Source organism: Zootoca vivipara, chromosome 7 (assembly GCF_963506605.1).
Source record: "Zootoca vivipara chromosome 7, rZooViv1.1, whole genome shotgun sequence".
Lineage (NCBI taxonomy): Eukaryota > Metazoa > Chordata > Lepidosauria > Squamata > Lacertidae > Zootoca > Zootoca vivipara.
In genome coordinates this window covers 73,804,789-73,876,674 of record NC_083282.1, presented here as the reverse complement: position 1 = coordinate 73,876,674, position 71,886 = coordinate 73,804,789, and the positions used below count along the sequence as shown (strand labels likewise).

Here is a 71,886-nt window from a genome sequence, read left to right as displayed (position 1 = left end):
AAATGTGGGATTCACTGACAGTGTGTTTGAGGATCAGTGAATTCACAGCAAGCTGAAGTCTAGGATGGTTGTGATTAAGCCTAGTAATCTCTTAGACCTGTTCCATCCAGCTAATCCACTAGCCTCTTCCCTCTCCCACCTGTCAACTAGCACCATTTCCACCCCAACTGCCATTCTATGCTCACTTTAACCCACTTTGCTTCTCTTCACTTTCCATACCCCAGGCTCTCTCCACTCCACTCAAAACATAAACACCAAATTTTTTTTTTTGCAAAATGTCCTCAGCTGACCATGTTTGCATTTCCTTTTTTCCCAGCAGACCCCAATGAGCTTTGAAATGAGCAAGAGAAAGAGACTCTTAGATATTGTTTCGAACTAGAAAGCAGCTTAAGACCAGCTCTTTGTTCCACGAACCGTACTGAAATGACAACCCATATGCTGCTATTTTTTCATTAGGAGAGTCATTTTAAAATAAAAGTTCCAACTTTTTAATGCTCTACTGCACTTGTAGCTCCCCACTCCCCCACCCCCCGCCAAGAGGCAGGATGTGGGTGATGAACTTTTAAATGTTAATTGCAATTTCCTTTTGTGTGTGCAAAAGCACATGTTTACTAATGCATAGCTGCCAAGTTTTCCCTTTTCTCACGAGGAAGCCTATTCAGCATAAGGGAATTTCCCTTAAAAAAAGGGAGAACTTGGCAGCTATGACTAATGGGATTGAGAAAACTGAGGAAAAGGACAAACAGTGGAGTGTGTATAGCTATAGAGTATATAGGTTTGAGCCAAAAGCAGTTCAGGAAACATTAACGGGCCAGTTCCAGTAGTGCCAATGGCCAGGAGAAGCAGCCAGGAGCTGCTTTAAACAACATTGTTGCATGCCACCCCAGTCTCTGAGCGGTGCAAGATTCCAGGGCTTCCAGGCACTTACCCATGGTCCATGTTTCCTTTGGAATGAGGCACAGAAGAAACTTTGGTGTCTTTATGATATACAACCTGAATCTGTGATGGAGAGTTTTACAGCAATGACACCCCAAGAGGGTCTTGATTTTCCCATAGCCACAGCCTTGGATTTAAGCGGAAATCAGGCGTGTCTCTGACTACCTGGCTTTTATTAGTGCTGACAGAGGCTGGCTGCTATGACCACCAAAATTTGCAGATTATCTCCAGTGGAATCACAAGTGAAAATGGTCAGTGGGATACTCAATGACATAAGGCTAGGACAAAACACCAACAACAAAACTAAACACTCAACATTTATTGAATTTCATATCTTCAGAACAATTTCATAAACACACACAAAGAGCCAATCAGTTAGTTATTAGATGACCTAAGGATAGGAAATCAATCAAACAAACAAACAACCTTAATAACACATTCAACATTCAATGAATTTCCTATCTCATTATCATGCACAAAGGGTTGTAGAGGGTAAAATCAGGATTCAGAAATTGTTGTTGTTATATTAAATTTATATACTGCCCTTTTCCTGAAGATCTCAGAGTGGTTCACAAGATAAAAAGAAAAACAAATGCAAGTTTCTTCATTAAAATCTATTACAATAAATTGAATGTTTTGGATGCATCCTAATTCATTCTTGTAAAAATCACGAAGGTCTATATTTTAACCATGTGTACATTGTGGAGTATTTGATTTCCATTTTAATCTATTTGCCCATGCTAAGGAGGACCACAATAAATGATAAGAGTCTTTAATAGCATAAGCTAGGATACTAGACGATAATATGGAATAAATGCTGAAGATGGAGGAAACTCCAGCTGAAGAGTGATTTGGGGATTTCGTTGTAGCAGCTTCTTGGAGATAAGAAGTGAGGAGCTGAAAATATTTGCTACCCTTCTGGATTGAAGCACAGTATTATCAACCAGCATTTTATGTTCAGATTGGTTTACTGGAGTGTATAGGTGCAAAAGGAGCTCACATGAATTTTTTTTAAAAAAATATTTTTTAAAAACCCCCTCTTTAAAGCATTTTTAAAAAAAAAATGCAGGAGAATGAAGGCATAAAGTCTAAGATAAAATCAAGGTGTTTTCCTGGATTCTGTTGTGTGTTACTGGCTGGTTGATGTTTTGCTGTTTGCTTAGCCCCCTGGGTCAAATGCTGTTTGTGGTGTAAACTGAAGTAGCTCTAGCAACCAAGGTCTAACAGCCTCTCTCAATCTTGTGCATTCAGATGTTTTGGGCTACAATTCCCATCAACTCTACCCAGCATGGTCAATGGTCAAAGATGATGGGAGTTCTAGCCCAAAACATTTGGAGAGCACCAGGTTGGGGAAGGCTGGTCTAACGGGGGAGCCAGGTGCAGTTAGTAGTATAATGGAACAATTCACATGAGTTTAGGCTGCAACATAGGACAAAGAGTGAACACTGAAAGGCATGATCAGATTCTGATTGAATCACATGCTACCAACACTAAGCCATGGACTGGCTTGGGTTGATGTTAGCAGTTAGTATAAACCGAAAAAATCTCAGAGGCAGGGCTAATCTAGAGATCTGAACATCTTGCTGCAACTCAATAGTGTAAGCAATCTCATTTGTTACTATGGTGCTGCTGGGCACTGTCTGAACATGGCACAAACCAGCACATTTGATTGCAACCTCCTGAAGACACGGATTGGGTTGCCTGACAGTGTTGAAACCTTGCTGGTTCTTAAGTTTGACCTATTGAGCATGAGCTTTGTTTTGTCTGTGGGTTTGCCCCCAGTGAGGAACTTTAGATGCATTATTTGCCTGGCATACAGCTGCTGATGTTTGCAAAGGACCAAAGTGTAAAATACTCAGCTAATGCCAGCAGGTAGGAGTGACAAAAGCAACAGTAAAAATAAAATCAACAAATAAAGGAGAGCCAGTGTGGTGTAACAGGTTGAGTGTTGAACTATGACCTGGGAGACCAGGGTTCAAATTCCCACTCAGCAATTAAGCTCAGTGGGTGACCTTGGGCCAGTTACTCTCTCTCAGCCTGACCTACCTAACAGGGTTGTTGAGAGGAGAAAATGTGGAGGGGAGAACTCTGTACACCACCTTGAGATCCAGGGAGGGAAAGATGGTATATAAATGTGAAAAATGAATAAGAAGATAGCAATGCTGATAAAGAGAAGATAATAATAATATTTCATGAATCTTTTAACAAGAGAGACAGGAAGAAACATTAATGGTTACCCCTTGCTCGTTGTTGATCTTAAGGTGGCCATGTGTCCTACTTTAGAGAGGGCAGTCCTCTGTTAGAGGACAGTCCTGACAGCTCTTCAATTTGAAGTCTTTCCCACCACATTGTTTTTTCCTCTTTAAAGTACAGTAATTATTTCTGAATTTGTGCTTTTAATGCAAATCTGCACCCTCCTTTTTCCTTCTTTGGCATTCAGATTAAAATGTCAATTTTAAAGAAATGCAAAGCTTATCTAATGAAGCAAATTTGTCTTTTAGTAAGCCCAGTTATAGGATGCTAAACACAGCTTTTTGAGTGACTGGAAGGTAATTGATTCTCTGACGTTCAGGAGCTTGCAGGTTTGATGAGGGAGTGAATATATAAAAGAGAGTGTGGCAATACCCACAACAGCTAGAGATTCGCCACTCTGGTTAGAAAAAGCTGGATGGGATTTTCTCTATTTCCTGGGACACAGCAAGAATTGAAAGTATTGTCAGGCAAGCAAGAAGGCCAAGAAGAAGGTTGCAGACTTGAGAGGACCATTTTCCTGAAGCGAACTGTAAGTCAACACTTTGTTTGTTTGTTTGTTAATAAATAGATGCTTCATGGTGGAAAAGTGAATTAACTATTCCTGTCTGCAGGACGCTTTGTATATTGATTAAGATTGCAGACTTGCGCATGCATTCTTGGGAACAAATCTCACTGTACTCAACAGCATGTTTTTTTAAAGCAAACATGCATAGGATTGGGTTGTAAATTACAGAGTTAAATATTCATAACTGGACTCCAACTTAGCAAATAATTCTAGGATATTTCAGCAGATTTGCAAAAGCAATCTGGACGTATACTAGACAGGCACTTAATCTGGATATGAGTTGGAATTTATTAAGTGCTGGTAAAAAAAAGAAAAGAAACCTGCTGTTTAAAGCTGCCATTTACATTTTATTTGCAATTCTTTGTCTCTGGAAAGTAAGTAAGTGGGTAAGTAATATTGTTCTAGCTACCCATTTGCTTATGGACAAAAAGAAAAGTGAGTTGCAGAGATGTCTGGTTTATTAGAGAGAGAAGGCACAAGAGGAGATGGCATTTTACTGAAAAAAAACTGTCAATAGGGTAAACTTTTGAAATGTAGGCAAAAATCATAAAATTCAGGTGCAGCTAAACTTTTTTTTAAAAAAATTTAAACTATGCCTTTGGAATTTATTTCATTCTTAGGCAGCTATTTTGTGTATGAAGTGCTATGATGGTGTGTGCCAGGTCTTAGCCAAAGTTTACTCAGCAGCAAACACCACTGATTTCAAATAGATTTCCTGGCAAGAAAGTATGTCTAGGACTGCAGTCTTCATCTGACATGCACAGCATTTTTTTTTTAAACCCCGAAAATACTACAAGGCTTTAGCCTTACATATCTGAATCTCACAATTAAGATTTGGTAAGTTTGCATTGCTTACCAGACTGATTTAGTAAAATCCATGACATAGTCAACAGCAGTTTATCTGCTTGTCTGCCTCTGCTTACCATTTTGTCATTATCTCTACAACTAGATTCTGCTAGGGCTTACACCAATTCCAGAAGTGCTAACAAATGAACAGGAATAAATTTGTGTTTCGGGATTAAAGACTTTTGTTTTGAAAGAGGATTTAAGCAACCATAGCATCTCTCACTTAGGGAGAGAGAGATTGAAATCATTTATTTTACCTTCTGAAACATCAGGATGTTTAGACTCAAACCTTGCCCTCCAACAGATGAGTAATGGTGATGAATAAAAGTGTCGTTACTGTTTCTACTGCTATTTCTGAAAACGTAGCAGAGTTTTCATGGCACCTTATGCACAGATTGGGTCCTGCCATCTTAAGTTCACCGGTACAAAATTAGATGCTCCCAACCCATTCACAGGAAGATTAATGTGATCATAATCTCCGAACAGGGAATGTCGATGAAGGGAAATAACCGGGGCGGGAAGAAACAGAAGTCTATTAAGAGTTCAGCCGTACAGCCCTGAAAATCTAAATGCTACATCCCCTGAAATGCTCACAATGGTTTTATTGTGTGAGGCTGCTTCCCCCGAGTCACTTATCTATTGGAAGCATCTGAGCTGGATGTTTCCAGACTACACAGGGTAGTCTGGACTCTCTTGCCCTTTCTATTCCTCTCTACTATTGAAAGCTAGCTCAGTTGAAGCGATGGCTGTTCCAGAACAGTAGGCAGAGATCCAGCTTGATGCTGCACCTGTCTGCAGCTTTTCAGCTATACTGAGAAATAATAGCTTTGTATGCTTTTGTGTTTGTGTGGCAGCAACTTCCTCTATTTCTTATGTTCTGGCTGTAAGTGCTTATGTAGTCAAAACAACCACCACCACTTACAAGAAAAGAGAGGTACTGTATCAAGTTTGCAGAAGTATAAAACTTTTTTGGGGGTGGGGGGCAGTGAAACCTTGCAAAACAATTCAGGGGCACTGAGCATACTCGGTGCCCACACTGATTGTTGTAGGGTCACTCTATACAGCGGCATCCTGTTGCAGGTCCCATTTGTATCAACATATTTCTGAAAGAAGGCCTCCTTTTGGAACTTGTATCAGAGGCTACAAGAGGCTCCACAATAGGGCTTTGATTCTTCCCACTCCCTTCGTCACACAAGGGTTGGAAGACTGAATATCGGTGCTCAGCAACTGTCCTTTAGGTCATTTACTCCAAACTAAGGCTGCACACACACACACACGATAACTTTAGAGCACATTTTCCCTCTTCCCAGAATTTTGGCCACTGTCATTTGTTAAGGGCTGCTTGGAATAGTAACTCTGTGAGGGGAAAACTATGGTGCCCAGCATTCTTTGAGGGAAATAACACGCTTTAAAGATTTTGTGAGTACATAGCCTACTAATCCCACTTGATTTACCGGGGGGGGGGGAACGACTTCATAGCGGCTATGACTAAACTTCTGCCATGAGGCTACTTATGCTACTCTAATGAAGCCATGTGTTCTCCCCCCCCCCCATATCTTTGCAGATTGCCCCAGAAGAGTGAAGAATGCTGGACAGGGCTGTTCTCCTTCTCTTCCTCCATTTCATCATGTGTTCCCTCTCGTCTCCTCTCTACCCAGCACTCAGGTGCGCATCTTCTCTCTCACCTTCCTGCCTACCGAAAACACGAGGTTTGACTTGACCTTTGTCATTCACAGTTAGTGGCCCTAACTATCTAAAAGGGCAGGTGAAGAATAGTTGAAAAGCAGCTTGTAACAAATCTATTCTCCATCTTTCTCAACGATTACACGCCATCAGAATTTGGTGGTCACTGCATTTTCAGAAAAGGCATGAGTTTTCTCTCACACCACCAATATAATTCCTGAAACAGAGGTTTCAGCTGTGATTAGAGCTATACATAGGCCACCCTACAAACATTTAAGAACACAGGGAGCTAGCTGTCTTTGTTCATCTAGCTCAGCAGTCCACAATTTAACTGCTGCCTTCATTTGTATCACAAGCCTTACCAGCTTGTATATCAGGAGAAATGTTATCTGCCTGGTGCAACAAGGTGCATAGCTGTTTGTTTGTTTTTTGCTGCATGACCACCCCTCTTTTTCCACCATTGTCTGCCAATTCTCATCTCCATATACCATGCCATCAGAAACATGTGTATTGCAGTTTGGGTATTTTCGAAATTACTTCTGATTTCTCTTTATGTGTTTCAGATATAGTCCACTCCCTATTTCTGGCAAGGCAGTGAGCTTTCAACTGCAAGAAAGTGGTCCTGTGCAAAGCCACAACCTCTCAGTAGAAGAGCAGGAGGAGGAGAACTTCCTCACTGACCCTGCTGAGAAAAGGTGGGTATATCAGCACCCCACGTCCAGTAGTCAAAAGTGGCAAAATAGAATGTAAGACCCCTCCTGGAATGAAAAGGCCCATCTAGTCCAGCATCCCATTTCAGGCAGTGGCCACTCAGCTTCAGGCAAGCTCACAATACTGTTTCCGAACATGAATGCTCTACAAAATAAATTTGCCTAACCTCAGCACTCAGGAGGGTGATGTAGGTCAGCAGATGGACTGCTCAGTGAAAAGAACCTGCCCTGTGCCATGTCAAAGAATGGGTAAACTGTGTCCTCATTCATAACCTAAGGTTACCAGATTTTTTTCAATGAATCCAGGGACACTTTTCAACTTCAATGGATTTGTATGGGGACTGATTTGTAAATCTGGGGTCTGTCCTTGGGAAACAGGGACATCTGGTGCTGTTTCTCACTCTCACACACAGTACTTTGTGCTGCACCCCCAGTTCCTTCAAGCAATCTGCCAGTGCCAAGAAGCACATAGCTCCAACCGGAGTAGTTCTTAATCCACTTTAATAGTGTGGGAATCTTCCTGTTCTCAGGGAGACTGCTCTCTCCATCCAAGTAAAGGGAGGAAGCCATCATTTGCATGTTGTCCCAGGTAGGCAAGGATAAACCCAATGTCTGTGTTTTTTTAGGATGCAGCGCCATGCAGATGCAATATTTACTGATAGTTACCGCAAAGTTCGGGGTAAGATGTCAGCCCAGAAGTTATTGCAAGGCATCGTTGGGAAAAGACTTGGGTAAGTGGAACTTTATTACATATTACTTTAGTTGTAGCAGTCTGCTACATATAAGGCATAGAGTGCAAGCTCCGTGTGTTTCGATTAGGCACGGAAACTGTGACTTAAAAGCTCCTGCCTAGATATGTCCTGGGAACACAATTGGCAACAACAAGGCGGATTCATTCTTATAGTTATATGCCCATTATATTTTGAGCCACATTCAGCCCTGCACTGGAGGGAATCTCCTGTACATTTACAAAAATCTGGCAGTGTAGCCAATAGCATAAGTATAGAACTTAAGATGAAAGTCCGCCGAGTGATTTTTAACACACATAAACATTCATTGCCAATTGCTAACAGCTTTTATTCTTGATGTGCCTCCAGCAGAGATAGTAAATTCCCAATATGCCCCAAAGATATTAATTAGAAAGTACACATGGGTCCCACTAACTGAACACAATGTCTTCTCAGGAAATTGTTCATTGTGCAAGTACTTGTATAATGAGTTGGCAATTTTCATTGATTCCTATGGGAAAATTTCTAATGTGTTCTTGACAATGGAAATTTGGCCCCAAAATGATGAAAAAACCCAGGAAACCTCTCTGAAACATTCTAAAAGGCAAAGAAACAATGGGAAAAATGCTCTAATTTGTCCCATCTCTCTCCCTCCCACCCACCATGGTTTCTGTCAAAACAGCTGCTGACTACCGGTAGGTAGCAAAACACAAAAGCAAGGCTTGTTTGAGGCTGCTTATTTGTTTACAGTACTACACACAGGTCCAGCTGTTTGGATATCTTAATGTTCAGTGTGTATAGTGAGGTTTGGGTATAGAATCATAGAATCGTAGAGTTGGAAGAGACCACAAGGGCCATCCAGTCCAACCCCCTGCCAAGCAGGAAACACCATCAAAGCATTCTTGACATATGCCTGTCAAGCTTCTGCTTAAAGACCTCCAAAGAAGGAGACTCCACCCCACTCCTTGGCAGCAAATTCCACTGCCAAACAGCTCTTACTGTCAGGAAGTTCTTCCTAATGTTTAGGTGGAATCTTTTTTTCTTGTAGTTTGAATCCATTGCTCCGTGTCCGCTTCTTTGGAGCAGCAGAAAACAACCTTTCTCCCTCCTCTATATGGCATCCTTTTATATATTTGAACATGGCTATCATATCACCCCTTAACCTTCTCTTCTCCAGGCTAAACATACCCAGCTCCCTAAGCCGTTCCTCATAAGGCATCGTTTCCAGGCCTTTGACCATTTTGGTTGCCCTCTTCTGGACATGTTCCAGCTTGTCAGTATCCTTCTTGAACTGTGGTGCCCAGAACTGGACACAGTACTCCAGGTGAGGTCTGACCAGAGCAGAATACAGTGGTACTATTACTTCCCTTGATCTAGATGCTATACTCCTATTGATGCAGCCCAGAATTGCATTGGCTTTTTTAGCTGCTGCATCACACTGCTGACTCATGTCAAGTCTGTGGTCTACCAAGACTCTTAGATCCTTTTCACATGTACTGCTCTCAAACCAGGTGTCACCCATCCTGTATTCGTGCCTTTCATTTTTTCTGCCCAAGTGTAGTACTTTACATTTCTCCTTGTTAAAATTCATCTTGTTTGCTTTGGCCCAGTTGTCTAATCTGTTAAGATCATTTTGAAGTGTGATCCTGTCCTCTGGGGTATTAGCCACCCCTCCCAATTTGGTGTCATCTGCAAACTTGCTCAGGATGACCTCAAGCCCATCATCCAAGTCATTGATAAAGATGTTGAATAAGATTGGGCCCAAGACAGAACCCTGTGGCACCCCACTAGTCACTACTCTCCAGGATGAGAAGGAGCCATTGATGAGCACCCTTTGGGTTCGGTCAGTCAGCCAGTTACAAATCCACTGAATGGTAGCATTGTCTAGCCCACATTTTACCAGCTTCATTTCAAGAATATAATGGGGCACCTTGTCAAAGGCCTTGCTGAAATCAAGATAGGCTACATCCACAGGGTACTATTTCCTTTTCTTATAATGAGCATTGGCACAGTGGGACCTGAGTGTATTATTCCTTCACAAGCCAGTAGTGCAAGTGGCCTTTCAGCTGTTGCCAGAATCCAAGCCCCATCTATCCAAATAAGCAGAGCCAGCCCTAGACATTTTGGCACCTGAGGTGAACCACAAAATGGCACCCCCACCCCCACCAGGAAAGAAGGGTGGGAGGAAACCAGCAGCACCTCTGATTTACCAAGAGGCCACTGTAGAGGCAGCACTGAGATCCGGCCAAGAAGGGAGCATGCCACTGTTGTTGCTATTACAGCAGTGGCGGGCAATATATGCCTTGGAAGCTCCTGTGGATCCTGTCACCTGAGGCAGTCGCCTTTTCTTGCCTCATGGTTGGGCTGGCCCTGCAAATCAGCATGACCAGTGATCAGGGATGATGGAAGTTGCAGTTTAGCTACATCTGGAGGGCTACAAGATCCCCATTCCTGCATTCGAGGAAGATATTGCTACACTTAAAAGCAGGGGCAGAAAACCTGTGGCCTTCTAAATGTTGCTGCACTACACCTCCCATCAACCATGACCACTAGTCATGCTGACTGGAGTGGTGGGGGTTGGAATCCAACCACATGCAGATGGTCATGGGTTCCTCCTTTCTTGCTTAAAGCACTTTTAAATCATTCTAAATCACAGCCAATCTGTCAGCTGACTTTTCAGTTGTGTTCTCACCCTTTCTCTATGTCGGGTGGGTGTATACGATATGATGCAATCACATGTTACTGAAGACAGGTCAAACAACTTGTTCATGGTCCACCTGAAGTTCATAACTAAGCAGGGGCTTGAATATCACATCTCTCTGCTTCAAGTCCTTCCACTAATCTACATTGTGCTGATTACAGGGAAGGCAGCCTGGGGGATGAGGAACATGAATTCATGACCCGGAGGCAGTCGGACAGCATCCTGATGGGCAGCCGCTATCACCAGCAGATGGTACTGAGGAATTTCTTGGGAGCCATGTTGCAGAATCAAAGGTTAGTATACAGATTCCCTTGAGTTCACGAGGTTGTAGGGAGAGTTGGAGAACAAAAGCTTTGCATGCAGATCAGATAGCAAGTGATGGAAAAGACCTATGTCCAAAGACTGGAAAGACATGTCAATAATGGTCAAGATGGGCAGGGAGTCTGGGAGCTTCGTATGCTCCTATGGCGTAATCCTATAACTTGATCTTAAAGTCACTCACCAGTCTGTGCAATCAAATACCTACAGCTGGGTTATCTTTACTAATCTGTCCCACTGCAAACAAAACAGTTTACATCACACTAAGTTGCTTTATTTCTATTTTCCCACCTCAGGTCTCAAGATATCAATGATGACCACTTGGAGGATTTTGTCAGTGTCCTAACCAAGCTAATGGAACTGTAAATATGCTTTGTCCTGCTTCATTCTGGTCAGCGCCACTCTCGGAGCACCCAACTTTTCAAGAGTTCTTCCTGCTTCTGAAGCAGTATGAATAAACAGATATCTTACTATGTGCATCAATACTGTCCAGAATGCCATCAGGAAAACAAAGTGTGAGGGACTTCTGTTTCCTGTGCTTACTACAGTTCGACTGTTGAGTATGTAGCCTAACTTCAGTTTGAAAATAAATGCCTCTGATGTATAGCAATCATATATATATATCTCCAAACTCTTTTCCCCCTATACAGAATTACTGCATAAAGGCACAGAGTTTTGTAATATCAAATATTAGCCATGGGAGGGGGCAATGAATTAATTGGGAACTGACCTTGGGGTTCACTGGAAAGTAGATGAATGACTTTGGATTTCAGGACCATGGACAGCTTTTACCCTGCACTGTGTGCTGATGATGGAAATAAATGGAACATCAACCAACCAAATGACTACAGCCAAAACAATGTTGGAAGTGCAACAAAATAATTCTGAAAATGCAGAAAGCCAAACCTTGGAATATAAGGGAAATTCACTGCATCATCAGAAATGATCAGGGAGGAAAGGCTTAGGAGACCAAAGAGGAACACACATGCAAGGAAAGTAGTAAGAAGCGAAGGAGTAGAAAAAGCACTTTCATCTAGATTGCCATGACTACTGCAAAGGCCAGGGCTGCTATCCGGAGAATTCTTTCAAATATGCGCAAAAAGTGTGCCCAGGTATAATAGGGCAGGGACTGGGAAACCTTTTGAACCTGAGGGCTGTGCATCAGTGGTAGGTGGAGCAACAAATGTGTATTTTACCTTTGCGCAGAACTCTCTGTTCTCTATACTGGCAAGCAAAAGGCATTATCAGAGTTCAAAGGACACATTTCAGCCAGTGGCTTGGGGAGGGCGTGTGGGTAGGGAGAGTCCAAACAGCCAGAAAGGCTTGGAGGTCTTCTTCCTGCCCCTCACCCCCAGACTTCTGGTTCCTCAAACGGCATTGGAAACTGCTTTTGAAACACCAAGTGGCCTTTACAGACACAAGTCATAAGCCAGGCTGCACATCTGCAAACCCCTCACAAATTTACAGCTCATTTTGTCTCATCCTCTTTATTCAATAAAGGAGACAATAGGAAAACAAATTCTTGGAACCTGACAGTTTCTAAAATCCTTGGTGGCAGGCAGATGTTTATGCCATAACCCAAAGCACTTAAACAGTCAGTTAAATACAAAATGTGGGGAATTTTTCTTCTTAAAAAAACAAAAAAAACCCCAACAAAATTATTTTCCTTATTACAGGCAATTCCTTTCCATATTTTAAATTCTTCTTTGGCTCCTTCCCTCTGGAGCTCAAACTGGATTTCTTTCAAGTTTTTCTTTTCTTCTTGCATCAGTGAGTTCTGGAAGGACACACAGAAAACTTGCAAAATTAAAAATGCAGATGCAGAATAACAATTCCATGTATTAATAAGTAGATGCCCTCCTTTTTTGGCACAGTGAATATATAAATTTAGCATCATAATGAAAATTATGGGATGGCCAAAAGCTTGAAGAATGCACAAAGCATGCACTAAAATGGTGCTTACGGTAAAACATGTAAATTGTTATAGCCCAGTCTATGAATGTTGATTCAGATGTCAGCTCCTACTGTATTTAATGGGTCTTCCAACTAAGTGTGCACAGAATGGCAGCCTATATTGAGTCATTAAAACTTATTAGGACAAAAAAGGCAAAAACTGGTTTTTAATGATCAATATGAACTGAACATTATCTTTCTGAGCCCCAAGCAGTATAGTATAAAGTACATAAAGAACACCTGCATCAAAAGGATGGGGGTGATGGGTTACTAAAATAACAAGGCTCTAAATCCTGAAATCCGACATGCAATGCCCCTGGACAACGGAAATAGGAATAACACACACATAGATGCATTTCTGATGCATTAAAATGTTGCTGGCAAGAAAAAATACCCATGCAAATATCTGCTTTTAGCTATAGCCCAGAGCAGGCTTCCTCAAACTCAGCCCTCCAGATGTTTTTGGCCTACAACTCCCATGATCCCTAGCTAGCAGGACCATTGGTCAGGGATGATGGGAATTGTAGTCTCAAAACATCTGGACGGCCCGAATTTGAGGAAGCCTGGCCCAGAGCATAATACTGAAAGCAACACAGTTTCTTAGATATTCAATAAGATTAGGATACTTCTCTCCTGGTAGCTTCATGTCTTTCCTTTGGCAAGTGAAGGGTGCTGCTTTCAGTATATTCAAAAGAATGGTAATAGTAACCCTAATTTTGTAATACAAGAGATTATCATCACCCCTCCCCAAAATATATACATGGAGGATTGTAGCTAGGCCACATAGCATATTTGGGCCCATAAGTGACTGCCTGTAAACTAATCTAGTGTAATACAGTACAGTGATTAAACCAGATAGTCAATCACCACTCATGTATGACGCAGACAGGTGTGCATGTTCTTGAAAATTTAAGAAGGGACAACTTCTGTGAAACAACTTCTTAAGCATCTGTGCTTTCACTATGTGGACTTAGGAGAAAAACCCAGAATTTACAAGAATGTTTGCTTACATTATAAAACAAAGGAGAATAAATGGCCTATACAGTCATACCTCGGTTTAAGTAAGCCTCGGTTTGAGTATTTTCAGTTTAAGTACTCCGCGGACCTGTCTGGAACGGATTAATCCACTTTCCATTACTTTCAATGGGAAAGTTCGCTTCAGGTTAAGTACGGACTTCTGGAACCAATTACACTCATACCTCGGGTTAAGTACGCTTCAGGCTAAGTACTCTGCGGACCCATCTGAAACAGATTAATCCACTTCCCATTACTTTCAATGGGAAAGTTCGCTTCAGGTTAAGTACAGACTTCCGGAACCAATTGTTTGTAAACTGAGGTACCACTGTACATTCCTGTGTTTTATATCCACAATCTAGACTGGCTTCAAAATATTTCATCCATGTTGGCACCCTGTGTCACCACAGAATCTGAGAAGCGGTGCTGAATTTGGCATCTTGAAAAAATCGTCTTTCATTCTCAAAGAAAAACCTTTCTAGCCCTCATTGCTATATTAAAAGAAAAACTTTGAAATATGTGGGCAGTGGGCTGGTCAAAACATGGAAACCTACAAGACAGCTTTCAGTGCTCGAAGTTTCACTGCCCTGTACAGTTCTCACACTCTGTTCTATTACCAAGTATCATTTCTATTTGATCTGCCTCCAGCCAACATACCATATTCTTTCAAAAACAAATCTGAGCAGCAAAATTATTACGGATACAACTTATTCTGATTACAGAACGAAGAGGGGTTTTTTAAAGCAAAGAGCGGGAGTATTTTGGCACCTAGCTTTCAGCTTCTAAGTGCTATTATATGCTTAGAAGGCTCTCCAAGTTCCTTTTCCCAGACCAAGCAGAGTGAATGGATAAAATATAAGAAATGAAGGTGTTACACACATGCAGAGGGGAAAAAAATCAAACAGTGTGCCAGGCAGCCCTATTTCCACATAGTATCTCAGGGCAGAGATGGGACATATCTGCCACATGAAAACAATATTGGATTTGTGAGACTTTGTGGTCAATCCTGACTCAAGCTTCCAAGTGTCTCTCAACTGTTCAAAGCCACAGGTGCGCAATCTAAATAAATATGAATATTATTTACTTCTGGCAGATGGAGCCACACCTATCCTGATGGGAGATTGCCTGGGAACCACATGTACATCCCCCTGGGCTCCAGGATGGAAGAAAATTGGAATATAAATACATGAAATTTAAATGAAATAATAAAATAAATCTGGTGCTGACTGGAAAAGTAGAAGGGGGAACAATATGTGGGATACTGGGCAGTTGTGCGGGGGGGGGGGAGTGGAATCAAGGATGACTGTTCTGCAGACCTTTGGGTGAAATCCTGTGCTTCTGGACCTAGTTACTGATGCAACACCCAGGTATGAAAATAAAAAGGGCAATTTAAGCCAGATCTGCAATTCAGAAGTCCACACGAACCTCCTCAGTCCATTAATGCAAGGAAAGCAGGATATAAACAAAACATTGGATTTTGAGCAAGTATTTAATTTTTAACTGACTAATTAACAAGCAGAGGTTGAAATTAAAACTTTTAAAAAATTGGTAAAGAGCCTTACTAAGCAAGGATACTTGTGTAAGATGGCCATTAAGACATTTACGCAGGCTTGGAACATAACCAAGGTATCAAGGAGGAATCTAAATGGTGAGATGGTAACTTCAAAATGAACCTTAATTTTGTTAAAAATGTGCCCCTTGCCAGGTTTAAAGGTGTACAAGGTGGGTGCAAAGAGGTTTCAGGTGAGGTTATGTTGGCTCAGGGAGAGGCGGCTGACAAGCATGAAATGGAAGCAGCTAGTATGGCTGGGCAACAGGCAACATCCAAGGACCCTTACTTCTAGGAAGAGCTGGTCACTAGCACAACCCCCTTTTACCGCAGCGTTCTATACTTTGCCAACCTACTGCTCTGTTCTGCAGCGATCCTGCCAAAAGGAGAGATGGGGAAAAGGTTCAGAGAGGACAGTAAAGGCAAGGACAGCAACGTTGCTCAAGGAACAGACAACACAGAGAAAAGAGAAGCATGCAGGCAGCAAAACCAGGCCTTCCAGAAACTCTACTGAGATATGGGTGTGCATCTAGGATTGCCACCCTTTTGTGACATGTTCAAAGAGAATTCCTGTCACCAGACATGATGGATGGGGAGCAAATGGGCTCAGGTGACACTGGCCTGGGCAAAGCCGTGTAGATAGCAGTTTTACTACATGGACTTTTATTAGACGTTTGAGGATAAACTGATTTCTTTTATCTGTGTTGACAGCTAAATGAACTATTTTAAGTTTTTTAAAAAGAAAGGAATTGCAAACTTGATGCACCATCAATACATGCCTGAAGCATTTTGATTATCCTTTTGAGCTACTAGAAGCCCTGGAAGAAACAAAACAGAAACTTAGGCCTGCTTTTACTTTTTTACTACCTTCACCACCACAGGAAGCCAACTGAAACTACATTTGCAAGCTGTTTTGTCTGTGTCAGCTTTGCTGTGCTGATTGGACTCGACTGAATGGCTTCCCTCCGCACCATCCCTGACAACATTTGATGGCCACATGGAAGCCAAGACGGCATGTCGAAGTGGAAACACCCAAAATGGCTTACCAGGCTGAGAAGCAGTTTCTAGCCGACTCCACGCCTGCAGTGCAGAAAGGTCCCCTTCTGCATTTCTCTCAGTCTCCATAATAAATGCTTATAAGACAAGGTAGCAGTTCCTGGTTCATTTATGCAACATTACGATATCCTAAGTCAGAGGTGGCTACTCTGTGGCCCTCCAGAAGCCCTCCATTAATTACTGACATCACAAGCCAGTATGGCAAATAGGCATCTAAGAATGTCAGCTAGATGTTCAGCCCTGGACTTCTTCCTAAAACCCCACACTTAAATAATTGGTCTGCTACTCAGCCAAGCTCTCTTCAACGAGACAAGCTCTGTTGTAACCCCACCTTGGTCGCCTTACCTTTTAACTGCTTTATGAGCCAACATTCTGTTGCCTGCTAGGAAAGTGAGGCTTCCCAGGATAGCCAGATACTTCAGGGTCTGAAACATGTTGAGTTGAGTCCAGTACACGTACATGAGCCCCAACATTGCTAGGAAAAGGCAAGGCATAGTGGGCAAGATTGAATTTGAAAAGGAGGTGCATAATAAATCCATAGCAATGGGCAACATATGATAACTGCATATTAATTCCCAGTGACTGGGTATTCCTGCCAGGGTCTGGACCCTTGGAAAGGAAGACAATAATAAGCCTAAATACTGAGAAAACCAAACCAGCATCGCAAAGCTGTCTAAACAACCCTCTATGCTTCTCAGGGTAGACAGGTGACTAACATCCCTGTACAGATATGGAAGAACCCAGAACTCTAGACTAGAAAAAATGAGTCAGATGCTATAATGAAACTTGCTACAGCTGATGTGTAGACATATTGAAATTAATGGACCTAACTTAAGTCATCTTCATTAATTTCAATCAGTTTTTGTTGTTGTTTAGTCGTGTCCGACTCTTCGTGACCCCGTGGACCAGAGCACGCCAGGCACTCCTGTCTTCCACTGCCTCCCGTAGTTTGGTTAGACTCATGTTGGTGGCTTCGAGAACACTGTCCAACCATCTCATCCTCTGCCGTCCCCTTCTCCTTGTGCCCTCAATCTTTGCCAAAACCAGGGTCTTTTCCAGGGAGTCTTCTCTTCTCGTGAGGTGGCCAAAGTATCGGAGCCTCAGCTTCACGATCTGTCCTTCCAGTGAGCACTCAGGGCTGATTTCCTTCAGAATGGATCAGTTTTACTCTTGAGTAATAATTAGTTGACTAGCACTCACTGATTGACCAGGAGGAATTCAACACAGCACTATGGCAATTATTCCACGAGTGCATGTAGTTCAGCTTGCCAGACAGAACAACTCCTCTTGTGTCTTGTTCTGGAGGGTTCTTCTGACCCCACCCATGAGCCAATCGGGCGGGGGCTGGGGGAGCCCTGTTGCAGTAGCAGAAGTCCTAGCATGAGCTACCACTAACAGAATGAATCCAACCCACAATTTCTAAAATAGTGGCACTGCTTTTTCATTTCACCAGAAAAATATGAAGTGATGCAGAATGATAAAAGGAGTTTCCCCAGGATTTTAAAGGACAGTATGCCTCCCAGAAACACCAGGAATTACAAATACATATGTTTCTTTCTTTATTAATCACCCACCTTTCACCATAAGGTCTCAAGAGTGGGTTACAACAATTTTAAAATATAGTATTAAAACCAGTTTAAAACAAATTATAGTAAAGAGAAAAGGGTAGGTTCATATTTGTGTGTGTGTATATCAGGTGTCAAAGCCATGTCCTGTAAAGGCAAAGCAATATTCTCCGAAATAAGTTGCAAAGAGGCAACTGTCCTCTTTAGGCAAATGAGTGATGCTACAAATCTGCTGCAGAGAACCTAAGCCAGGCATCCCCAAACTTCGGCCCTCCATATGTTTTGGACTACAATTCCCATCATCCCTGACCACTGGTCCTCTTAGCTAGGGATCATGGGAGTTGTAGGCGAAAACATCTGGAGGGCCGCAGTTTGGGGATGCCTGACCTAAGCCTTGGCACTGAACAAGGAGCATAAAGACAACTTAATGTTTCCATTAAATAAAGGGATATAAGGAGGCATCCCTCAAGCTTCTCTTGCCAGAAGTGTGGGCGGACCAAAGGACAAACAACTGAAATGAAAACTCTGAACATGCTGTGCTATCAAATGCATCTAAATGGAAACAAGAGAAGCCCAGTCTAATGACAGCTGTTAAAAATGATGGGTGACATGTGTTTCTGAAAGATTGGAGTAAGGGGGGATGGATGCAGTGCTATTATGCCCATTATCGCTAATAGGTTGTGAGGCACTTTGTCATCAGGCTCCCACCTGCAAAGCCTACGTGGAAAAGGATAAATAGGGAGGAATTTCTCTGGCACTTACTTGCATGACCCAGGTGAAAGATAATGGTGCTTGGAGCAAAGCTGAAGTTGGAAATGTTGGCTCCGATCTTTATCCACTGAAAAGGTACAGAACATACATTAGACAAAAAGGCCTGAGGACAACCAAATCCAGATCATACTGACCTTTTCTGAAACAAAATTGACCTACAGAAATGCTTCAAATTATATAGTGTGTGTGCAAATGCTCACCCTCCAACACATGAGATTTTTCAATTTCATTCGAAAAGAGTATTTGTTTAAGATATGTGGCCCATCATTCAAATGTCTAATTGATCGCCACGTAAGTCTGGATACATCCCATATGGAGGCAGAAATTTGGGAATGTAGAGATTTAGCTAGATGATCCTCAGGGTCCCTTTCCAACACTGCAATTCTGTGATTCCAACAGAGCTATATAAGGGGGATAGATTTAGATATGTAAGGTGGGGATTTAGATATACAACCTGATGCTCTGCAGATCACTACACAGCCTGTCACTCCTGACTATTGGCCATGCTTGCTAAGTGTGATGGGAGTTGTAGCCCAAATATTCTGGAGGGCACCAGATTGGGCAAGGCTGGATTTGCATCTTTACTGGCAGCGAGCCCTAGAACACACTGCAAAAAATACTGGCACTGTCCCTTGAATATCTTGCCACAGAGTTGCACTACCTGTGTTAGAAGCTGAGAAGGTGGTATCAGTTGTCTGAAGACTATACATTGGTCTGGATATGAGAAACTTACCAGAATAAAGAGCAAAAGCAGTGGGGAGAGTATCATGGCTGTGAATGTGTTGGACACCACAGTGGGAGGCCTCTTCTCAGGTTCTCTGAACAGGTGCTATAAAGAGTTCATGGATAAAATGTGTAAGAAGGGTAACTCTGGAACCAGGATATCCACCCACATCAAAATGATACATCCTGGAATCTATACTGTTGCACATTAAAGGTGGGGCTTCTATAGTCTGCTGAGTGACACAAGAGCCTCTCTTCCTCTTGAGGTGGCTCCCTCCTCTGCGTGCCATCTTCTGACAAGGACCTACTAGACATCATCCTAAACCACTTCCCAGTGCTAATTTTGGAGGCTGTCCAGGAGATGAGTGTGCAAGACATTTTGGGCTAAAATCAGTTTTCTTTTGCCTCTGCATGGCAGAGAAGAGTGCAAGCTTAAAGAAGTGGGAAGTGCCTCAGTGGTTCAGACATGGGTTATATGGACATCTTGTTAACACCTGAGGCAGGAGGGAGGACAAGAAGACAGACAGCACAATTATGCTGACTCAGCATGTAAACCAAGTTCTATAAACACAACATTTAAAAGGGCAGATTCCTCTAAGGCCAGAGGACTTTTAAAACAACTGTTGGAATAGCTAAAAACAGAACATACAAGTAGATCAGTGATGGAGCACCTGAGACCCTCCAGATGTTGCTGGACTATAATTCCCATCATCCCTGCTCATTGGCCATACTGGCTGGGGGTGATGGGACTTGGGAGCCCAACAATATCTGAAGGGCAACAGGTTCCCCACCCTAGATAGAGAAATACAGGCAACTTATCACCTGGCTTCTAACAGCTGTACCTGTATCTCCGGCTTGGGAGTGAAAAGAGTCTTTGACTGGACTGTGGCTGGAGCATCTTCTTCTGGGAACTTGATGACAACATCAGCCTGAAGTGAATATTATATGCGCATATATAAGTGGAATTACTAGATAAAGATTTACACCGCGTGGAGAACATGTGATGCTAACGTAGCTCAATTTCCAAAAAAGAACTTTCCTTCACATTCTAAGTAGATTAAAAGAGTTCTTCCATAAACAATGAGATTGAATAATGAGTTCGCCAAACCCAACCAACCTGGTTACATTCACATACTTGTTAAAACCACACAAGTAAAAACATTCAATGTGTATTCATTCTGTTAATAGGGAAGGGCAAATTTAAAGAGAGAAACTTCTCATACAGTCTTGGAAGTTATTCTATTTTGTGTATGCAGATAAAACCAAAGGAAACAGGAAGTTCTGTACTGTATAAAGTTAAAACATTACAGCTTTCCAGCTCACATTGAAGGTGGAAACCTCTCTCAATAGAATTTAACTTTAGAGTGTTGGATCTGGCCAGATGCAATTTCATGATGAGGATTTCCACCAGACCAACTTTCAAGACTGGAAGGAGTAACTCTTCAACAACTTCACAACAGGGTATATCATAACATTGTGATTTTAAAAAAGGGTCAGGACAGATGAGGTAACCAAGTGGTTACTGGGTACACCAGGCTTCCTCAACCTTGGCCCTCCAGATGTTTTGGGCATACAACTCTCATGATCCCTAGCTAGCAGGATGGTCAGGGATGATGGGAATTGCAGTCTCAAAACATCTGGAGGGCCGAGGTTGAGGAAGCCTGGGGTACACAGTCAAAATACATCAACATAAATAAAGTTACCTCATTGCAATATTTTTTTAAAAAAATTCTCTCTTTTGCATCCAAGCAAGGGAAAATACCTTTGTTTTTTGTGTGCAAAAGAAATAAAGTACGAGCTCAAGGCTTAGAATAGACCAGTAGTAACTTCCATTAGCAACTGTGAGCAGAGAACTGTGATTAGCTTTGGGGGACGAAATAAAACGATGCATATGGCAAAGACACCTCAAGTTTCAACACTACTATTTGGGGTAGCTCGTTCAGCACACTGCATCCCAAGAGGGGAATAATATCGATTTCTGTTTGCCCGCCCTTTATATGCAGAAAAAGCATGCAGCAATCCATTTTATTTGTGTCTGAGACAAGCTGGTTCCTTGAAATTACACCGGATATGGGGATTTATCTGCCAATCATTGCAGCTACTTCTCTCTGCATAACACTAAAACCAAAGGCAGGGCACTGTGCAAATGGAGCAACATACCACATTCCAGAGGATTGGGTTTTCCAAAGTAGCATCCCCAATGATCAAGTACAGGGTGTAGGTTCCAGAGGCTGAATCAAACTCTGTCTTTCTCTCTGAAGTGTCCAGTTCAAACTTGTAGATGTTTTTGCTGTCTGGTTCTGCAACAAACACCACCTCCTGCCCAGTCTTTTGATTGTGAAGGCGCACAAAGGTCTGAAGAGGAAGAGGCAATTTTAAACTCACGCTAGCATTCATCTCCTAACATCCATCATAAGCCTTTTGGCACCACCTCATTTCTTTCAGAGTTTGGAATGAACTTTCCCACCCCCGCAAACACCGCTAAAGAAGCCGTTGCAGATGATGCAGGGCTCAGGGAAGGAAAGTTGACCCTCTCATTCTGTTTTACATTCTGCACCTTTACTTTCATAATGTAATTAGAAGGCTGTATATTGTCACATGACACCCACTTTTCAGGAGAGGAATTTATGACCTGATTCTGGCTGGAAGCAAAGATCCTCACCACAGGATATTTCCCAGAATGTTTTTAGCGGATCTCCAGTTGTGCCACGTTTTCTACCACATGAAAGCACAGAATGACTTTCTGGAGAACTTCAATGCATTTTACTCTAGAATATGCATTTTTGCATGCAGGATATGCATTCTTTGTACACATGTTGGTACATTTTAAAGCTGAGAACTGTATCTCAAAGGATCTGGCTTGCTGACTGAATCCAACCCCCCTCTGCAGCTCTAGAATACTGCAATCTCCCCCTGACCCTAATAAATTGCATCCCCTACTTCAGAACTGTTTATGGTAAGTTTGCAGAATTCCACCTCAAACATTTCTGTCACTATCTAATTCAGAATGAACTAGCCTTGGAAAAACCCCTTCCAAAGGGCTCCCTTGCCAAAGTGATCTCTATGGGTAGCAAGCATGCACAAGATAATTGTATGGAGCAGCTAACCTGGTGGGGGATGAGTTCTGCTCCAGTGTTCACATCGACCAGCTGGAAGGACAATGCAAAATTCTGGTGGCTGTCAGCAGTGAAGGATCCTTTGGCTTTGGCTGGGTATGTGATCCTGAAAAGGAAAATAAAATAAAATAAAATAACAAAGTATCGCTGGGGAACTCTTACCAGTTGCAGCATACTGACAGGTGAGAGAGCCTGACAAGTCTCAGACCAGAACGTTGCCCTTTCAGTAAATGAGTGAGACATGACAAGAAAGCTGTTCGCTTGGAGCTGGTTATTCTGCCCCTCAATCTGCTAGAAAGGAAGATGGTGTGCCTATGTACAGGTTTCTAATTGCCCACCTCTAGACTAATAATACAGTGTCAATTTCAGGGGTATTTGCTTTTGCAAATCTTGGGAACTGACCAGATTCCAAAGAGACCAAAGAGACTCAAGCACACCGCTGAAAGATGACCATTTCCCCCAGCACATTCAGAAAGGCTGGGGTGAAGATAGATGGGTGGAGACGAATGGTTTGGGCTGGATCAGGACTGGAATGATGGAATGCAGATACGGCTTTAAATGTATCATGTGAATGTAGCTGAAGTCAGCAATGGCAATCTGACACCCCCAGATTTCAAACGACTTTCTTGGAATGTGATAAAATTCTAACCATTTTTAGTATACAGTACAGTGGTACCCCTACTTACGAATGTTTCTACTTACGAATGGAGCTCCGTCCGCCATCTTGGATGCGATTTAGATAGGATTTTTTCTACTTACGAATTTTTAGATAGGGTTGCTTCGACTTACGAATTTTTTCTCCCAATGCATTCCTATGGGATTCGACTTACAATTTTTTTCTACTTACGAATGTGCGTTCGGAACGCATTAAATTCATAAGTAGAGGTACCACTGTATAGGCATTTGTGCCTATCACAAACCCCAGCTACCTAAAAAACAAAAACAAAACAACCAACCAAAACAAACAACCCTTGCCATGACAAAAGGTTAACAAAGAGCCTGGATTCAAAGTGCTGCCCTTCTGAATTACTGATATTTTACCTGGTAGTTTTTGGTGCAATACTCTGATCTTTATCCACAGTGAAGAGATCCACATTTGAAATACCAACTTCTGTGGAGACCTTGACTTTCAGCTGCAAACGAGTAAATATAACTATAAGGTGCAGATAAAGCAAGGTGCCGAATGCTGACATTATTACCTACTTTTATCCCGCCCTTCCACCAAGGAACTCAGGGTGGTGTCCCTGCTTCCTGCATTCCCACCTCTTTTTATCTTTACAGCCACCATGCGATGTAGGTTAAGGATAGCAACCAGTCCCCCAGCAAGTTTTTTGGGGATTTGAACTGGGATTTCCTACTATCTAAAGCTCTCCAGCGCTTGAGCCACTATACCAAACTAGCTTTCTGATGACAAAATTCCATTCCAATCTGATAAAGCTGCCTGAAAAAAGTACTCTCATTTGCTGAGTCCTACCTGTACTCATTGTATACATATGACTGTATTTCATCTGATCCATCCACTGTAATTATTAAGTTTGCAGATGATACCACCATAATAGGTCTAATTACAGGTGGAGATGAATCAGCGTACGGGGGGAGGTTCAAAAAGTATCTACATGCACCTAAATATTAGCAAGACAAAGGAGATGGTGTTGGACTTTCGGAGGAAGAGAGGGGAACTAGCCCCGTTGTATATAGGTGTGTGTGTGTGTGTGTGTGTGTGTGTGTGTTGTGTGGAGAGTCTTGTTGTGTGGAGAGTGTGTGTGTTGTGTGGGAGTTTACCTTAGTGAAAACCTTACTTGGAAAAACAATATAACTCAGGTGGTTAGGAAGGCCCAACAGAGACTCCATTTTCTCAGTGTCTTGAGAAAGAACAATGTTAAACAACAATTGATGACCTCCTTCTACCGGTCCACAATAGAAAGTGTCCTCTTACATTGTATCACAGTGTGGTACGTTGGCGTGTGGACCAATGGAGACACCAAATCCCTCCAGGAAAAGGTACTTAATAACATTCATTGATGACTACTCCAGATACAACACCACATACTTCACAAAGCACAAGAATGAGGTGCTGGAGAAACTTGTAGTGTTGACCAGCAACAAGTTCCAGCAGAAACCAGACATAATTCGGACTGGCAATGGGGAAAGAGCACACGGGGAAAGAAATGGAAGAGTTCCTCAAGCAACAAATGGCACTGAACACCAGACCACAATACCATGTGCCCCCCCAAAGAGAACCAAGTGGCAGAAAGAAAGAGGACAACTCTGGTAGACATGGCGGGAGCCATGATGCTAGAGGACAACTTTCCCAACTCATTTTGGTGAGATACAATCATGGTGACTACTTACCTACAGGACCAACTGCCACCAAAGGCAATTGAGACGACCCCACGAGATGCGGCATGGGACAAAACCAAATTTAGGCCAAAGTGACATCAGAGCCCATGTGTATGTCCCAAGTGAAAACTGCTCAAAACAGGGAGCCTGAGTGACTGAAGATGTCTTGGTAGGGTACAGTAAAAAGCGCAAAGGGTACAGAACCCACCAGCCCAAGACGTGCAAGGTGCTAGTAAGCCAGTGTTTACTGTGATGAAAGATCCAGACCAGGCACCGTGGAACGAGCAAACACTGAATAAATCCTACCTGCAAGCAAGAGCCAACACAAGGACCCAGACCAACCAACCAACCAAGAGGCAGAAATCTCAATGAGCGGATCTGACACGAGTGTGTGTGCTGATCCTGTTCAGGAACAGGAACCAGAGTTCAGAAGGACAAGCAGAACTACGAAGAGAATACCTTCCCACACACTCTCCTATGCAGTAATAGCACATAAAGTCCTCACCTAAGAGACTTACAGGAGCAAGGGATTAGAGAGCTAATGGATGCAGGTGCATTAACCAAGTCGCAGCCAAGGGATAACTATTGCAATCTTCTTAAAGGACAGGAACTCATGGAATGACCCATCTGCTGTTGAGAAGGAGTGATGGAAGTTCGATGGCCAAGATCACCCAGTTTCTAACCTAAGGTTTAATTGTCCTGCTAATAAGACAGTTAACCAAAGTGATGGTGGACGTACTGCTTACTATTATCTTTGCAGAGGTAGGATTGGCCATGTAGTTCTGAGAGAGTTTTCATCTGTATGTTAGGTACGTCTCTCTGCTATGTACAAGGCCTGAACCTTGTAAGAAAGAAAAAACCTCTCGGTGTATTTCCCCCTCAAATTACCCTGACTCATGCTCAGGATTTCTTATCAACATCTTTCACAAGTGCAAGACACCCATTGGAGCCCGCTGGCATCCTTGTGTGTGTGGGGGGGGGTGGGGGGGTGGGGAGCGCAATCCATTTCAGAGAATAAGAAAAAAGGTGACGCTGAAAGCTCTTCTAAAACAGCTACCACCCACAACAATGAAAACGGACCAAATTGAGAGTACATAACTCCTCCAAACAACCAAAAAATGCAATCCCTCCCCAAACAAAAAAAGCACCCCCTAAACTTATTTAAATAAATAAATAAATAAATAAATAATAGGACATACTGGGAGCCTTGGCAAGCACCAAGGGGGAAACAGGGTTCAAGGGCGCCATAATACATGTGGACACTATTTTGGAAACTCCAGCACTAGGAGAATGGCTGTTGATACTAAGTGGGGTTGACTCATAAGAAACATAGGAAGGTAAACCTCTTCAAGCTTCAAGTGCAACGGTGTGTATGTGCACATGCATGTAGCTTCCTTTCTTCTTGTTCTGCTGTATGAACAAGTAAGAAGAGGACTCATCAGGATTCGGATTGCATAGCACCATTGGAAAAGCATGGCTGTTTGAAATGTTTGTGTGTGTGTGTGACTCATACTACACACACACACTAATGTCAGGAAATGCAGTCTCTTTCTGCTTAGCACGCTGGCCTCCAAGTTTAGATCATAATTGTCAAAAATTCTGGTGCACTAAGTAGAATTAATGCTAATGACAGCCTCTAAAAAGCAGCTCTCCCAACAGCTTTCTCCAGGAACAATGTGGCTTATTATGAGGCCGTGTTCGTACAAAGCCATCACCATTAATGCACGGTCGTTCATGCTTCCAGAGTGTTTAAGCAGCACCATCAATCCCCTTCTGATGCTTGAAGGGAGATTATTACTCCAATTACCACAGTGATTTTGATATGTATGGCAGAGGTCAGCACTTGTAAACAAGTGCTTTCTTCGAGCTGCTCCACGCTGAGTGAGCAGCAAGACTTAAATGCTAATTTTTCAATTAAACAGGCAATTGAGGGCAAAAGAGCCCCAAACCAAAACATGTAGTGTAAGCAGCATTTGAAAGAACCTACACAAACACCAGTTGCTTGCAGTTACTGTAACTGCTGTGACTTTGGAAATAACATCTTTTTAAAGGGAAAATGGAGAAAAATAAGATGCATAAAAGAGATATACATAATGCACCTCTAGTTCTTACATAAAGATAAGCAGATGCTTCTTGTTTCAACTTTATATTAAAAGCCAAATGTTAACAAGGAAAACACAGCTCCTCTCCACACCTATAGCATTAAACCTAAATGAGCAAATAGGCTCATGATTTTAAAACATGATCTTTCAGCAAATGCCACAAAAGTCAGGGGTTGAGAGGTCAGCAAGCAGTACAAAATACAGCAAGTCTTTTCAGAAGAGGGAGGTCGCTTCCTACATGAGAGAGATAGCTTGCTTGAGAGGTGCCTTTTTTTATGTTTGAACCCTTGCCTGCAGAGTTGCTGGGCAGTTTCTCTATTTGTGCCTCCAAAATAGACTCCTTAGTAGTTGGACTCCAAACTGACACCAGCATGGCTAATGGTTCCAGATGAAGAGAGTTGTCGCCCAGCAATATCTGGAAGGTCATAAGTTCCCTCCCCTCTGTACTATAATTTTGCATAGGAAGATGTGGAGTTAAGGTCAGGGGTATTGAAATAGGGTGCTAGGTGGGTCCTTCCCCCAAATGAATCATCTCAGGCTTTTAAATCCATGATGGAAATGATTGGTGTTTTTTTATTTAAAAAAATTGTCTCTGTTTATTTTTATCTTTTCCATCTTTCAATATTTTATTATTTTGATAAGTTACCCTGACAATGTTTTTAACATCGCGGGGTGTGTGTGTGTGTGTGTGTGTGTGTACAAATTAGGAAAATAAACATTTCCAGCTAATGTAAATCAACTTGGCTCCAATCAATGATTATGAATACTCCAAATGCACTCATATACCCACCTCAACTTTGTTTGCAATAAAGCGACTGTCCCCATCGACACTGATCACAAAATCATAATACCCACTGGCAGGCTTGGAACGCATGAAATTCAGCTCAAAGGCATTTCTGTTAACAGAAGAACAGTGGTAAAATTGCAGGATACTGGTAGCCACGTGTCCAACAAAAAGTCATCAGATGGTGAGATGATGCTCCTGGAACATATCGCTTCAAATAGCAAGCCAATGAAAAGAGAACCAGCTAGATAAAATTGACAGAGGAAAGCTACACCGATTCAAATATTGTTGTTGCTGGCATCTACCTGTCTCGCAAGACAATGGAGTCTCTGGGGGTGAAGCAGCACCAAAGTGACCGAAACAAACAAAGAAAGGTAGAGTCACCAACTAAGAACATAACAGCCACTGGATCAGGCCAATGGGCCATCTATTCCAGCATCCTGTTCTCATAGTGGTTGACTAGATGCCTGTGAGAAGCCTGCAAGCTGGATATGACCTCAACAGCACTCTAGCCCCTTGTGCTTCCCAGCAACTAGTATTCAGAGGTACAATGCCTCCAAAGGTGAAGGTAGAACATAGCCAACATGGCTGGCAGTCACTGACAGCCTTCTCCTCGATGCATCTGACCAATTCTCTTTTAAAGCCATCCAAGTAGGTGGCCATCACTGCCTCCTGTGGAAGTGAGCTCCATAATTTAAACTATGTGCTGCATGAAGAAATACTTTCTTTTATCGGTCCTGCATCTTCCAACATTCAGCTTCATTGGATGTTCTGGTGTTATGAGAAGGGAAAAAGAAATCACACACACAAAAAATATCACAAACCTGGTTGATGCTTTTGGAACATGGAACAAATAAACAAAGCACCTGATCATAGCCTACAGAGTTGTTCTACTCTGAATTTGGAACAAACCCCAAACAAAATACTAGTTAAGTAAGAATATGCTTGAGGAACGTGTGTATTTTCTATCTGCCCCAGTTTCTCTCATTTCTTCCTAGGGTACCAGAAATATAGACAATTCAGAACAGAGACTGTCTTCTGTACACTGAAGCCAAAATAAAACAAAAATATCTTTCCTTACCCAGACAGGGCAAAGGCAGACTGTTGAAGGACTGTGGCTTTGGTAGCAGCAGATTTTGCATGATCCAAGGTCACACTCGCCTGAGTCAGGGGCTGTGACATAACATTGGTCACTTGGAGCTAGAGAATGAGAAAGGTTTGCAAGATTAGATTATTTCCCACAACCACAGCAACTGAAGTTTATCCACTAGATAGCAGACCCATTTTGTGTGCACATCTGCCAAAGACTAACATCAACTTTTACCTAGCTTTTTTACTGAAAGCCCATTCATGCATCTAGAAGAAGGTGTGAGGATAAGGAAGCACAGTCACATCAGTTCCATGTCTAATATCCACTGGACGGAGCCGGAAGAGATGAAAGATGCTATTGAGTAGGTTTGGCTGAACAGGCCTCCTCGTGACTGGGAAGCCCACTAACTTAAGATTTCCTGATTGGGAGCAGGCTTGTTAAGTGCCCTCAGGTGATTCAAGCCTCCTCAGTCCTCCTGCTCAGTGCAGAATGGGCAACGGTGGAGCATGCATACAGACTTCCCTCCATAGCTACCATTTTGTTGTTGTTGTTGTTGTTGTTGTTGTTGTTGTTGTTGTTTAGTCGTTTAGTCGTGTCCGACTCTTCGTGACCCCATGGACCATAGCACGCCAGGCACTCCTGTCTTGCACTGCCTCCCGCAGTTTGGTCAAACTCATGTTCGTAGCTTCGAGAACACTGTCCAACCATCTTGTCCTCTGACAAGATGGTTACCATTTATGTGATTTAAAACACACACACACACACAATGAGGGGCAATATTTTCATTTGCTCATTTGTAATTCTATAGTGGTACCTCGGTTTAAGGACGCAATTGGTTCCGCTCCCCGAGCAGTACTTAAACGGAGCGCCTCTTCCACGCAGGCACGAAGCGCCAATAGAGCGCTTCTGCACATCCGTGCGCTGTGGAACCCAGAAGTGCGTGGAGTACTCAAACTGCAGCGGACTTAAACCGAGGTATTTGTACAGTATGCCCCTTTTCCACAAAAAGAATCATGCTCAAGGCAGCTTGCAACAAAGAAAACAGGAATACTTCTCAAAGTGAACCATGGTAAGAACAATGTTGTAGCAACATAATAGCAAATACAACAACATACCGAAACATTTCAGTACTACAAATTAACAAGATTACATCAACAACATTACACCCTCTGGCAACTGGAAAAATAACAAGGAAGCTTTAGAGTTTCACCTGGATCCTAGAAACCCCCATTCCTATTTTTGCAAGTTCCAAATTTACACTCTGCTCTATCATGTAGGCCAGCCCTCTCTATCTGACCCCTGAAGCTCTTGAATACACTTTGGATAGCGCTTCATGACCCTGGGCATGTAGACTGCCCCTGATTTACAACACGGTTTCAGTGCTCTCTTCCCTAGGCAGCTGTTTTAGTTCTCCGACTCAGGGGAATTATAGGTCAAATTAACACAACTGATCAGAGTCTCACCTTAAAAATGGGTTGGTGGTGGGATACGGCAGCAGGCCCATCAGGGACTGCAATGACTGGCAAATGGTAACGATTCTGGGAAAGGGAAGCTGCAGCACAAGCCACACTAAAAGCTTCAGAAAGAATCTCGAAGTTCTTCTTGCTGAAAATTGCATTCACCAGCTGGATGATTTGATCCTGAAAAAGGAAAAATCATAAAACTATGATGCATGTGCAGACCAAAGGCCCTGGAAGCCATTGAGTTAGAGGAGAGGAAGAAAGAGGGAGAATCAATGTAATGTTCTCTTTTAATGGAGAGTAGGCAATAGGAATTAAGACAAGAAATGGTTTTATTATAGAAAGAAGTGCAGTACAATAGGTTATCTCTCCTTTAGCTAATTTCTCACTCTAGCCTTGCCTCCTGTTTGGGCCTAACTTCCTAAACTAGATATGGGTTGTTCCCTTAAAGTATAGTCACATTTATCCCTACAGACAACAAGGAAGAAAGTGTTTGGGGGGTGATGGGCAGAATTAGTGGGGGAAGGGCTGTAGCTCAGTGGTTGAGCACATGCCTTCTATGTACAGTACAAGGTCCCAGGTTCAATCTCCAGCTTCTCCGGGTAGGACTGAGACTCCTGCCTGAAAGGGCCACTGCCAGTAAACAATACTGAGCTAGATGGATCAATGGTGCGAATCAGTATAAGGCAGCTTCCTATGTTCCTATTACTGGTTTGTGCACCCCATTTCCTCATGTTCCTGCGGCTCAGTAAACAGTCTTCAAACCCCTAGGAAAGATCTTCTTTGGCCCAGATAATTCACCCCTGCCATCACTGTTTCAAACGGAATGGCAAATTGCCATACCCTACCATGGGTTCAAGGGACCCAGGTGGCGCTGTGGGTTAAACCACTGAGCCTAGGGCTTGCAGATCAGAAGGTCAGCGGTTCAAATCCCTGTGACGGGGTGAGCTCCCATTGCTTGGTCCCAGCTCCTGCCAACCTAGCAGTTCGAAAGCACGTCAAAAATGCAAGTAGATAAATAGGAACCGCTACAGCGGGAAGGTAAACGGCGTTTCCATGTGCTGCTCTGGTTCGCCAGAAGCGGCTTTGTCATGCTGGCCACATGACCTGGAAGCTGTACACCGGCTCCCTTGGCCAATAATGCGAGATGAGCGTGCAACCCCAGAGTCGGTCACGACTGGACCTAATGGTCAGGGGTCCCTTTACCATGGGTTCAAATATGGTAATTCCTGAAACTGGCTTGAAAACTAGCAAATCACCATGTACATGAATGGTGCAAAAGGCATTGCCTCATTCAGTTAAAATGAAGTTGTTTCCTTTTAACATTGGTTATTATTTGAAACAAAAGAAAATTTACATGCAAAACAACAACAACAACAAGCTTCTGACAACATAATTTTTAATCCATACTGAGTAATTATCTTTAATGGGGCCAATTTTGGAATTTGTTTTTTTTAATTGTTTGATGCCTAACAGGCTCTAATTTTCCACCTTAGATTTGCCTGAATGATGGTGTCAAGCACAATGGCAAAAGAGTGTTTCCACATCAAGTTTTTTTTTGCAGAAAAAAGGGTGACTGTTAGCTCCCCATTCATAACCTGGGGCATTTTCAGCCTATTATCATTTATACTATGAATTAGAGTTGCTAGACATTAATTGTATTTTCAGTTCAGAGAAAGAGCTTGATGATTAGGATCTTAACCTACCATGGGGAAAAACATGTCCCAGGGGAAAGCACATAAAAGCTCTACAAGTCTGTCTCTACTTTGTGAGGTCACCAGTTAAGGCCCTGATCAATCATATTTTTTAAAATCAGAAACTCATTACAGTACTTCCTGTTAAATTTATTAAAATGCACTATTTCCATCATGTCACTATGGCATGCCCAAGCACATGTGGCATTTTAAGAAACTATTATCTATTTGTTATTTTATGCTGTAAAAATAACTGTTTGCCACTAAAGTTCAGAAAATGGATTCGCTTTAGATTAGAAGTACTGGCTTTCTTTCTCCCTGCCCTCAAATAACCACAAAACGTTTCCTGCCCCAACTCACACGCAAACACACGTTAAAGTTAGCTTTGCATGCACTGGAATGTACAGGCGATCACATTTCCTTTGGAAAATTCTGAATATGCTCAGAGCAAATTTTTGATCTAGATTTTTCTTCTCTACTGTGTGTGTTACAGGGGTGAGGAAGGACTGAAAACAGGGACAGACACACCTAATCCAAAACTGTCATTTTTTAAAGCTCTGCATGATTGAACAGACACAACGGGTACAATCTAGGTATACCCCTGCACTGCTCAGTGGAGTCCCATCTCCTCTCCTTTCCCCTATCTCCATGCATAGGCATGAGAATATTGCACCAGGCAGAGAGAAGAGGTGGGAATGATTTTAGAAGGCAAAACTCCCTAACCTCCTATACATCATGATGCCTGTGGTAGAGGGTGGGGTGATGCATGCCACAGAGTTCTACTGAGTTACATCAGAATCTTCTGAATGTAGGAGCTGCACCCTGGTGGGAGTTGCTTGTGTCCACTGGATGCAGCCATTAGTGGGGACACTCTAACCACTCTGCTGTGCTCATCATCAGGAAAATTCATGGGTGGATATGTCATAACCTTTCCAGGCCCATCCATTAAAATACCAATGCCTTGTTTCCTTATTCCAATTATTTTTGGCCTGCGGACTGTTAAGAAGTCACTGGTACATGTGGACCAAAGCGTCATATGTGCTGCAAATGCACAGCCAATCCTTTTCAGTCAGATAAGCCCTACGCTGTTATTCTACCTCTGTGCTTTACACCCTTCCATTACTAAAGATCAATAGAGTGGTACCTTGGTTTAAGTACACAATTGGTTCAGGGGAGCCGTACGCTCCCCGAAAAGTACTTAAATGGAGCAGCGATAGCGTGTGTGCGCAAAGCGCTGATAGAGTGCTTCTGCGCTTGCGCGCACTGCGGAACCCGGAAGTAAACACTTCCAGGTCCGTGGAGTACTCAAACCGAGAGTACTCAACCACAGCAGATGTAAACCGGGGTATGGCTGTACAGCTACTCTTCTGCTACAAGGGAATATTAACATTTATTTTGATAAACCCAAGAAAAGCTGTTCTGAGGTCTAGCTAAGAGAGTGGTTAAACCAGGGGTCCCCAAACTTACCCGGCTTCGGGCTGGTTCCTCTGGTGCTGATCGCGCAGCGGGCTGGAGGGCGGGGGAACGCGCTCCCATATGCGCACGCAGTCGCTTTTTCTGGTGCGGCACGGCACCGGAAATGCCTTCTGCGCATGTGTAGGCGTCATTTCTGGTGCACTTCTGGGTCGGTGCGGCACCAGAAATAGCTTGTGCGCACGCATATGGGAGCACGTTTCTCCGCCCTCCAGCCTGCGCACAAGCTATTTCTGGCGCCTCGCCGACCCAGAGATGGCCAACCGCACTGCAGCGTGCCGATAAGAGTGGGCGGCGGGGGTTGTTGGGGCCACACAATTGGCTCACACGGGTCGTATCCGGCCCCCGGGCCTTAGTTCGGGAACCCCTGGGTTAAACGATGGCAGATATTACTTCACCCCTTCATGCAGCAGTCCAAATTCTTCTACTTCAGGTTTGCAGTTTACACCTGAATAAATAATTGTTCACACACATCCTATCCAAAACCACACACACATTACAGTACCGTAGATCAGGGAAAGCAGCAGCATCCAAAGAGTACCTCTTTCATTGCTGGCTCTGTCCCTACGTGGTCAGAGAGTTGGTATGTAGCAGCCAGAAACAATGCAGTTGCTTCAAGTCCTTCTTCAAACTGCAGATACACCCCTCCAAGGTCATCCAGTCGGGCAACAAGATCCTAGAACAAGATTATAACAAAGAACTTTGCAGCAGTTGAATGACAGCCAACAGGGCTGCATTCATACAACCATTTATTCAGTTTTCCTGACATTTCCCTGATTCTTATACATTGTATTTGAACTTTCACATGACGCAAAAGCCACTTCCAGAAATATAGCAGAATGTAGCACAAGTTTAGTGCTTATAGTGCTATGTTATTTGCAAACTGATTTTTTTCTGGAAGCAAATATGAAAACGAGCACCATGCAGTCTCTCTGCCACTACACAGGGTTGTTATTTATTGAGCAAGATTTATATACCATTTAATTACTGTCACGAGGATAAAGTTGCTTTTTAAAGGAAAGCTAGAGTGAAGTATGTGACAGTTAGGTCAAATGCACACAATATATTTAAAGCACATGGATTTTAAAGAATCCTGGGAGCTGTAGTTTCTTAATGGTGCTTGGAACTGTAGCTTTGAGGGACAAACTACAGCTCCCAGAATTTTTGGGGTGGGGGGGCAGGGAGCATGATTGTTACAGTGGTATACATGCACTTCAAATGTATGGTGTGGATGTGTCATTAACAAATTCCATCATTTGTGGAACCTTGGTTATCTTTTAACAGGAACAGGGGATTCTCTGTATTGGCCCCAAATTATAGAATACCGTTCCCTGACTGAGACGACTTGCCTGGCTGTGTTTTTGGAAAGCAGACTATTCCTTCCATCAAATATTTGAAATAGATGGAAGCTGAATCTGTTTGATCTTTCCTGTATCTTTGCATGGTTTTGTAATAAATTTAACTGTTTTACAGCATGGTTTTTAGTTGATTTTATATTTTGGGTCATGTTGGGGCTTTCTGAGCTAAAGGGTGGGTCATAAAAATAAATCCTGTAATAAATACCTCTATCTCTTCCACAATGCCTCTTAAGTCAGCCTGCTGGGACAAGTATGAAGCAGTCTGCAAAGCCTGAATTGTTCTGAAATAACAGAAACCAGAGTATGAGGAGGAGAGAAGACTAGATACAGATATAATTTTCACCAGTTTAAGAGCAGACTGCTGGCCTCATCAGAGGCGTCAAAGATATTCGCCAAGAACAGAAACATCAAATAAAAACCACGAACTATCACTGTCTGTTGAGTCAGGGAATGAAAGTGCCTTTGACAGAGGGGATGCATGGAATGGTACAGACCTTTAGCTGACATCTTATTGAATTAGAAGAAATTCAATATTATTACCTAGGCTAAAGATTTATTTATCTAACTAAGAAGATTTACACAACACTTAATAAAAAAAACTTTCCAAGCTGTTTACAATAAGTGATACAAAATAGTCATAAAAATACCAATAAAATCTGTGGACTTTAAAAACAAGTAGACATAATAAAACTACATGTCTGGATGGGATCACCTAAAGATAAGAGTTCTAATCAGGCATCAAAAACAGCACAATGAAGGAGCCTACCTAAAACTAGTATTTTTATTAATAAAAATAAAACCAAGTCAAATAATGTTCAGATTTCAATACTTTACATGTGGTCACTGAAGGAAGATTGATTTTAATTAGACACATAGCCTAAACTTCCTCTTATTGTCTCTCCCTGTACCCCACACTATTAAACCAGAGATTCTTAACATGGTGCAAATTGATGGTGGAAACCAGTCTATATGATGCAGGGCCATTCCTCTTTCTCTCCCCCACCCAATAGGCTTGCCAGAGATATGAACAGAGTGCTTTTGAAATTAGATCCTGTTTCAGTAGCCACTAAGAAAGCCAGCCCACTATTCTGAACTGGGCCATAGTCTCTACAATTAATGTGTCCTACATGTGCCCCCCTACCGTGTTTCTCATATTATAAGACATGTCTTATATTTATTTTTTCCTCAAAAAAACACACTATGGCTTATTTTCAAGGGATGTCTTATTGTTTTTCTCCTCCTCCTGCCGCGGCCGGCATTGCTGCTGCGCCTATCACTATGTCTTATTTTCGGGGTATGGCTTATATTCCTTGAATGCTTAAAAATCCTGCTATGGCTTATTTTATGGGTATGTCTTAAAATATGAGAAACAGGGTATCTATATACTACTATATTATTATTAATAAATAATTAATAAATAATTTTTATTTATACCCCGCCCACCCCAGTCAAAGCCAGGCTCAGGGTGGCTGACACCAATAAAATCACAACAGGGCGTAAAAGAAAGAAAAACAATTAAAATACGGGTTAAAATACCGTTTAAGTTTAAAATTTAAATTCTAAAAATAATAAATTACACACACACACACACACACACACACAGAGAGAGAGAGAGAGAGAGAGAGAGAGCTGAAATGTGTATAGCAAATCCTCCCTTCCTTGCTAAAGTCCAGGAACTGTTTCTTGCATTAATCCACAGTGCTGTTAAGAGCTTATGCTAAAAAAATAATGAAAACACGATAGCTGAGGCGTTCCTCCAACCCTAGTCTTTTAACCAGTGCACCAACTGGTTATTATTATATTGTACCTCCAAATATACAGATACATTTACAAATGAATTACAAATGCAAACATGCAAGTGGAATGACAGAAGGAACCCACAGGCAAGCAAGTTAACTATTTCATTTCCTAAAAGACTTACGCCAAGACGTTCTCTTCCTTGCTGAGACGAGAAGTCAGGGCAGTCAGGGCTTCTTGGGAGGCAAGAGGGAGCCCAAAGCCACTCAGGGCTCCAACAGCATGGTAGATCTGGGTGACGGAGGAATCTTCGCTGACAGCGGCAAGTAGCAGCTCCCTAGTTTCATTTGAAATGGCAATCTAAGAAAGATAAACATTGTCTCATTGTTAAACAGCCCTCTTTCCCACCGTTAGTTTTGCAGTATTCATAAGCCATGGTCAGAAATGCTCAGCAAGGGATGCAGGTGGCGCTGTGGTAAACCATTGAGCCTCTTGGGCTTGCCGATCAGAAGGTTGGCGGTTCAAATCCCCGTGACTGGGTGAGCTCCTGTGGCTCTGTCCCAGCTCCTGCCAACCTAGCAGTTCGAAAGTACGCCAGTGCAAGCAGATCAATTATTACCGCTGCAGCGGGAAGATAAACGCTCTGTGCGCTCTGGTTTCCATCACAGTGTTCCGTTGTGCCAGAAGCGGTTTAGTCATGCCGGCCATATGACTCTAAAAGCTGTCTGTGGACAAACGTCGGCTCTCTTGGCCTGAAAGTGAGATGAGTGCTGCAACCCTATAGTCACCTTAACCTGGACTTAACCATCCAGGGGTCCTTTGCCTTTACCTATTTACCTATGAATTGCAATTTGATGGTAAGGGCAAGGAGTCCTTCAGACTTGCCTGTCTCAGGAAGACAAACGTGCACAACAGGAGAATTAATACTATTTCCTCTACAAAGAATTAAACTCACCTCACATCCAGACAATGCCTGGCTGGCCTGTGCAGCATAGAAGAGGGAATCAACACTATTGGGGTCCACCTTTGATTTTATGAAGTTACAGGCAGCCTGCACATACACACAAACAAAGAAATATAAAATTAACCATCCTGACTTTACACATGCAGGTATTACATTCAATCTACAGATATCTACTGATTCAAAAGGGAACACAAGTGTCACTTAAGAATACAAAGAGAGAGAAAAAAATAGCAATGATTATTAGAAGCAATTACTGAGGAATATATTCAAGGTGACCAAATAACAAATGAAAGACTTTAGCACAGAAGAATTCACAAATACATTTCCCAAGACTATAAACACTTGTGCAAACCATCAGATGCAAACACACCATCTGATTTCCCAAAGCCACATTCAAAACACAATGGAACTTTCTACCATGCCAGTGTCCCCCGCCACCAGAGAGAGAGAGAGAGAGAGAGAGAGAGAGAGAGAGAGAGAGAGAGAGAGAGAGAGAGAGACAGACCTAAACTGGTTTGTTTTTTAAACAAATGTGGCTTCTCTAGTAAAAGCCTAGAGTGCACAGAGTGGAAGGCCAGGGGCTAAGTGGCAGAGCATCTACTTTGAAGGCAGAAGGTCCCAGTTTCAAGCACCTGGTGAGGCTGAGAACGCCCATGTCTGAAACCTTAGATAGCTACTGCTACTCATTGTAAATGTACTGAACTAGATGAGCCAATGATCTGATTCAATGTAAGGCAGCTCTCTATGTTCTTATGACAGTGTTCACAAATCTAAGTGCAAATCTAGGGCCCATCTGGTACATTTGCTGGCCTAGGGACCATACAGCTTATTAAAAGAGCACATGCTTTGTATGTGCAAGTTCCAGTTTCAGGTTTTTTTTGGTGTCTGTGGGGTGGGAGCTTGAAGAGCAGGTGATACCCCTGTTGCTTATTATCAGCTATTGCTCTTTTGCACCAGCACTGCCAAGGATGAGAATCAAGGGCCTCTACATGAGACGAGAATCCATCTTGCTCAGTGATGTCCTCACTGAGCTACCTCTCTTAGGAAGGCAGCATCATAGCAATTCCTCATGTGGCTGATGGGTCTCAAATGAAAGCAGGCATGAATATCAGGGGGTGGGCAGGTTCTCTTTTTCCTAGGATGAGGCTGCTCCCTCTTCAGGTTTGTTTGAATTTGGCAAGCAGAAAGCAACTGGGAGGAGGTATCAAATGGATGTATTTAAGTGGGGTAATTAAAGTAATTCCTATAATGTGCAAATCTGGCTACCCTACCCCCATTTGGGGAACACTAGACTACATACATAAAGACAGGACAAAAAGGAAGCAGGTTAAGCTTTGGCACCATCTACTGGTGGAACTCTGTTACAACACCCAAGAACTTCAGCACAAGATAAAATACTTTTTACAATGCAACAGAAAACAGCTACCTATTTGAAATAGCAAAAAGGAGGCAACAATTGGATTTTTAAAGTAGCCTGAAGAAGTGATAAACAAAAGTAATAAAAAAGCAGCAGGAAAGGACCTTAGTTTAGGGCACTTGCTCGGCATGCAGAAAAGTCCAGGTGCAAACCCACAGCTTAAAACCCTAAAGAGCCACTGTCAATGTACAGTGGCACCTCGGTTTACAAACACAATTGGTTCCGGAAGTCTGTACTTAACCTGAAGCGAACTTTCCCACCGAAAGTAATGGAAAGTGGTATTTTTTTAAAAAAGATTTTTATTAAAGTACAGGAGAATTTTTACATATATTATATTCTCTCCTTCCAATTTTTAATTTCCCGTACCACTTTTCCTTTCCCTTCCCACCCCAAGGGGGAGGGAAAGTGGATTAATCCGTTCCAAATGGACCGTGGAGTACTTAAACTGTAGCGTATTGTACTTAACTTGAAGCGAACTTTCCCATTGAAAGCAATGGAAAGTGGATTAATCTGTTCCAGACGGGTCCGCGGAGTACTCAACCTGAAGCGTATTTAACCCTAGGTATGAGGTGTAATTGGTTCCGGAAGTCCGTACTTAACCTGAAGCGAACTTTCCCATTGAAAGTAATGGAAAGGGGATTAATCCATTCCAGACAGGTCCGCGGAGTACTTAAACTGAAAATACAGTGGTGCCCCAACTTACGAATTTAATCTGTTCCGAAGGCACCTTCGTAAGTCGAAAAATTCGCAAGTCGAAAAACGCCATTGGAAACGCAATTTCCCATAGGAATGCATTGGAAACGGAAAAAATCGTAAGTCGAAGCAACCCCATCTAAAAATTCGTAAGTCAAAAAATCCCTATCTAAAGCCGCTGCGGGGTTTTTTTTGGATGTTGAGACATTCGTAAGTGCGCGGCCATTACCCCCATTCATAAGTCGAAAAATTCGGTTGAGTCGTTCGTAAGTCGAGGTACCTCTGTACTCAAACTGAGGCATACTTAAACCGAGGTATGACTGTCAATAGTACTTAGCTAAGTGGCTCAACAGTCTGATTCAATAAAAGGCAACTTCATTTGGAATGAATGACCAGCAGTGGGGTGAACAATGGGAGCTGCATTCTAACAACCTTGGTGGAGCCTGTCTTGGGCTCAGGATGCTGTCAAAAACAGCACATTTTCTTTCACTTATGTCCAAGGAGCTCAAGGCAGCAAACAAGACCCCAAGACAGTACACAAGATTATTCACCACATTATTCCCAAACAGATGAGACGACAGTGAGTGGCTCAAGGCCATCTGGTTATCTTCGTGACCAAGTAGGGATCTAATTTTGCATTTTCCTATTTCTAACCCAATACTCTGTTTAAAGCTGCTTCCAGTTCCTGCGTACTCTTGCCCTCGAAAGACTCATATTTAAGATCCTAGCAGTGCATATGAACAATGCTATCTCCTGATCTTTCTGTGTCATGTGGTAGTAGTATTAAAATTTCCAAGCCCTGTCCAAATATCATTAACATTTTTTGTATCGTTGAAAAAGGGATTTACAGTGAATGCATTTTATCTACTGCTGTTGGACACTGAATTACTCCCACAGACAGTATTGTTATGGCTACACTAGTAAAATTTAAACTGGTCACAAAAAAGTTACAGTATTCCTGATGAAATCTGGCTGCCTCTACAACATGTTGGCCATGTTTACTACAGTAAAATATTGTATATGCAATTCTCTCAGCATACAATACCTCCTCTGCATTTCTTGAATTATTTGCTTTTTCATCCTATGCTTTAGGCATGCACTGTGCCAATGATTTCAATAGGATTATGTGTATAAATAACCGATTGCAAGGTAGGGAAGACTTCTGAATTTTGGATGTCACTGCCTCCCATGCAACCTGTACCTAGCTCCAAAGGCTTGGATCCAAAGATCGGTAAGCAGGAGGAGAAAATGCTTATGTGCTTTTTATGAACTATTGCAGAAGCTAGCTAGCGAAAGTTTCCTCACAGTGCAGCACGACGATTGAGGGCAATGCCAGAATTTGGGAAACATGGTGAAGGCTGCAGCATACATACTTTCAAAGGCTATAGAGAGATCGTGAGAATGTTTGTTCAAAAGCTTATTCAAATGGAACAAGTTGGTGCTGCTTTTGTCAGAGAGAACTCCTCCCTCAATCTGTCTCTTTTGTGGTTATCTGCCAATCTCTGCTCTCTTCATGTCACACAAAGAGAGAGAAAATCACAACCATAGACCTGTGCTACATTTCCCATCCTTGCTTTACAAAACAGGATATGCTGCTGATGTAACCACATAGCACTGTGATTCAGGAGCTGTGCAAATGCACAGGCAGCAGAGAATGCCTTTAAAAAACCAAACAACTATTACCTGCCAGAGTTAAACAACAGATTCTATCTGAAGAAGTGTGCGTGCACACGAAAGCTCATACCAATGACAAACTTAGTAGGTCTCTGAGGTGCTACTGGAAGGAATTTTTTTATTTTGCTTCGACTACGTCAGACCAACACAGCTACCTACCTGTAAACTGATTCTATGCTGGTTTACCAATGTACAGATACTTACAGCTCATTCTTCATAGCCTGATAACTTTCTGAACTCCACAATGACACATTCTTACCTTTTCATCAGGCACTTGCGCTCCTAATTTGTTCAGTCCTACAATGGAGTAATAACTTCCTTCCAGATCAGTAAAGGGACGCTCCAAGGAAGCTCGTAGCCTCTGAAGATCATGTTTTGTGAGATAATGGCTAGGAGTCAGAGCCTGTAAGCTGGCCACAAATATTAAGGCCAAGATGAAAATGGTGAGATACCCTGGAAATAAAGAAAAAAGAGGTAGGACCCTTAATAGGTGTTTCATTAATGTCTCCATGGAGAATATAGCCTTCCGAATACCTTTCTTTACTGAAGCAGGTGATTATGCTATCTACCTAGCTATAATCAGACACCTTAGATAGAAGGTCCCACCACATGACCAGCAAACTGTGCAATCAACAAAACAATTTGATGCACATATCATGATTGCGCCTTACATTCCTTTTTATCAACTGTGACCTTTTTAATGTATAAGGGTTTATGTGTTCTCTATAACTGTATATTTGCGTATGTGTTCATGTAATGCCAGTTTCATCCTGCCATTGTTTTCTACCAGTCTGTGGCGAGGGAGGTTAAGAGAAGCAGGGTCCCTTGGTCAGCTGACCGAAATATCAGTGCCGCCACACTAAAGCCACCCAGATGCGGTGCAGTATAATGTGGCACCTGTAATAAAAGCGCCAGTTCATCTGTTTGAAGCTATTGTGAAGTGGGTGAGAGTGATCCGGTAGGCAAACTGGCCCCAAGTTGTAAAGGGCTTCATATACCCATAGCTAACACCTTGGGCTCGTCCAAGTGGCAAATGAGCCACCAGTGCAGACCTCGGAGAGCATGCATTCTATATACTGTAGTGTCAAGGCCTCACTCCTACCAGCGATCGTGCTGCAGCATAGAAATTATTCAGGGTTGGGGGAGAGGAGAGAGAGCCCTTCGCTTGCATTTCAACACGAGCTGTCTGCTTCCCTGCAAGGCTCCTTTCGTCTTGGACAGGCAGAAATCCGGCAGGGGAATATCTTATATCCTACCACCCAACCGACGCGCTGGGCGAAGACTTCACCGGCTGCATTTCTACCTGCTTACAGGAAGGCAAGGGAGCGCTGCAGTCTCCTCACCGGCCTTGCCCCCCCCCCCATGTGTATGTGGGGTTGGGGGCAATGAGAGGGTCGCAAGCCTAACGGCAAAGCGCCATAGCGGCCCTTCCGACCGTGCCAAGGCCCCTCCGGAGGCCTCCCTGAGAACTCTGCGCCCCTCGGTGTCCAGCCTCTCCACAAGCGAAAAGAGAAGCTGCTCTTTCGACAAGGCCGCAGCCCATTCCCCACGCCGACGCCGCCACCTCAGCGCCGCTCCTTACCCGGGGCCGCCATTATTCCGCCGCTGCCGCCGCCGCCGCCTTCCACACGCCAGGGTCCAAGGAGAGCCCCACTTCCGCCCGGAGCTCTGGAACGTACCATTCATCACGACAGCCGGGTGCCAGCCGTTCATGGAGCAGCCCCTGCGCCCGATTACCTCTCCCCCTCCGTGCCTAAGAAACGGTACGGCAAACCGCGGAGATGCGAACTTCGGGGGAAATAAGTGGAGCGAAAGCTCAGCTACTTTCCTCTCCTTTTTTTTCTCCCCCCTTCCCATTCCGTTCATGGTACGGCCCCTGCTACATTGCTTCTAACAAAAGGGAGGAGCGGCTGGGAGGATGTGTACTCCGCTGATTGGCTGAGGGTTCCGTCGTTCACACCGGAGGAGGCAGATTCAAAGAGAGCAGGAGGGAGGCTTTGGAATGGCATGAGCTGGAGGGGCGGGGTTCGGGTGTAGGGGGCAGGGCGGAGAAATAGCGCGCGGTTGAGGGGAGCGGGCAGGAGAGCGCGTGGTTGTCCCGTTTTCCCGTCCCCAAAAGTTGGACGGTATGTAAATATGTAATGGAGGCAACAGGCGAGCCTCACTGGAGAGAGCATTCCACAAGCAAGGAGCCATTGCAGAAAAGGCATGTGCTCGTGTTGCCACCCTCCCCTCGGGCTTCTCCTACAAGGAATAATCAATATTAGTGCAAGATTATTTCTGCACGTGTAGGTATAAGCTCCAAGGCTCCTCCTGTTTGGCTGTGTACACACCACATATTTAAAGCACATGACTCCCTCCACAAAAAGAACAATGAGAACCGTGGTTTGTTAAAGGTGTTGGGAATTGTAGCTCTGCGAGGGGGGTCAACTACAGTTCCCAGGACTTTTTTTGGGGGGGGAGCCATGTTTGCAATGGACTTGAAATGTCTGGTGTGTACACCGCTGCAATAATGAACACAAATGCCTAAACAAAACAAGGCCAAAAAAAGGCTTTTGGCTTGATTTTCTTTTTAAAGGCTTTCAGCTTACTTGGAACTGGGAATTCAAACTGAAATTCTGGACTGAGCCGCTGATTGCTTTAATTCCTTCAGATGCAATTTCTTGGCCTTAGTTTCACTCCCCACCACAGGGGGTTGTTAAGCCTGGAACATCATGTTAGATCATCAGCCGGAATTCCAGAATTCCTTGGAGTTACTCCATTTGTCAGTCAGTTACTGTTAGCCAAACGTTCACTGCTTGCACTTGTATCCAGTTACAATTTTATAAAGAGTTATTTTCTTTTCTTTCTTTAAAAAGCAAAGCAATAATATTGTTTGTGGCCCGTGTAACAGATTTATATGTGCCTGGGCTAGAAAAATAAATACCACACAGGCTGTGTGCCTTGGGGTGGGGTGGGGTGGGGGCGGGGAGTTTCCTGTAACGCCAACAAACTGGGGAACATTTTCAGGACACCTGCTATTAACATCCTAACTTTATGTAAATATTCGGTGACTAATGGCAAAACTTTCTGGTTCATTCATGAGATATCATTCCTCAAGACAGCCGTAGAATCTGCTTTCCAATGTTTAATGCTCTGTAGATGGAAAGGCCAATTTCCCCCTAAAATATGGAAGAAACAACTGAATGTGATATACAGGAGGAAGGAAACTCTGGGAGCAGATTTCTGAGGCAGACAAAATCGGCTTGGTTTCCAGAAGATTCTGAAAGGTAGCAAGAACGCCTCCATTTTTAGCCAACTCTGCCTAAAAACTGTGTCTTGAGAACCCAGAGTGCAATTCTGGGGGTGAAGTCAAACAACTGCATTAGCTACTGAAGTGACAGCCATGGGGCGCAAGGCTGGTAAGTGAGCATGGAGGTCCCGGGCTGCCTACTAGATGACAAGACCCCCTTCTCAGCCTTGCTGATGTGGTTCAAAGGAAAGCAGAACAATATGTTTGGCGCCAGATTGGCCACAGGAGCTGCCAGAAGGAGGCGTACAAGGCGCCATCCAACCGTTTTAGGGACTCCAGATTTGTGTAGGGTTTACTCCTTAACCTTTCCTTCTCCAAAAGATATCCCACAAGGCAGCAGGGGTTTGGGATCAGAGTTTTCCTTCTACATGGGATATCTTCCCAGGTAGATGAGCCCCACTTCCCTCTAAAGCAGGGGTCCACAACCTTTTTCAATTGTGGGCCGGTCCACCATCCCTCAGACCATGTGGTGGGCCAGACTATATTTTTTGGGGGGAAATGAACAAATTCCTATGCCTACAAATAACCCAGAGATGCATTTTAAATAACAGCATACATTCTACTCATGTGAAAACACCAGGCAGGCCCCACAAATAACCCAGAGATGCATTTTAAATAAAAGGACACATTCTACTCATGTAAAAACACGCCAATTCCCGGACCGTCTGTGGGCCAGATTGAGAAGGTGAATGGGCCGCATCCTGCCCACAGACCTTAGGTTGCCTACCCCTGCTCTAAAGCACATGCAGAAACTGCCTTCTTGACAGTTGGACCCACTGTTGGTCTTGTCTGCTCAATATTCCAGAGCCTGTCTTTGCCTGTAGGGGAACTCTCTCACTTAGGGTTTTAAACCCATTGGCTTCCATTGGCTTCCCTCAGTCTGATAAATTCAGCAACCTCCTCTAGTAGATTCTAAGAATCTAACCCCCAACTTGGCACAGGATCCCAAGAATTGGAAGGGGCTCAGGGCGCCATCCAGATTGACACCCCACCAACCCACAACAGTATAGATGTAAAAAATAAATATGTATTATGTTTCTCCTGTTCAGTTTTTTCTGAGTTACTGTAGTTAGGCTAGCAGGCTTAGATTTTTAGCTCAGCACATTTCGACATCTTAGGATATCTTACATCTTACATCTTACAGCTACAATCCTATGCATTCACTCAGATGTTTACTCCATTATGTTCAATGCAGTTTACTCCATAGTAATTGTGTTTAGGATTGCAGCTTTAAAAATGGATAATATTATCATATATAACTATATAAGACATTCCAGCAATAAAGTTTTGAAATTCTCATCTGCCCTGCCAAACTTTAAACACTCATGCCCCACAAATCAGCAGGGGAATGAAATTCTCGATCTGTCCTGAAGAGGGTGCTGCAATTACATGCTCCTTGTTTTACCTGCAACAATTTAAAAGAAGAGGAAACTACCAGCTCTGTAAATATGTTTAGAAGGGCTGCTACCACAGCAGCCATCTACAACAAATATACCGTAGGTCACACTTGGCATATTTTCTTATCTGCAAAATAAAAAAACTACTTGCAATTGGTTTTAGAGTATGCAAATAATGCAATCCCTTCGAAGAAGAAGAAGAAGAAGAAGAAGAAGAAGAAGGGCAAAGAGGAACACCAGGAAATTATTTTTAAAGGAAGATCTTAGTGTTGGAAGGGACCCTGAGGACCATCTAGTCCAACCCCCTGCAATGCAGGAATGGGGATTGAACCTGCAACCTTGGCATTATCATCACCCTTGGGGTTCTAGTGAAAAACAAAGTTGATCTTGCAATACTAAAGTTTGCTGATAGTACACAAACGTGGTACCGTCTGGGAAGAAAAAAATGTCACCCTATAATGCACATACACTTATCAGTTACTGAAACCCAAATGCCAAATGAGTGAGTACCATGCACACATGCTTCCTTTCCTGGCCTTAAATGCCAGGAGATGCAGCACATGTGTGTATGGTAGTGCTGCTTTTCTCTTCCCGCAGGTTGAAAAGAAAGTTGTGTAGGACGTTCCAGCAGCCTGTCATGGATTTACAGAATCAAGAACTGCAAGGCCCTTACCCCATGGTACCCATTCTGATGCAGGGAGGGAGGGAAAGGTTGCAGTGAGAAGACAGAATGACAGCTGCCACCGCTCATCTGCTCACCTGGAAGACAATGTCCATTCATCCCAGATGTGCTGAGGAGGCTGCTGGTCAATCAATCACCCTGTTCCCAATGCACCCAGCCCAAGCTGGCTGAGGGAGTCTCTGGTGTTGTGTTGGAGGATCTCAAGGTGAAACGGCTGGGTGACTTCCATATCCACTCGCAAGATGCCATTGACATCAGGCAGGCTCCTTTGCTGTATTCGTTTTGGTGCCTGCTTAAAACATTTTTCTTGGTTTGTTTATTGTATTTGTTAGTTACTTTTGTTTAGGCGAGCCGTGGGGCTGTGGTCTAAACCACAGAGCCTAGGGCTTGCTGATCAGAAGGTCAGCGGTTCAAATCCCCACAACGGGGTGAGCTCCTGTTGTTCAGTCCCAGCTCCTGCCCCCCTAGGTACCACTCTGGCAGGAAGGTAAACAGCGTTTCCGTGCGCTGCTCTGGTTCGCCAGAAGCGGCTTATTCATGCTGGCCACATGACCCAGAAGCTGTCTGCGGACAAACGCCGGCTCCCTTGGCCTATACAGCGAGATGAGCGGCGCAACCCCAGAGTTGTCCGTGACTGGACCTAACGGTCAGGGTTACCCTTACCTTTACCTATCCAGACGTTGCATGGGTTTTTATCTCTCTTTGGTTACTATTGATTTAAATAATCTTTTGAGCGTTTTCAAACAGTTGTTTGTAACTTTTTAAAATCAATAATGATAATGTTTTGTTTTTGTTTTTGTCATCCACTTAGAAGTGTGTATGTGTTATTTTTTATTTAAAAATATCAAGTGGTATATAAATTTGTTAAATAAAAACAAACAAACAGCACGACAGAGTTGTGAGCTTGGTTTTTCTTCTCCCTCTGGAAATGAGGAGCTATGATTGTTCTTCCAGTAAGGCATGGCTTGGAGTCAACTAACCCTACTGCTTCAGAGCCCAAAAGAATGCCAAAGATGGATGTTGAGGGGGAAAATATATTGGCAGACATCCAGCACAGGCATCTTACTGCATGCTGTGCTCAGTTGCCATGGTAACATGTGGCTGACAGATGTTTTGTGAGTAAATACGGAATGCCATCCTCAGGGGATGGTGGAGAATTTCAGTTCAGTTCACAGTTTAATGCAGGCCTACCTAATTCACACTTTCTGGAAGTATACAGTGGAACCTCAATTTACGCCTACCTCCATTTACGAAAACCTCCGTTTATGAACGTCGTGGACCTGGAAGTGTTTACATCCGGGTTCCGCAGCATTGGATGCGCAGATGCGATTTGCGCAGCTCGCGCATGCGCAGAAGTGTGCCTTCGGCGAACGAAAACCTCGGCGAATGAACGCCTCCGTGGAACGGATTGCGTTCGCAAACCAAGGTACCACTGTATACAAACCAAAAGGAAGTTATCCTTCAAAACTTTTTGTGTACAACAAAAGGTGTATATTAGAGGGTAGTGCATATGAATTGCAAGCATCAATGAAAATAGCACACACAAGGCATTGTATCGAGGGGAAATGCATGCAAAGATGTGTATTTAAGGAAAATGCACCGTAAAATGCTGACAAAGTTTCATGAGCACTTTGAAAACAATAACTCACAAACTCCTGTGGAAATGTGGCGATCCGAATTTAAGATTGGAAAAATGAGAAAGTGAGAGAAACCTGAAATGGATAGATTTGCCCATCTCAAGCCTTCAGCATCATTTTGGCCCTACCGTAAGGAGATGCAGAAGTATCCTTGATGGTTAGTCGGTTGGATAACAACAACATGGTAGAGAGAGCAGAGGAAAGATAAGCAGCAGTGTAGGCTGATAAGAGAGCATCAATAGCCAGATGTGGTCTATGAGCTGCCTACTGGGGAACAGGGAGAGACCAATACCGGTAGTTTTGGAGCCAAAACTATAGGTAGAGAGGGTAGCATCTCACGGCCCCTCTTTTGAAGTGCTAGTGTACATTTTAGGTAACGAAACACTGTCATACCAGATGCAAGATGGAGCATCTAACATACGGACATCTGCCTAGAAATGAAAAAATAAATAAATCCACAAACATTAGCCCTCCCTCAGCTGATAATCAGAATCCATCATTTTCCCTCAAGTTGAGCTTAGCTCTTTTTGATGACACATGCAGGGGGTAGGGAGCAGCAGAGGAAGGTTAACCCCAGGGTTGTTGTTTTTTGAGCTGGAACTCAAAAAAACTTTAATAAAAACTAACAAAAACAAACAAGGGAGACTTTCATGGTGAGTTCCGGCATCTCTTTTTCTAGAAAAGTAGCACTGATTAACCCTGTGGTTCTGCCCTTGACTTCTGCACTTTGGGACGAAGACAAACCCTTCCATCAGCTTTCTGTGTGTGACCAATCTTGTGGGTTGTAGGGCTCCCTGTGGCAAGGAAAGAGATTATGTACAGTACTGTATATGCGTCTGGCATGTGCATTGGTTTTTATTCATAACTTTGCCTGAACGCATGGATGTCAGATGAGAAGAGGACAAGATGGCGCTGGTCTTTTTCCTTTCCATCCTTAAAGCTTCTAAGGCTTCTGCTTTTGGCCATAAATTTAAAAAGTGATCCAATTTCCCTCACCCCTACTCCCTACAACACGAAACTCTGTTTTTTCCTGCCCATTGTGACTGAAGCATATTTATTTATTTCCTTTATTATTATCAGATGAGAGAGAGCCAAAGCCAGAAAGCTGCCGGTGCCATTAAATACCCTGACTCTCGAATTTTAATTTCTTTTTAAAGGACGGCTATAGCATATAAAATAAGTGCCAGATGACTACTAAAATCTTATTTACTACACTTTGATAACTGAGTGTGCTTGATCTGTATCCTATTACCTAGCTGCTAAAACACCTTGTGAAATAGCAGGAGACGTCAAGAGCAGAGAAATTGAGTTTTTCCATTGGTTTCTAATGATGTCATATTCCTGTCAGTAACATTCAGTAAACACAAGGGGCTGGGAGGTTTAGTGTGTGTGTTGTTGTTGTTGTTTTATTAAAAAATGCTCCTAATGGCACCAACTTTTCTCCATGCAGCAGGCATGACGGGAAAGATTTGGAGTAGAGAGAGAGAGATAAAAAGCCATTTTACTTCTCACCTTTAAACTCATGCTCTCATTCTTCTAGCCAAGATGAGAGGTGGTCTAGCAGCCTGGAACTGAACTGATTAATATCCATTCCACAGTTTCATGTGATTAGGGGTAGGTACCTCTTGAAGCCTGCTTTCCATATGTAAATCAGAACTTGCAGGGGATGCCTGTGAAATCAGCCTAGATGGCCAAATCAGCTCTTAATAGGCCGTGTAACCGTGATTTGGCTGATTTGCTTACCATTAACGGGCCTATCATCTGGAAGCTAAAAGGAAGCCAGAGGCTTTAAGAAAATAACACTGCTACGGTTGCTGGCAGTTGGGAATCTCTCTCCCTTGCCTTTGGAATGTGACAGACTTCCACTAATTTGTCAGACCACAACTGATGGGAGCTAAAGTCAAAGAACATATTGGAGGGTCACATCTCTGGACCAAACAGAACCATGAGCTGGTTCAGCAAGATGTTCTTAGCTTGCTATTGTGCAGTGGTTTTTCATCTGTGGTAATATCAATGGGTAAGCTACGGTAGCTTGCCATTTAACCCACTGGGTGGTCCCATGGAGCCTCTTTCATTCCCTCTCCCCTCCCTCTCCCCCATCCCAGTTCCTCTCCCCCCATCCTCACCCTGCCAGGTGTTGCTTCTCCAGATATATCTATCCTTTATATACATATATTGTTCTAGCACCAGTGGAATACCTAACCCTAGCCCACAGTCTGGCCTCTGAGAAAGAACAGCAGGATTCATCGGAGGGACATTTTGCATCTGGTTGGTTTTTAAGACTCCCCCTCCTCGCAGTTTCTCCCCTCCTTGTTTGTGTGCGTGGTGGGTCGCACGGCTTTCCTTGTTTGGTAAAAATTCTCTTAACAATGCCCTTTTTAGGATCAATATCTCTAGTTCTACCAGGAATGTCGGCTTGCTTCCCCCTCCTCACTTGATGCCCTTCCAAGCACTAATGGGACTATGAAAACTGCAGAACACACACAGCAGGCAAACGTTCCTTGACACGGCTCCTGCAACAGCAGCAGTTAATGGGTTTCCACAAGCTGCTCTCTCTTAAACAGGCTAAAAGTACATTCTCAGGCTGTTTTGCAAATGAGTTTTCAAGATCGCCTTCTCCCCCTTCCTTCTTCCTCTATCCACTCCAACCCAACCTCCTTTTCCAGGGTGCTATCTCTTGTGGAGTTTGTAGCAACAACTATTCGCCAGCCTTCCTCGGCGTATTTTCGGTCTCCTAAGCAGCTGCCCGGAAAGCAGGGAGTGGGGTGGGGGAAGTGAAGGAAAACACACACAAAATGGTTTTCCCTGTACTGTAATGCAAGGGGTTATGAAAGACACCTTTTGTTCCAAGAGGTCTGAAGCAGTTTGTTGTTAACCCTGCCTGCCTGCTTGCCTGAGTAAGGCAATGGACCTTTTTGGCTGCCAACAGAAATGTTGTTGTTGTTGTTGTTTGTTTGTTTGTTTGTTTCTGCTTCCCTTATTATATGGGGGGGGGGAGCTTGCAGTGATGAATTGCAGCTGGACTACTTTTTGTGTGTTAAATTATGTATGTGTGTGTGTGTGTACAAACACGCGCGCGCACACACACACACACACACTGTTCCTTCCCTTCCAGTTGAAAGGGGCGATTGGACTGGTGCCTGCAGAAGGCTTTGCTTGGAAAATGCTTGTACTAAGAAGGGATTACCTTACAGCCATTTCTTGGATGTTGTTTTGCATGGGTATCTGCTCACAGAAGCCACCGACCCATTGAAAGTGCTACTTTCTGCTGTAAAATATGCAGAAGTGGGGAATGGGAAAGGAACAGGGACCCTTGTCTCTGTGTATTTTGTCCTGGCACACACACACTGCCTTAAATGTGCAAGCAAGTCGTGCATAAGCTTTGTACTTGGCTATCCGTATCTGCGTGAGAAGAGGCCTTTATCAACTTGACACATTAAAGGAGAAAATGAGCCTGCCACATCTGCTACAATAACCGCTGCTGGAAAATACACAACGAGCAGTGTCTTGAGTACTGTACATGGGTTGCTGTTCATACCACAAAAGACTCACAAGTAGTAAAACAACCAAGCAAGCAAGCAAGCAAGATTTGAGTCAAGGTTTCCCAGAGCTGAAAGGAAGTGACACAAGACCCATAACTCTGCTTTTTCTGAACCGAAGCACCTCTTTTATATGTGAGTAACCATTAAGGACAGCACAACTGCCATGTTGTGAACAAAGCTCACACTAGCTTTTTGCAAGTGGACATGGCCAGGAAAATAGCTTAGCACCTAATCAATAGACTATGAGCCAGGAAGAGAAGTCCATTTATATGTTCCACATGACAGGCCAGGAAGGCCTTAGCAATGAATCAACCCACCAGCCTGGCACTGCTGTTGCTCCACTGACCATTAATGATGTATAAAGCACCCACTCTTTCAGGTTCTGCAATGCAGAACAATAGAATCATTTGCTGTATATTTTAGAAAGTTATTTGTTGGGTTGCAGTGCCAGTTTGGACACCTCTTAAGATATCGTAGCCAACTTTCCATGATGGTTCCTGAGATGAAGCTGCAGGATTTTGTCTATGTTTGGATGCAATTGGATGCCATTTTGAACCAAGATGCTGTCCGAAGCCTAGGGAGGTTAGGGCCTAAGGCATGACCCCTGTTGGTGACCCCCAGGGGAGCTCCTAGTTGATGTGCATCAGTAAGATGGTTAACTCTTCCTGGACTCCCTGCAGACGGGCTGGAGTCAGATATAGTTGGTTAGATCCAATCATTGCTGCCAAGTCTCCCGTATTCCCCGGGAAACCCCCGTTTTTCCGTTCCCAGCTGGAAAAACAGATTATTTTGTTTTCCCCCAGGTTACTAACCGGCCGGGGGAGGCTCCTTCTGCGCATGTCTGCAGTCTCCAGATTGAACACAGATTGAAGTGAAGACTGTACCTATCAACTCAGAAACAGAACAGAATTTACTAACGTCTCCTGCATCAGAGGTGTTTTAGCACGCAACAGTCAGAGGTGATTTTGATGCCTGAATTTGTTTAAAATGCAAGTAGGGAACGGTTAATTTTTTTCATATTCATGGAAATGGAGCGATGATCTTGCATGAGTTCTCTTTTCTGATGTTTCACTGCTTATGCACGTAATCCACTTGGGTGAGCGCTTCCTCGCAAGGGGAAGCCAGAGATGTCTGAACTGGCTCTTTCTTTGAGAGCTTTATATATTTTGGGCCAAAGCCTCTGCTTTGAACTTGCAGTTTGAAAGGGGAAATTTGTGCACAACAGCAAGAATTTGCCTCCTCTGTTCACATTAAATTTCTCTCCCTTCCCATTTCTTCAAAGGATTTCCCTGCTAAGAACCATCACCCCATTTATTGCACATCCCCACCGACTCTCTGATAACCTGGGAACATCTGCTGCACATCTGTATCACTGACAAATGAAATGTGGCAGAGATGAAAGTGGGGAAGGTTGGGGTTCATTGCCCTATTACATGATAATTGCATACAAGTTTCTTTTAAGCTTCTTTCCCGCAGCAGTAGGTGCTTCATGTGGCCAAATGTGCCTGGCATGCCATGTCTGCCTTAAGAGATGAAAGGGACCCTGCAAACAGGTAGAGCATCTTCGGCTAGGCTTCCTTTCTGAAGGGCTCCTGTTTTTATCCTCTTTGCCAAGACAGAGGCCCTTTGGCATCCTCTCCCCCGCATGCTTTGTGAAAGAATTTGCAAGGGGGGTGGTGGAGCGGGCAAATGGCTGGCTAGAAATAGAATTATTTATTGAATTTAGTTATTATTTATTGAATTTATAGCCCACCATTCCTCTCCAAAGAGCCCAGGGTGGCTAGCATCTATCTATCTATCTATCTATCTATCTATCTATCTATCTATCTATCTATCATCTATCTATCTATCTATCTATCTATCTATCTATCTATCTATCTATCATCTATCTATCTATCTATCATCTATCTATCATCTATATCTAAGCAAAAACATTATAAAACAGATTTATACAATTTCTTTTAAAAAATCACAATTAAAGACTTCTAAAACCAGCTACTGGGAAAAAAACATTCTATTTTTTTTAACATACTTTTTATTAATTTTACAAAATACAAAAAAACAAAAAAAACGGTACATACATAAACACCTTTTCCACCTCCTTCCTACCCACCCACATGGGTCCTCCCCTGCCACAGAAGTATCCCATGTATGTGAACAGTCAGAGATGGTCCATTTTATGCTTGGATTTCTGTCCTCCCCCCCCTCCCCTGACCCCAAAGCCCCCCCCTGCCACCAGGGAGCTCCAGCAAACCAGGGCAGTACGCAGGAGGCCATCCATCCAACCATCTATTGTCATACCAAAAAAAGAGAAAAATAGAAATAGGAAAAAAGAGAAAAAAGAAAGGGCAAAAAAAGAGAAAAAAACCATACAAAACAGAAAATTTTTTCTTACATTCATAATTGTAAAACCATATTTTGTGGGCTTCCCCTCCCCCCCCTTCCCCGGTTTTCATCCCTTTTTTATCATCTGCAACAGTTTCTTACTTTATAAAAATACACCTTTGTATCTTATACAACTTATAAATCAATTGTTAACATTTTCATCTAATATTCAAATCACTGAAAAATCAAACTCCCATTTTATCTTCCCGTGCCTAATTTTTTCTCCCTCTATAAGCCTCCATATTTTCACATTTTCCAAAATCCATTCACTTTTAAAACTATAACTATTCTCAATTTAACCTTACATCCCCGATTACCGGCTCCACCCCCCCAATCCAGCAAATTCCATAATCAGCAGACCAGTTATAAACCTGTTAATCCATCCTTATAATCACAACATCACTTTCCCTTCACCCCACCCCCTGTTTACAGTCTTTTGCCATCCACGCCACCATACAGGACCCCTGAATTTCTTCTCTTCTCTGCATATTTTTTCCTTCTTCCCTGTGGGCGTTCTGGAGTTCCAATAATACCAATCGTGCCCCCCTCAAAGGCAGGGCACTCCATCCAACTTTTTGTAGAGTAAAGTCATCATTTTTTTCGTGGTGTGCTTCATTTTGTGTTGAATCATCACAGTCCTCATCTTCATCTTTTCCTTCCAAATCACAGTCACCATCATTGTCATTCTCACATTCATCTTTTTCAGTGTCAAAAGCTTCATCTTCTAAAAAATCATATTCTGCCATCACCATCTGAAATTTTTGCTGTAACTCTTGCCGTCGTGTCTCCTCTTGACATAGCTCTATTCTTGTTTCCCACATTAAGGTCAAAACAGACCGCTGGAACTCAGGGGAACACTTTTTTGTTGACATAATTCAATCCTGCCAAGGTCGAAACTTGTCACGTGGGGTGGAATATGATCACAGTTTATTTTCTCGACTCCATTTTAACAAGCTGGCTGCATTCTTCAAGTCTTATTAACAATAAAGTTCGAACTCACATTTCACAAACATTTAAACCAAAAAAGAAATTCCACAAAGTCCAGAAATACAAAGTGAAATAAAAATTGACTTATAAATCCTGATCAACTCACTGGGTTGTCTGGGCTGCCGGCTCCCGAGGAAAAGAAAGGTTTTTCTTAGTCTTTACCTCTTGCTGCAGGGCAGTCATAAACCACAATCTCTCTCCCCTTTCACCCTGCATCAAAGGGGAGATTCTCTTTGATGCCTTTGAGGGATCCTTTTAAATTGCAAATCTTCTATTTACGGCTTCGGGTTTCTATTTACTGTCTCTTTTGTTGCCGTGGGGGGGGGGGTGGCTTCCTCTTTTCTCCCCTCTCTCCCAGATCCAAATTGTTTTATAATCCAAATCGTGAGGTTATTTACAGTCTTTTCCAATCGTTTTATTTTCGGAAGAATCCAGCGCTCTCCGCCTTCGGCTTGAAGCTTCTCCCTGCTAGAATAACGTTGCCGCTCAAAATGGCCCCCGCGACTTCTACCCTCCTCGCTCCGGAGCTCTTATTAGAGCTAGCCGAAGAGTTGGGGAGTCCGGATTGGGGCTGTGCCGAGCAAATTTGCCCCCGGGACGCCCTTCCCGAGGTTCTAAGGGGCGCAGCGTCGCTCTCGCTGCCCTCCCCACTCCTAGCAGGGACGGGCCGTCTCGGAGACGAGACGAAACCCCGCCGATCGGCGCTGGCGCTGAACCCGGAAGCCGGAAAAAAACATTCTAAAAGCAATTACAATTAAAACCACTCTTTCATTAACAGTATTCTTTAGCCACCAAATGACTTGGAAAGTTTTTGCTTATACTTTGTCAAACCAGTAGTCCATCTAGCTCAATTTTGTTTACACTGACTGGCAGCAGCTCCCCAGTGTTTCAGGCAGGAGTTTCTTCCAGCTCTAGCTGGAACCTGGGACCTTCTGCAAGCAAAGCAGATGCTGTGCCACTAAGTTACAGCCCTTTCTCACACAAACGTGCTTGTGGTGTCAGTTTGTGAACAAGTGGTGTCAGTTTGTGAACAAGTGATATGGATGAAAAGTGAGAATGAAGGCAAATTTACAGCAGTGTAGGGCAGTTAAAAGGTAAAGGTAAAGGGACCCCTGACCATTAGGTCCAGTCGTGACCGACTCTGGGGTTGCACACTCATCTCGCATTATTGGCCGAGGGAGCCGGCGTACAGCTTCCAGTTCATGTGGCCAGCATGACAAAGCCACTTCTGGCAAACCAGAGCAGCACATGGAAACACCATTTAGCTTCCTGCTGTAGCGGTTTCTATTTATCTACTTGCATTTTGACGTGCTTTCGAACTGCTAGGTTGGCAGGAGCTGGGACCAAGCAACGGGAGCTCATCCCGTCACAGGGATTCGAACCGCCGACCTTCTGATCAGCAAGCCCTAGGCTCAGTGGTTTAACCCACAGCGCCACCTGGGTCCCAATGTAGGGAAGTTACATCAACCTATATAACAGAGGGTGGGGAAACCTGTATAAGGTCAGATCTCCCTCCCTCCATCACCCGTGGGCAACTTTGTCAGTTGGGCAGGGTCAACTACCTGCCAGTCACCTGACATCATAATGATGCTGGGTGACTGATAGGAAGGCATTCCCACCAGGAACATACTGGCAAATTCTCTACTCATTAGCTGCTAGTTGTAGATCTCCCTGTAGGGATCTGAGCACGATGTAATTCCCTGCCCACCAGCTAACTGGTAGCAAAACAATTGATTGAAAAACTGAATAAACAGTTAACAATGGAAAAAGTCCAGTGTCACTGGCTTATTTCCACATTATTGTTCCCACTGTCATAAAAGAAACCTCCTCGAAGTAACTGAGCACATGCAGCTTAAGAGAGGAGAAATATGCATTTCATACAAGTCAGGCTTTCACAATAGACTTGTCATCAATTTCTATTTTCAGAAGGCCTTCCAGATCTCTGTCTCCAAGCCCCATGGTTTTTTCCAGTATGGATGCCAACAAACAACAACAACAACATAGGAAGCTGCCCTATTATACTGAGTCAAACCACTGGTCTATCTAGCACAGTACTGTCTAAATTGAATGGCAATGACTCTCTGTGGTTTCAGATAGAGATCTTTCCCAACCCAACTGAAGATACCGAGGATTAAACCTGAGACTTTCTGCATGCTGAGCAGATGCTGTACCACTAAGCTGATTTTGATCATCCAAGCATATGTTACAGTTGGAGCAAGGTATATGGGACATGTGCATTGACAGTGACCAAAAATAGATTCATAGAATTGTAGGGTTCTCTCATCTAGCCCCCACAATGCAGGAATCACAGCTGAAGATAAATTCCTATCCAACACCTGTTTTAAAAAACTCCAATGATGGAGAGTCCACAACCTTCTGGTTAGTCTGTTCCACTGGTGAACTACTCTTACTGTCAGGGATGCTCTTCATATTATTTAGTGGGAATATCCTTTCTTGTAACTCGAATCCATTTGTTCTGGTCCCTCCAGAGCAGGAGAAAACTAGCTCGGTCAATCTTCCATATGGCAGCCCTTCAGATATTTGAAGATGGCTATTATATCACCTCTCAGTCTTCCCTTCTCCAAGTTTGTGTTTAACTGACATTGCTGGATGAAAGCTATCACAATTATGAGCCTGGGCAAACATCTCCCCATCCCAGCCTAATTCAAAGCCTTTTGGGAATTCTGTTTTGCCAACCCACATTTCTCTGCTCTTCTGCCAAGCACTGGGCATGCACCTCATAGCTGTCTACCTACTGGGGAAGAAAACTCCTCTGTTAGACATGATTTATCTGCATTCATCTCTGTGATCTCCAACATTTGTTCTCACAAACCATATTTTAGTTAGGCAATTTTTCAGGTGTGGGGTAAGCCAGAAGGAGATAGTGAAAGTCTGTGAAGTGGAAAGGGTGGCAGATAAAGAAGCAAAGGTAGCAAAGAAAACACCTTCAACATACAAAGTGTTCTTCTGGATCAGGCCAAGGGACCTGCTACTCCAACGTCCTCTTGCCATGGTGGCCAATCAAATGCCTGCTGCAAATCCATAAGCAGTGGTGAAGTTGCATGCTCCGGCACCGGGGGCGGAGAGCAGGCGGGGGCGTGGCTGGCGCGCGTTCCATGGGCATGATGCACATCCTGGGGGCACAGCATGCTGCCCCATGGGGTGTGGCGTGCGTCCTGGGGGCATGACACATTGCCCGTGGGCATGGAATGCCGCCCATGGGAGAGTGGTGTGCCGCCTGCGGGGGTGTGCTCACAGGAAGGACAGATCGTGAAGCTGAGGCTCCAATACTTTGGCCACCTCATGAGAAGAGAAGAATCCTTGGAATTTATACTGAATCTTCAAATTCATTCTCTTACATGTTGTTTTTTTTAAACAAACAAACAAAGTGACAAATAATACATGCTTTAAAAACAAACAAACAAACAAACAAAAACTTTGGCTTTTTCTCATGAAGTCTTTCTCACGAATGAGTATAACCACAAGGCCGCAGAGGTTTAGAATCACTTTTCCTTCTCTCAGATGGGCTACCTTCTTGAATGTCGGACCCACTGTTAGTTTCATCTGCTTAATCCACCAGAGCCTGTCTTTGTACCCTGTTTCTCATATTTTAAGACATACCCATAAAATAAGCCATAGCAGGATTTTTAAGCATTCAAGGAATATAAGCCATACCCCGAAAATAAGACATAGTGATAGGCGCAGCAGCAATGCCGGCCGCGGCAGGAGGAGGAGGAAAAAAATAAGACATCCCTTGAAAATAAGCCATAGTGTGTTTTTTTGAGGAAAAAATAAATATAAGACATGTCTTATAATATGAGAAACACGGTATGCAGGGGAAGTCCCTAACTCCCTGGGGGTTTGAGATCCATCAGCTTCCCTCACCTGGCTTAGCCAGACAGTCAAAACCATTTCCTGGGCTCTGGTGCTGCTGTTGCATGCTGACGGCCTCTAGGGGCCACAGGTGATTGCTGAGTGCATGGTGGGGACCAAAGGTGGACAAACTACCCCAGAAGGAGCACAACGTGTCCCCCACCAGAGGTACTACCCCTCCCCTGTCCACCCCTTTCTTCATCTTCTTAAGTATATTTTATACTTCAGCACAGCAGCATGTAATGTTCTGAATGCTAGGTGGAGGGTAGGGAGGAAGATGAGCGATCATTTGGATGAACTTGAATTGAACAGGGGACTGAATGTAAAGAAATATGTTTGTTTTCTAAAGGGACAGATGTGAACTGGAACTAGTTCCTTTTTCGACATGTTGAACTAGTTCATTTTGAAAATGAACATTTCAAGCTCTGGTAGAATGTAGATTTGGGGATACAGTATTACTGATGGAATGATGGCTGAGGATAAGAGTACAAAACAGGTAGGAAGCTGTTACCTTTTATAGAATGTATTTGCCATTCCAGGAAGTCATGCATGTGATACAACTTGGGCTGTACACATACACACACACATACACATACAGCTCCTGATCTGATCTGGGGCCTGATTCGGCAGTTCGGATTGGCTCTGACCACTTGACATTTTCAAGTGTAAACAGTTAAAACATTGATGTATATACCTAACAACTCCTTGCAGTATATGAGTCAGGTTTGTAAGATCCGGACAATAAGAGCCCGAAGGCTAGACATTGCAGTAGTCGTTAATGAAATGTAGCTGTCCACGGACAGAGCTTTCAGCATTCCTGTAGTAGCAAAACAACCCTGCGAGCTGTAGCCAAAGGGGAATCTGTCATAAATTACTCTAGTTCTGTTTCTCTCTCAAAAAACTGTTTATTACATTTGAGCTTCTTGAGTCATTAGGGGATAGGAGGGGATTCTGATCTAGCTCAAGGTCAAAATATGCCTAGTGGCTGGTTTTCCTACTTGGGATCCCCAGGGTTTTTGGCAGGTCTGCTTAGCATTTTGTTAAAGGTGGTTCTTGACAGCCTCAGGGATGCTCGGAATTATTCTGTTGACGTTAATCAGCGTGCTGAAGGTGCTTCACTTCCCCCAACATTAACAAATTAGCAAAACAGCAGTGGCACGTCTTTACCAGATGGAAAACGGCACACAGTAGGAGCACGTTTCCATTGCCAAATGTCACGGTTCCAACCACTTTGCAGGTTCTCCTCCTTAGTCTACTCAAAACTGAGCATGGGCCAGAAGAATGAGAAGGGTCACACATGAAGCAGATCTCGCATGTGCAAAGCAAAGCTGTGGCCAAGGCCAGCTTGAGAACACAGGGTGTTGCTATTGAGCTCAGCGCCATCTACACAGACTGGCAGAGGTTTTCCAGCTTTTCAGGCTGGAGTCTTGTTTTCCTGCTCTCCCAGAAAATGCAAAGAATTAAGCCCAGGGTAGCCAGCAAGCCAGGGCCGGCCCTACGGCCAGGCTGGGTGGCGCAGGGCACCGGTCCACCAGGAGGGCGCCGCGAGCTGCGCCCGCCCGCTGGCCGGCCGGTCCGCCGTGCAGCTGTGCCCACGGCAACCGTGCTGTGCCTGCCCGCCCACCTGCCCGCCGCACAGCAGTGCCTGTGGCAGCTGCGCTGTGTGCTGTGCCCACCCGCCCACCGCACTGGGAAACGGGGCGGGAGGGCGCCGGACAGATCCGGCGCACCACGGCGCCAGGGGAGCTTAAGACGGCCCTGCAGCAAGCTGATCATGTGATCAAAAACTGCTACGCCAAATTACATGCAACATCAAATGCACCTTTTACACTTGGCAGGCAGGTTTCCAAAAATGCAAAGAGCATCAGTGGCAGTAGGAGGGCCAAGCTTTGGAGCCACCCTCCCAACACCAGCATTGGCTATAGCAGGGCTGGACTTTGGTAATCTTTTGTAACATGGCACGCTGTGTGAGGCCAAAATTGGGTGCCCCCAGATGGACCCTCTTAATTATGGATCTTCTCAATTTTGCACCCCCTGTGCAGGGGAACTGCCTGCACCGCCCAAAATCTGGCACTGGCTGTAGCTATTTCCATTTAAAAAACAATCAAATATGGATGTCTAGTTGTCACCCTGAGCTACAGCCCTTTCATTTTAGGCACAGTGAGATATCCAGTACAAACCTGTATACCTGAAGGAGCTTCTCCACCCCCACTGTTTAGCCTGGACACTGAGGTTCAGCTTCGAGGGCCTTCTGGGAGTTCCATCACTGCAAGAAGTGAGGTTATAGGGAACCAGGCAGAGGGCCTTCTCGGTAGTGGTGCCTGCCCTGTGGAACGTCCTCCCATCAGATGTCCAGGAAATAAATAACTATCCGACTTTTAGAAGACACCTGAAGGCAACCCTGTTTAGGGAAGTTGTTAATAGGAGCCACCCAGAGAGGCTGGGGAAACCCAGCCAGATGGGTGGGGTATAAATTATATTATTATTATTATTATTATTATTATTATTATTATTAAATTTACTCATAAGTAAATGACTTCAATAAGGCTTATAGTCTTCAAATTGTATACAGGTTTGCAGCCCCAGTAAGTTACAGGATTTTATTAACAATGAATTAACAAGAGCAACTCTGCCCGTAATTTTAAAAGACAATACCATAAGGAAATACATCATCATAACCCCCCCCCCACCAAAACAGCCCAATAAGGACAGAGCATGCTGAGTGGCTGCAGAATTCTGAATGTCTTTTGGGCAGATGGCAATAGAAACCCAGTGCAAGGAAAGCATGGAGTGTCCTGAAAGAAGGCAGGGCTTCCTGGCTAGAACAGGACTGTTCCACTCTGCATTATTTCGTTAACAGGTGCCATTTGTGTTTATTGTAATCTCCAATCTATGCAAGGCATTTCTGGGAATAACTAGGCTAAATGAAGGTGAGCTGTGAGGATGTGAGAGACTCATATCTAAAATGGAAAGGGTGACATCATGGCGGCATTCCTCCTCCTACGAGCTTCTTAATCTGTATAATGAGCTGACATTCCTCTCTGTAGAGACAGCGGTGACCCAGTGTCCTGGCATGGAGGGAGAGAATTTTGGGTTAAGGTGCAAGGAACTGGGTTCCAGCGGCATGAGGTCACCCAAATCCCAGGCACTCGTTCCAAGAGAAGCTGCTGAGGGCCAAAGGAATGTGCAATTTCCCACTATTATAATATTAATAAAAATACGTAAGTTGGATTCTATTTTTCATTCCTGATGAATACCTCCAAGCATTTGTGAGCTCCCCTGCCTCTTCCATGTATCCAGCAGAAGGCTGAAGATAGGACAAATCTCAGAGAGTTATCAGGAAGGGACAACAAGAGAGGGTGGGATATCATGATATTTCAGTTAAGATTCAGCAACCCACAGCTGTAGAACTCCCCAAACTCCTCATAATTCAGCCCCATCAGACACAGCTCATTGCTACAGCTGTGTTGTACTTTTTGCAAGCCTAAATTAACCCTCTGTTTCCCAAAGATGCAAAATGGGAGCCAAACCAAACAGAAAAGCATGTGCAATTAGGATCTGTGATTTCTGCATTGCAGGGGGTCGGACAAGATGACCTCTTGGTTCACTTCCCACTCTACACTTCTATGATCCCCAACACGCTTCTTTCAATCTAGAAAAATTTTAGAGCCTGCTGTCCACAAGGGTGGATGTGGTCACAGGATATGTGTTTGAAAACTCACCCCTCGATTACGTTACCCACACCTTTCCCTCCCTGTACACCATATGCTCCAAACCCTTTGAAGTCAAAATCTGGGACGCCATCTTCCTGGATGCCATTCTGGTTGTCGTGATCTCGTGTGATTTTGCATCGTGGTTCACCTTTCTAAAAAAGCACTTTTGGGGGCATGGCGCCCTAAAGCATGAGTTCCAGGGCACTGCACAAGATTGCGGCCATGAAAAAGCAATGGCACCATGAAATTGCGCAAGATCATGGCAACCAAAATGGCCACCGTTATCTCGCGATAAGGAACAGGGATGTCCCAGTTTTTACAGGACACCTGCAGGATATGTGTACATGCCCCAGATGAATGAAGGACCAAGTGGTGATTGGGCAGGTGTGGATATCTCCACCTATATATCTTTTCAGGACCACCTACAGGTATACAGTATCTGTTTCCAAATGGCAGGCCCGGCTCTAGGGGTAGTCTCGGTGGCGCGGGGCGACAGGGTGCGGGGCCGGCAGGGGGGCGCTGGCCCCGCCCACCAGGGCGAGGGCGCCGGAGTGATCTCCGTGCCACGGCACCAGGGCGCCCGACCTGCTTGAGACGGCCCTGCCAAATGGACACATTGCGGGGTTGTGCAGAAACCATCTGCAATGAGCTTTAATTTATGGGATGAAATCAGTTTCTCAAGAAGTGCTTTTCAAGGGCAAAAAAAATATGTGGAATAGATCTAGATAAAGTGTGGACTATGCAGGCAAAACAAGTACTCAGTCTCCATTCTAGAATAAAATGTCATATGTATGCACAGTGGGTGGTGCTGTGGGTGAAACCACAGAGCCTAGGGCTTGCCGATCAGAAGGTCGGCAGTTCGAATCCCCGCAACGGGGTGAGCTCCCGTTGCTTGGTCATTGCTCCTGCCGACCTAGCAGTTCGAAAGCACGTCAAAGTGCAAGTAGATAAATAGGGAAGGTACAGTGGGAAGGTAAACAGTGTTTCCGTGAGCTGCTCTGGTTCACCAGAAGGGGTTTAGTCATGCTGGCCACATGACCTGGAAGCTGTACGCCGGCTCCCTCGGCCAATAACGCAAGATGAGCGCCACAACCCCAGAGTCGGTCAAGACTGGACCTAATGGTCAGGGGTCCCTTTACCTTTACTATGCACCTAAAATGCTGCAATTTCTTCTTGCAAGTCCTTAAGCTTTGGGCCCACAAGACACAAGGTCTTCTGTGATTGCAGGTCATTGGCTGAACATGTCCTGACCCTTCTCTCCGCCGGATTCTACGGCCCAGAGGACCTCTAAAGAGGAACATCATTGTTCCTTGGCAAAAGAATCAGCCTTAGTACCACGGCACCACAGGGGATGTAGACTTGTTAATGTGTGAAAGTTTGTTTAAAAGTTCACCAAAGAGAGATGGGAGAGTTCATCAAAGTCGCTCCCTTGGTGAGGCGCCTATGCCAATAAATCCAGCTCCTTACTGTAAAGGGCTAAATCACATCAAATCATCTTTAAATGTTTATTGTTTCTGGTTGTGCTCCAGGCCCACTGCTTTTTCAAATGAGATAGAAACCAGACCCCCAGACCCACTCAACTGAAAGCATTTTTCACACTCCCAACGGCTAACCATAAGAATAAAAAAAAGCAACCGCCTAGCCTTGAGCAAGCAAAGGAACAACATGGGGAAGGAATGCCAGTGGCAGTTTGTTGGTCCGGCATTGTCCTTTTTGGTAAACAGGATAGGGCTGAGGTGATGTATCAGCCATCAGAAAAAAATCAGGGCATGATTTGAGGGGTGCAAAATCAATTCCTCTACAGATGTTTGCAACCTCATTGACCAATCCCCACTCCACCCCTGTGCTGCGCCAGGAGAGGCATCCCGTTACTTAGTCAAGATGGAGACAATTTCATGGGAATCTGCCTTATACCAAGCTTATACCATCTAGCTCATGCTAACTGGCATAAGTATGTGATAACAGCTCTGCTGGATCAGGCCAGTGGCCCATCTAGTCCAGCATCCTGTTCACACCGTGGGCAATCAGAAGCAGTTGCTTGCCAGGCAGAAGCCTTTTGCAACCAGACCTGGAGACACTGAGAATCGAATCTGGGATGTTCGGCAAGCAAAGTACCTGCTCTAGCACTTGACTCTAGCCCTTCCTGTTTTCTCTCAGCAGCTTGAAAGAACTGCCTGCTGCCAAGGAAAGGAGGCAACTCTCCTTATCTTCTCAAGGTAGGGATGCAGCACCGTGCGAGGACACAAGGAAGTGCCTCTGAATTGCTTGCATTGGTCCCCATGCTTAGATTTTTGTTAGGGTCTGGTGCCTGTTGGTGGTATGGTCACATCAGATGAATGAACCTTGAAAGCACCATCAGTTGTGAACAGGCTTTATCTTTATAGTTTGTGCTTTCCAACTGGATGGGGGACTGCGTGTTGCAATTCCTGCATTGCAGGGAGTTGGACCCTGCAATTATATGATTCTATAATTCTGTTATTCTTCTCCAAAGTTTTTGTTGCTGCTGCTGGCAGTGATACTTTTCAGCTTTGATAATACCGATGGATGCATTCCCCCACATTGCCTGTAGTTTGCACTTATAATGCCTCTTTTTGGGGTCCTCTTGGTAGTTCCACCACCTTCAGAAATTTGGGGGAAGGCAGCTTGGGAGAGGGCATCTTTATGGCAGCCCCTCACAGAGGCGCACCTGGCACTTTCCTTGTATAGTTTTTGTCAAATGCAGAAGTCCTGACTAACCCTTGACCCCCCCGATACATATATCTTAAGGACCAGCCCTGCAATTAAGAGAGCCAGCACACACAATATGCTCATGTCACAGGCACATGCTGCACAATATGCTGCTGTGCCATGTGCATGCCATGCCATGTGCTAATGTGTTGCATGCATGTTGTGCAGCATGTGTGAGTGACTTGAACACGGTGCAACGCAATTGTGTAATATGCACATGCAAGCTGTGGAATATTGAGGAGGCCTGGGCCCTTCCTTGAAAATTTGGGGGACCCTCAGCTCCCCCCCCACAATGAATCCCCTGACCAGTTAAGAACATAAGAATAGCCTGCTGGATCAGGCCAATGACCCATCTGGGACAGGCCTGTGGGAAGCCTGCCAGCAGGACCTGAGAAGTACAATTTTCTCCCCCCTGTGATTTTCAAGAACTGGCATTCAGAAGCCTTACTGCTTAGAACCATGTTTTAACTTATTTTAATATTCTATTTTTACATTGTTTTAACCTGTCCAGGAACTGTAGCGGTTAGGTCAGATAAGAAATAAATAATACTGATAAAATAAGAAATAAATAATATTTATAAAATTTCTGTGCATATTGGATCCCTAATTCACATTCTCATATCCAGGAAGTATGTGTGGTCCACTCTCTGTACATCACAAGATAACCAAAGGCCCATCTAATTCTGCATTTGGTTTTCAGCCCCAGCCAGCTGGGCACTCTAGAAATTCACAAGCAAGGCAAGAGTCTTATTCCTTCCCTGTGTATCCACTAATCAGAGATATACTGCTCTTGAATACAGAGGCTCCATTTAGTGATTCTGCCTCATGGACACTGACAGACCTGTCTCTTATCTTGATGCATATTTCTGTATTTTACTTTCTGGGTAACTCTTAACCTTCATAAAGAAGCTGACTACTTTAACACAAACCAGGTTGGAACAGTTACAATCCACCCCTGGATTAAAAAAACACACACAAAAAAACACAATCCTACCACAGGTGCTTCAGAGAAACATGAAAGAGAATTTTCCAGTGGGTTTCTGAGGAACAGCAGCAATGAAAGAGCAACATTCCTCCCTGCTAATCGCTGTCCTTACAAAATAAAAACAGGACCGTGTGTTACACAGATGCACACGCATGCGCACTCACACCTGGACATGCTGGTTTTAGAGGGAAGTTCAAGAATTTCTTCGCAAAGGCCAGCACTGGTTTCTGGCTTTCATCAAACATGCTCTGATCTTCAGCCAATGAAATAATGGGAGACATAGTTAAACATCAAGATACTACCAGCTTGCAAAAATGTGTAGGAATGTTCCATTTGATCCTCAGGGTACATGTACTCTTGCACTGATGCCTAAGTCCAGAAGAGACATATTCTGGAAGGCAGAGGAAATGGCTCCATCTTATCTTCTGGAAACACAATGACCACCGGTGGACTATTAAGGATGTGTCTGTGGAAAAGACAGATGTTGTTGTAATAGATAATGTTGTTGCGTGTGGAGGTCCCCAAAACCACCCCTCAAGAAATAATTCACAACAGAGACAGAATTTTAGTTTTGGGGTTTTGGGCATGAATTTGGCAACAACTTTATTATAATGCAAAATATGTGAGTGGTTGCGTAGGCACTGGTTCTCCAACTGTCCCCTAAGGACAGAATTAAACTAGCTTTGTCAACAGGGGTAATCCTACAGGGAGAGACAGGGGGTCCGGTTGCGTCATCCCTCCCCTCTCCCCTCAGGTTCACAGGGGCTCTCCAGTGGCCCTGGCCCCCGACCTGGGGTTACGGACATCACATAGAGCCCCTGCCGTCCTGACTGGAATTACCCCATCACTCAAGCATTGATACTCCAACTGTCCCCTAAGGACAGAACTAAACCAGCTTTGTCAACAGGGGAAACCTTACAGGGAGAGACAGGGGGTCGGGTTGCGTCATCCCTCCCCTCTCCCCTCAGGCTCCCAGGGGCTCTCGTGTGGCCCTGGCCCCCGCCAGGGGTTACGGACTATGCATCGAGCCCAGGGCCGGCGTGTCCATATAGGCGGCCAGAATGCAGGGGGCGCTGGGCAGCCTGCCCGCCGCCCGCCACCGCCACCCGCCGCTGCCCTGTGCTGCCTGGGGCCCCCTCCCGCATCTGCAGGGGGGCGTAGTCGGTTTGTAAAGAGAGGTTGGATTGCCATCTGTCAAGGATTCTTCAGGTGTGGTTCCCGTGTTGCTTGTGGGATATTTCTGGCGTATCAGAATTATTTACTTTATGCATATTTACTTTATGCATGAGATTTCAGAATAATGATTGTCAAGCATGTGCTCAACTCCTGCTGTAGTATGCTTATTCTAAGGTGCGTATGCTCATGTAATTTTTGACGGCTACATTCATAATTTGGTTTTTCATAGGTAAAAACAAATCTGCTGAAGGCAAATGAAGCCAATCCTGTTGAAATTTAATTGTAGGGTAAACAAGTGTGTTTCAGTGTGGTGTCACTGGTCTGTGTGGATTTTTGAAAGAAACACTTCAGGGTTATATTAATTGAGCTATTTTGTTTAGCCAGCCTACCAGAATTTGAGACTTGTTTTGGAGCAGCGGGCTGCGCAGGAGACACTTAGCTCCCCACCCTGCGCTATTATTCTGTGGTAGCAGGGTTGCCACTGCTTTGGAACATGTAGCAGAGATCATGGTTACAAGGAACAGGTTGGATGTGAAATACATCTGTGTTTGAAATATGATGGGGGGGGGGCGCCAGAAGGTGATCTCGCCTAGGGCGCAAGAAACCCTAGCACCGGCCCTGATCGAGCCCCTGCATTCCTGACCGGAATTTCCCCAACTCAGGCATTAACTTTTGGGGCAACACAAACAACAAGACCCCTAATACAACCACAATAACCAATGCCTAACCGCCAACCTTACAAGTTGTGACTATTTGCTATGCAGTAGGCAAAAACCAGATGGCACCAGCCAATCAGCCAAATGGGAAAAATTCCTACCAGGCCCCTGAATACAGGCGACCCCATGAGAGGCACAGCAAGGCCAACACGGAGGCCTAGAAACAGGGAGGGAGAGAGGGTGGGTGATCCTGAAAACGCAGCCAAAGAGAAACAGAAACCTTGTGCTTGCCCTTTTATACCCCAATGGCTGAACAGCAAAATTGCAACATGCATTTTCCCCCAACTACAGCCCGGGGTCAATCAGAACAGTGGCCAACTCATTAGCCCCCACCCAACAATTCAGGGTGGTTTGTTCTGGCCCCCACCGCAACACGTGCTCTCCATGATGGAGAACCCACTTTGTTTGAATCTGGAACAGTGAACTTCAGATCCAGGAACCCCAGAGGTAGCAATGGATGTCACCACCGCTTTGCGGTGAGGACAAAATGGGAGAACTCCATATTTATTGGCCTTGCTTTTTTGGAAGAAGGTTGGGATATGTTCATGCTCATCACTTGATGACTGAAACAGCCATTGCAGATGGAAAACCCACAATTAGTGTTTTCCCATCACCTGTCAGTTCCTCAAAACACAATAAATTCCCATGGAGAGATTCAAACCATGTTCTGGGGCTGGCCCCTGAGTTAAATCCAGCTCTGGCAAGGATGTGTTATGCTTAAGCAGGGCTGGGATATTCTGTCACATCCATTGAAAATTTCTCAGCCAACAGGGGCATCTTTTAAGGCCAGATGTTGGCAGCGTGTTACACATAGGCTTGCCAAGTAAAACCATAGAATTTTAAGACCACATTGTACAGTTGTAAGCTGCTTTGTACACCAGCAATGCTGATGTGTAGCTGTGAGATCCAGCATGTCTAACGTCCTGGTTGAAGTGTGCCCCAATCTGGCTTGGGACTATCTGATTTGCTATAAAGAAAAGTCAGCCACAGAAGGGTGAAATATAGGATGTATCCCATGCTAGTCCTACCCAGAGTAAAGCCATTCAAGTTAATAGGCACCAGTAATTTAGGCTCATTAATTTCAATGAGTCTACTTGGAATAGCACTTAGCTGAAGACTACCCTGTGTGACAAATGCCACTTCTAAAGGTAAAGGTAAAGGTACCCCTGACCGTTAGGTCAAGTTGCAAATGACTCTGGGGTTGCGGCGCTTATCTCGCTCTATACAGTAGGCTGAGGGAGCCAGCGTTTGTCTGCAAACAGCTTCCGAGTCATGTGGCCAGCATAACTAAGCTGCTCCTGGTGAACCAGAGCAGCACACAGAAATGCCATTTACCTTCCCGCCAGAGTGGTATCTATTTATCTACTTGCACTTGATGTGTTTTCAAACTGCTAGGTTGGCAGGAGCTGGGACTGAGCAACGGGAGCTCACCCTGTCACGGGGATTCGAACCGCCAACCTTCTGATTGGCAAGCCGTAGGCTCTGTGGTTTAGACCACAGCGCCACCCGCGTCCCTTATGTCACTTCTAGTTTCACCTTTATTCTGGCATTCTAACTCCTCGACCTGGTGTCCTCCAGATGTTCTGACCCATCAGCCTCCTATCTACGAAAAAATCCCAAGCACTGGATTCCCTGCATCAGCAGGGGGTTGGACTAGATAACTTTTGAGATCTCTCAGAACTCTTAGCTATTAGAAGATCTTAGAAACTAGATTATATCCAATATATTTCTAGCAAAAACGCCTTTTAGGATTTCTTCCCAATCTGGCAGCCCTTTCATGCAACATGTCCCTGTTCTTGTCCTTCTGATGAGGCTGTTGGCTAATCCACAGAAGCTTGATCCGACATCATTGCCTCATTGCACTGGATATTGTACAAACACAAAGTGACCTAAGGAGTCTGCAGCCTGCAAGAGGAGACAGATGAGGAGTGGAAAAGCAGGAAGACAGGGAGAGATGTGCAGCAGGCCAGTAGTAATCTAGAAACATTTGTACCGAAACAGAATTTGAAACAGATGGATTCACTGAATATATATATATATATATATATATCAGAATAGTTATGGATTAGTCAGAACTGGGATTCACAGTTAACCCTTCTGTTAAATTACCAATTCACATTTTTGAAATCTGGAATCACAAATATGCTGCACTTTACTACTCTGAAAAGTTAATTTTTGACAAGGCCAACCAGGTGCGCAGCCTGGGAGTCATTTTGTCCATGGAGGCCAGGTTAATTCTGTGTTCAGGACGGCTGTCTACCAGCTCCATCTGGTACACAGGCTGAGACCCTACCTGCCTTTGGACTGTCTCGCCAGAGTGGTGCATGCTCTAGTTATCTCCCGCTTGGACTACTGCAATGCACTCTACGTGGGGCTACCTTTGAAGGTGACTCGGAAACTACAACTTATCCAGAATGCGGCAGCTAGACTGGTGACTGAGAGCGGCTGCCAAGACCACATAACACCGGTCTTGTAAGATCTACATTGGCTCCCAGTACGTTTCCGAGCACAATTCAAAGTGTTGGTGTTGACCTTTAAAGCCCTAAACGGCCTCGGTCCTGTATACCTGAAGGAGTGTATCCACCCCCATCATTCAGCCCGGACACTGAGGTCCCGCGCCGAGGGCCTTCTGGCGGTTCCCTCATTGCGAGAAGTGATGTTACAGGGAACCAGACAGAGGGCCTTCTCGGTAGTGGCACCTGCCCTGTGGAACGCCCTCCCAGCAGATGTCAAGGAAATAAGCAGCTATCCTATTTTTAAAAGACATCTTCCCTGTTTAGGGAAGTTTTTAATATTTAATGCTGTATTGTTTTAATATTCGATTGGAAGCCACCCAGAGTGGCTGGGGAGACGCAGCCAGATGGACGGGGTACAAATAATAAATTATTATTATTATTATTATTATTATTATTATTATTATTATTTGGATATGCACCCCACCTTTCATTCAATGAACTCAAGTTGACATATATGGGTTTGCCCCATTCTATATTTACAACCAGCCTGTAAGGTAGGTTTGACGGAGAGGGAACTAGGAGCTGCCAGTGGGGTGGTTCTGTGGCACTGGTCTCCTGGTAACATTGTTGCTGCTGCTTACTGGGATAGGGTGGGCATCATTAAATTCAATGGGTCTGCTCTGAGAAAAAAACTTAGTTGAATACCACCCTATGTAACTTTAAGAACTTGTGTCCAAGTTCGCTTGCTTTCCTCTCCCCTCCACAACCCCTTTTCCTTTTGTGTTTTATATTGCAAGCCTGAGGCCTAGGATTGCCTTGTTTCTTACAGATCTTATATAAGGGGGCATTTTTGGCTGAAGAGTGTTGAAAAACACATTAAGCAGAAAACGGCAACCCTTATGCGATGTGAGAAACATAACCCCTCTATGAACCTCCTTCACCCCTCTGTCCTACAATATGGGAGTAAGGAGCAGAGACAGATTGGGGAGCAGATTCCATGAAAGCTACCATGTGTGAAAGTGAATATTCCTACAGATATTCAGGC

At 44.0% G+C, this 71,886-nt stretch overlaps 2 protein-coding genes across 3 annotated transcripts; one reads left to right on the top strand and one right to left on the bottom strand.

The window, feature by feature from the left end:
* The first annotated feature begins 3,608 nt into the window (after window positions 1-3,608).
* GHRH (growth hormone releasing hormone) lies at window positions 3,609-11,375 on the top strand. Its single transcript, XM_035122284.2, has 6 exons — window positions 3,609-3,718; window positions 6,165-6,265; window positions 6,847-6,978; window positions 7,620-7,724; window positions 10,584-10,715; window positions 11,037-11,375. The coding sequence occupies exons 2-6, from the start codon at window positions 6,186-6,188 to the stop codon at window positions 11,104-11,106; spliced, it is 519 nt and encodes a 172-aa protein (XP_034978175.1). The 5' UTR covers window positions 3,609-3,718; window positions 6,165-6,185; the 3' UTR covers window positions 11,107-11,375.
* Window positions 11,376-12,208: 833 nt separating this feature from the next.
* On the bottom strand, window positions 12,209-43,014 carry RPN2 (ribophorin II). Of its 2 annotated transcripts, XM_035122282.2 has the most exons (18): window positions 42,856-43,014; window positions 41,533-41,726; window positions 37,481-37,576; window positions 36,710-36,885; window positions 34,994-35,069; window positions 33,972-34,106; window positions 30,267-30,443; window positions 28,795-28,913; window positions 27,720-27,825; window positions 23,529-23,620; window positions 22,479-22,593; window positions 21,532-21,726; window positions 20,214-20,300; window positions 19,382-19,477; window positions 18,640-18,715; window positions 16,658-16,787; window positions 15,546-15,632; window positions 12,209-12,517 (listed from the first exon to the last, which is right to left on the bottom strand). In XM_035122282.2, exons 1-17 carry the CDS (start codon window positions 42,953-42,955, stop codon window positions 15,581-15,583), a joined length of 2,022 nt encoding a protein of 673 aa, XP_034978173.2. In that variant the 5' UTR covers window positions 42,956-43,014; the 3' UTR covers window positions 12,209-12,517; window positions 15,546-15,580. The 2 variants fall into 2 exon arrangements, with proteins under 2 accessions (XP_034978173.2, XP_034978174.2); XM_035122283.2 differs by lacking the exon at window positions 15,546-15,632 and having other exon boundaries at window positions 42,856-43,013.
* Between the last annotated feature and the right edge of the window lie 28,872 nt (window positions 43,015-71,886).

Coding starts and splice junctions, on each gene's coding strand:
- GHRH (XM_035122284.2), top strand. CDS start 6,186: ATGCTGGACAGGGCTGTTCTCCTTCTCTTCCTCCATTTCATCATGTGT. Junction 6,266..6,846: donor CCTCTCTACCCAGCACTCAG/GTGCGCATCTTC, acceptor TATGTGTTTCAG/ATATAGTCCACTCCCTATTT. Junction 6,979..7,619: donor ACTGACCCTGCTGAGAAAAG/GTGGGTATATCA, acceptor GTGTTTTTTTAG/GATGCAGCGCCATGCAGATG.
- RPN2 (XM_035122282.2), bottom strand. CDS start 42,955: ATGGTACGTTCCAGAGCTCCGGGCGGAAGTGGGGCTCTCCTTGGACCC. Junction 35,070..36,709: donor AAGGAAGAGAACGTCTTGGC/GTAAGTCTTTTA, acceptor CTGTTATTTCAG/AACAATTCAGGCTTTGCAGA. Junction 28,914..30,266: donor ACCACCAACCCATTTTTAAG/GTGAGACTCTGA, acceptor CTCATTCTCTAG/CTCCAAGTGACCAATGTTAT.